The sequence below is a fragment of the Rutidosis leptorrhynchoides genome, chromosome 8, assembly GCF_046630445.1.
Source record: "Rutidosis leptorrhynchoides isolate AG116_Rl617_1_P2 chromosome 8, CSIRO_AGI_Rlap_v1, whole genome shotgun sequence".
NCBI lineage: Eukaryota > Viridiplantae > Streptophyta > Magnoliopsida > Asterales > Asteraceae > Rutidosis > Rutidosis leptorrhynchoides.
The window spans coordinates 295,275,512-295,347,600 of NC_092340.1; the positions used below are offsets into that span (position 1 = coordinate 295,275,512).

General features: G+C 33.9%; 1 protein-coding gene across 10 annotated transcripts; it reads right to left on the bottom strand.

The window, feature by feature from the left end:
* Window positions 1-37,198: 37,198 nt before the first annotated feature.
* Window positions 37,199-45,676, bottom strand: LOC139861639 (uncharacterized). 10 transcript variants are annotated; one of them, XM_071850098.1, is made up of 13 exons: window positions 45,430-45,676; window positions 44,821-44,967; window positions 43,782-44,049; window positions 43,594-43,647; window positions 43,301-43,431; window positions 41,800-41,842; window positions 41,498-41,575; window positions 40,669-40,850; window positions 39,556-39,621; window positions 38,997-39,453; window positions 38,191-38,785; window positions 37,359-37,771; window positions 37,199-37,266 (listed from the first exon to the last, which is right to left on the bottom strand). In XM_071850098.1, the coding sequence occupies exons 2-8, from the start codon at window positions 44,860-44,862 to the stop codon at window positions 40,678-40,680; spliced, it is 789 nt and encodes a 262-aa protein (XP_071706199.1). In that variant the 5' UTR covers window positions 44,863-44,967; window positions 45,430-45,676; the 3' UTR covers window positions 37,199-37,266; window positions 37,359-37,771; window positions 38,191-38,785; window positions 38,997-39,453; window positions 39,556-39,621; window positions 40,669-40,677. The 10 variants fall into 10 exon arrangements, with proteins under 10 accessions (XP_071706199.1, XP_071706197.1, XP_071706196.1 ...); XM_071850096.1 differs by lacking the exon at window positions 41,800-41,842 and having other exon boundaries at window positions 38,997-39,077; window positions 39,362-39,453; window positions 43,551-43,647; XM_071850095.1 differs by lacking the exon at window positions 41,800-41,842 and having other exon boundaries at window positions 38,191-38,403; window positions 38,552-38,785; window positions 43,551-43,647.
* Between the last annotated feature and the right edge of the window lie 26,413 nt (window positions 45,677-72,089).

The following is a 72,089-nucleotide window of genomic DNA, read 5'->3' on the forward strand; positions in this document are numbered from 1 at the left end:
AAGTTGATTAATATTACAATGTGTTAATATATATACTTGATATAGGTTCGTGAATTCGAGGTCGACCCTGCATTGTTCAGTATCGTCGTATGCATATTTTTACTACAAAATATCGTATTGTGAGTTTCATTACTCCCTTTTTTAAATGCTTTTGCAATATATATTTTTGGGACTGAGAATACATGCGCTGTTTTTATAACTGTTTTACGAAATAGATACAAGTAATTGAAACTACATTACATGGTTGAATGATCGAAATCGAATATGCCCCTTTTAGTCTGGTAATCTAAGAATTAGGGAACATACACCCTAATTGACGCGAATCCTAAAGATAGATCTATCGGGCCCAACAAGCCCCATCCATTGTTGTGGATGCTTTAGTACTTCGAAATTATCATGTCCGAAGGATGTCCCAGAATGATGGGAATATTCTATATGCATCTTGTGAATGTCGATTACCAGGTGTTCAATCCATATGAATGATTTTTATCTCTATGCAGTTTGCGAAATGCCAGATATGAGAATGATATTTATGAAAAATGAAATCTTGTGGTCTATTAAAATTATGGAAATGATTGATTATGATAAACCTATGAACTCACCAACCTTTTGGTTGACACTTTAAAGCATGTTTATTCTCAGGTATGAAAGAAATCTTCCGCTGTGCATTTGCTCATTTTAAAGATATTACTTGGAGTCATTCAGGACATATTTCAAAAGACGTTGCATTCGAGTCATTGAGTTCATCAAGATTATTATTAAGTCAATTATAGATTGATATATTATGAAATGGTATGCATGCCGTCAACTTTCGATGAAATGAAAGTTTGTCTTTTAAAAACGAATGCAATGTTTGTAAAATATATCATATAGAGGTGTAACGTCCTCCCAATAGGGTCTGGAAGGAACGTCACTAATATCAAAACATACCAACATATTATAATAAACGAGAACAATACTAAATGATGAATTTAACTTTAATGAGTACGCAGCGGAAAATGAAATGTCGTTACAATGACAGGAATAACAATATCGTAAATGTTCACATGCAGAAGTAATAAATGCGATATCTCTTGATCCTATGTCCAAGTAGCATCACATAAGCGGTAAGTATAAGAGCTTGAATCAAACAGCACCTGAGACAAAACATGCTAAAGTGTCAACCAAAAAGGTTGAGTAAAGTTCATAGGTTTAACAAAAAGTTTGTCGTTGTTTTATGAAATGTCCCGTTCTTATTGATTAAAAACGTTCCATATTAATTGATTTCGTTGCGAGGTTTTGACCTCTATATGAGACGCTTTTCAAAGACTGCATTCATTTTTAAAATAAACCATAACCTTTATTTCATAAATAAAGGTTTAAAAAGCTTTACGTAGATTATCAAATAATGATAATCTAAAATATTCTGTTTACACACGACCATTACATAATGGTTTACAATACAAATATGTTACATCGAAATCAGTTTCTTGAATGCAGTTTTTACACAATATCATACAAACATGGACTCCAAATCTTGTGCTTATTTTAGTATGCAACAGCGGAAGCTCTTAGTATTCACCTGAGAATAAACATGCTTTAAACATCAACAAAAATGTTGGTGAGTTATAGGTTTAACCTATATATATCAAATCGTAACAATAGACCACAAGATTTCATATTTCAATACACATCCCATACATAGAGATAAAAATCATTCATATGGTGAACACCTGGTAACCGACATTAACAAGATGCATATATAAGAATATCCCCATCATTCCAGCACACCCTTCGGATATGATATAAATTTCGAAGTACTAAAGCATCCGGTACTTTGGATGGGGTTTGTTAGGCCCAATAGATCTATCTTTAGGATTCGCGTCAATTAGGGTGTCTGTTCCCTAATTCTTAGATTACCAGACTTAATAAAAAGGGGCATATTCAATTTCGATAATTCAACCATAGAATGTAGTTTCAAGTACTTGTGTCTATTTTGTAAATCATTTATAAAACCTGCATGTATTCTCATCCTAAAAATATTAGATTTTAAAAGTAGAACTATAACTCACTTTCACATATTTTTACTTCGTCGGGAAGTAAGACTTGGCCACTGGTTGATTCACGAACCTATAACAATAGATACATATATATCAAAGTATGTTCAAAATATATTTACAATACTTTTAATACATTTTGATGTTTTAAGTTTATTAAGTCAGCTGTCCTCGTTAGTAACCTACAACTAGTTGTCCACAGTTAGATGTACAGAAATAAATCGATAAATATTATCTTGAATCAATCCACGACCCAGTGTATACGTATCTCAGTATTGATCACAACTTAAACTATATATATATTTTTGAATCAACCTCAACCCTGTATAGCTAACTCCAACATTCACATATAGAGTGTCTATAGTTGTTCCGCAATATATATATAGATGGGTCGACATGATAGGTCAAAATATTGTATACGTGTCTATGGTATCTCAAGATTACATAATATACAATATAAGTTGATTAGGTTATGGTTGGAATAGATTTATTACTAACTTTCACGTAGGTAAAATGAGTAGTTTTTATCAATCTTGTTTTACTCGCCATTTCTTCGTTTCTAATCCGTTTTGAGTGATTCCAGTGGCCACGGTTTTGTATTGAACTTAACTTTATGAATCTAAATAGAAAAAGTATAAGTTTGTAGTCAGAAATACAAGTTACAAGTCGTTTTTGAAAGAGGTAGTCATTTCCGTCGAAAGAACGACATCTTGATGACCATTTTGAAAAACATACTTTCACTTTGAGTTTAACCATGATTTTTGGATATAGTTTCATGTTCATAAGAAAAATCATTTTTCTAGAAGTATAGCTTTTAAATCAAAGTTCTTCTTAGCTTTTAATTATCCCAACCAAAACAGCCCCCGGTTTTACTACGACGGCGTATATCCAGTTTTATGGTGTTTATCGTGTTTCCGGGTTTTAAATCATTAAGTTAGCATATCATATAGATATAGAACATGTGTTTAGTTGTTTTTAAAAGTCTATTTAGAAGGATTAACTTTATTTGCGAACAAGTTTAGAATTAACTAAACTATGTTCTAGTGATTACAAGTTTATAATGTTGAATAAGACAACTTTTTATGTATGAATCGAATGATGTTATGAACATCATTACTACCTCAAGTTCCTTGGATAAACCTACTGGAAATGAGAAAAATGGATCTAGCTTCAAAGGATCCTTGGATGGCTTGAAAGTTCTTGAAGCAGAATCATGACACGAAAACAATTTCAAGTAAGATTTCCACTCGAAATAAGATTGTTATAGTTATAGAAATTGAATTAAAGTTTTAATATGATTATTACCTTGTATTAGAAAGATAACCTACTGTAAGTAACAAAGGTTTCTTGATCTTGGATGATTACTTGGAATGGATTTAGAAAACTTGGAAGTAAACTTGCAATCTTGGAAGTATTCTTTATTTTATGAAACTAGAAATTTTGGAATTTATGAAGAACACTTAGAACTTGAAGATAGAACTTGAGAGAGATCAATTAGATGAAGAAAATTGAAGAATGAAAGTGTTTGTAGGTGTTTTTGGTCGTTGGTGTATGGATTAGATATAAAGGATATGTAATTTTGTTTTCATGTAAATAAGTCATGAATGATTACTCATATTTTTGTAATTTTATGAGATATTTCATGCTAGTTACCAAATGATGGTTCCTACATGTGTTAGGTGACTCACATGGGCTACTAAGAGCTTATCATTGGAGTGTATATACCAATAGTACATACATCTAAAAGCTGTGTATTGTACGAGTACGAATACGGGTGCATACGAGTAGAATTGTTGATGAAACTGAACGAGGATGTAATTGTAAGCATTTTTGTTAAGTAGAAGTATTTTGATAAGTGTCTTGAAGTCTTTCAAAAGTGTATGAATACATATTAAAACACTACATGTATATACATTTTAACTGAGTCGTTAAGTCATCGTTAGTCGTTACATGTAAGTGTTGTTTTGAAACCTTTAGGTTAACGATCTTGTTAAGTGTTGTTAACCCAATGTTTATAATATCAAATGAGATTTTAAATTATTATATTATCATGATATTATGATGTATAAATATCTCTTAATATGATATATATACATTAAATGTCGTTACAACGATAATCGTTACATATATGTCTCGTTTCAAAATCATTAAGTTAGTAGTCTTGTTTTTACATATGTAGTTCATTGTTAATTTACTTAATGATATGTTTACTTATCATAATATCATGTTAACTATATATATATATATATATCCATATATATATATGTCATCATATAGTTTTTACAAGTTTTAACATTCGTGAATCACCGTTCAACTTGGGTGGTCAATTGTCTATATGAAACCTATTTCAATTAATCAAGTCTTAACAAGTTTGATTGCTTAACATGTTGGAAACACTTAATCATGTAAATAACAATTTCATTTAATATATATATAAACATGAAAAAGTTCGGGTCACTACAGTACCTACCCGTTAAATAAATTTCGTCCCGAAATTTTAAGCAGTTGGAGGTGTTGACGTATCTTCTGGAAATAAATGCGGGTATTTCTTCTTCATCTGATCTTCTCGTTCCCAGATGAACTCGGGTCCTCTACGAGCATTCCATCGAACCTTAACAATTGGTATCTTGTTTTGCTTAAGTCTTTTAACCTCACGATCCATTATTTCGACGGGTTCTTCGATGAATTGAAGTTTTTCGTTGATTTAGATTTCATCTAATGGAATAGTGAGACCTTCTTTAGCAAAACATTTCTTCAAATTCGAGACGTGGAAAGTGTTATGTACAGCCGCGAGTTGTTGAGGTAATTCAAGTCGGTAAGCTACTGGTCCGACACGATCAATAATCTTGAATGGTCCAATATACCTTGGATTTAATTTCCCTCGTTTACCAAATCGAACAACACCTTTCCAAGGTGCAACTTTAAGCATGACCATCTCTCCAATTTCAAATTCTATATCTTTTCTTTTAATGTCAGCGTAGCTCTTTTGTCGACTTTGGGCGATTTTCAACCGTTGTTGAATTTGGATGATCTTCTCGGTAGTTTCTTTTATTATCTCCGGACCCGTAATCTGTCTATCCCCCACTTCACTCCAACAAATTTGAGACCTGCACTTTCTACCATAAAGTGCTTCAAACGGCGCCATCTCAATGCTTGAATGGTAGCTGTTGTTGTAGGAAAATTCTGCTAACGGTAGATGTCGATCCCAACTATTTCCGAAATCAATAACACATGCTCGTAGCATGTCTTCAAGCATTTGTATCGTCCTTTCGCTCTGCCCATCAGTTTGTGGATGATAGGCAGTACTCCTGTCTAGACGAGTTCCTAATGCTTGCTGTAATGTCTGCCAGAATCTTGAAATAAATCTGCCATCCCTATCAGAGATAATAGAGATTGGTATTCCATGTCTGGAGACGACTTCCTTCAAATACAGTCATGCTAACTTCTCCATCTTGTCATCTTCTCTTATTGGCAGGAAGTGTGCTGATTTGGTGAGACGATCGACTATTACCCAAATAGTATCAAAACCACTTGCAGTCCTTGGCAATTTAGTGATGAAATCCATGGTAATGTTTTCCCATTTCCATTCCGGGATTTCGGGTTGTTGAAGTAGACCTGATGGTTTCTGATGATCAGCTTTGACCTTAGAACACGTCAAACATTCTCCTACGTATTTAGCAACATCGGCTTTCATACCCGGCCACCAAAAATGTTTCTTGAGATCCTTGTACATCTTCCCCGTTCCAGGATGTATTGAGTATCTGGTTTTATGAGCTTCTCTAAGTACCATTTCTCTCATATCTCCAAATTTTAGTACCCAAATCCTTTCAGCCCTATACCGGGTTCCGTCTTCCCGAATATTAAGATGCTTCTCCGATCCTTTGGGTATTTCATCCTTTAAATTTCCCTCTTTTAAAACTCCTTGTTGCGCCTCCTTTATTTGAGTAGTAAGGTTATTATGAATCATTATATTCATAGATTTTACTCGAATAGGTTCTCTGTCCTTCCTGCTCAAGGCGTCGGCCACCACATTTGCCTTCCCCGGGTGGTAACGAATCTCAAAGTCGTAATCATTCAACAATTCAATCCACCTACGCTGCCTCATATTCAGTTGTTTCTGATTAAATATGTGTTGAAGACTTTTGTGGTCGGTATATATAATACTTTTGACCCCCATATAAGTAGTGCCTCCAAGTCTTTAATGCAAAAACAACCGCGCCTAATTCCAAATCATGCGTCGTATAATTTTGTTCATGAATCTTCAATTATCTAGACGCATAAGCAATCACCTTCGTTCATTGCATTAATACACAACCGAGACCTTGCTTTGATGCGTCACAATAAATCACAAAATCATCATTCCCTTCAGGCAATGACAATATAGGTGCCGTAGTTAGCTTTTTCTTCAATAACTGAAACGCTTTCTCTTGTTCATCCTTCCATTCAAATTTCTTCCCTTTATGCATTAATGCAGTCAAGGGTTTTGCTATTCTGGAAAAGTCTTGGATGAACCTTCTGTAGTAACCAGCTAGTCCTAAAAACTGGCGTATGTGTTTCGGAGTTTTCGGGGTTTCCCACTTTTCAACAGTTTCTATCTTTGCCGGATCCACCTTAATACCTTCTTTGTTCACTATGTGACCGAGGAATTGAACTTCTTCCAACCAAAATGCACACTTTGAAAACTTAGCGTACAATTCTTCCTTCCTCAATACTTCTAACACCTTTCTCAAATGTTCACCGTGTTCTTGGTCATTCTTTGAGTAAATAAGTATGTCATCAATGAAAACAATGACAAACTTGTCAAGATATGGCCCACACACTCGGTTCATAAGGTCCATGAACACAGCTGGTGCATTAGTCAATCCAAACGGCATAACCATAAACTCGTAATGACCATAACGCGTCCTAAAAGCAGTCTTTGTAATATCATCTTCTTTCACCCTCATTTGATGATACCCGGAACGTAAGTCAATCTTTGAATAAATAGACGAACCTTGTAGTTGATCAAATAAGTCGTCGATTCTCGGTAGTGGGTAGTGGTTCTTGATGGTAAGTTTGTTCAACTCTCGGTAGTCGATACACAACCTGAATGTACCATCTTTCTTCTTGACAAACAAAATAGGAGCTCCCCACGGTGATGTGCTTGGTCTAATGAAACCACGCTCTAAAAGTTCTTGTAATTGGCTTTGCAGTTCTTTCATCTCACTGTGTGCTAGTCTGTAAGGAGCACGATCTATTGGTGCAGCTCCTGGTACAAGATCTATTTGAAATTCAACGGATCGATGTGGGGGTAATCCCGGTAATTCTTTCGGAAATACATCAGGAAATTCTTTTGCGACGGGAACATCATTGATGCTCTTTTCTTCAGTTTGTACTTTCTCGACGTGTGCTAGAATAGCATAGCAACCTTTTCTTATTAGTTTTTGTGCCTTCAAATTACTAATAAGATGTAGCTTCGTGTTGCCCTTTTCTCCGTACACCATTAAGGGCTTTCCTTTTTCTTGTATAATGCGAATTGCATTTTTGTAACAAACGATCTCTGCTTTCACTTCTTTCAACCAGTCCATACCGATTATCACATCAAAACTCCCTAACTCTACTGGTATCAAGTCAATCTTAAATATTTCGCTACCCAGTTTAATTTCTCGATTCCGGCATATATTATCTGCTGAAATTAATTTACGATTTGCTAATTCGAGTAAAAATTTACTATCCAACGGCGTCAATGGACAACTTAATTTAGCACAAAAATCTCTACTCATATAGCTTCTATCCATACCCGAATCAAATAAAACGTAAGCAGATTTATTGTCAATAAGAAACATACCCGTAATAAGCTCCGGGTCTTCCTGTGCCTCTGCCGCATTAATATTGAAAACTCTTCCGCGACCTTGTCCATTCGTGTTCTCCTGGTTCGGGCAATTTCTAATAATGTGGTCCGGTTTTCCACATTTATAACAAACTACATTGGCATAACTTACTCCGACACTACTTGCTCCGCCATTACTCGTTCCGACACCATTTGTTCCTTTCGTTCTGTTAACCCCTGGTCCGTAGACCTCACACTTCGCCGCGCTATGACCATTTCTTTTACACTTGTTGCAAAATTTGGTGCAGAACCCCGAGTGATACTTTTCACACCTTTGGAATAGCTGCTTCTGATTGTTGTTGTTATTACAGTTGTTATTGTTGTTGGGATGATTGTTGAAGTTACTGTTGTTGTTGTTGTTGTTGTTGTTGGGCCGTTTGTTGTAGTTGCGATTGATGTTGCGATTGTTGGGATAATTGTTGCGATTATTGTTGTAATTGCTGTTGTTGTTGTATTGGTGATTCTTATCACCATTTTCCTCCCACTTTCTTTTGACTTACTTCACATTGGCCTCTTCAGCAGTCTGTTCTTTAATTCTTTCTTCAATCTGGTTCACTAGTTTGTGAGCCATTCTACATGCCTGTTGTATGGAGGCGGGCTCGTGTGAACTTATATCTTCTTGGATTCTTTCCGGTAATCCTTTCACAAATGCGTCGATCTTCTCTTCCTCATCTTCGAACGCTCCCGGACACAATAGGCATAATTCTGTGAATCATCTTTCTTACGTGGTAATATCAAATCCTTGGGTTCGTAACCCTCTAAGTTCTGTCTTGAGCTTATTGACCTCGGTTCTGGGACGGTACTTCTCGTTCATCAAGTGCTTGAATGCTGACCACGGTAGTGCGTACGCATCATCTTGTCCCACTTGCTCTAGATAGGTATTCCACCATGTTAACGTAGAACCTGTGAAGGTATGCGTAGCGTACTTCACTTTATCCTCTTCAGTACATTTACTTATGGCAAACACCGATTCGACCTTCTCGGTCCACCGTTTCAATCCGATCGGTCCTTCGGTTCCATCAAATTCCAAAGGTTTGCAGGCAGTGAATTCTTTGTAGGTGCATCCTACATGATTTCCTGTACTGCTAGATCCAAGGTTATTGTTGGTATGTAGCGCAGCCTGTACTGCGGCTATGTTTGAAACTAGAAAAGTATGGAATTCCTTTTCATTCATATTCACGGTGTATCGAGTAGTCGGTGCCATTTCCTTCAAAATAGTCAAATGAAACAAGTTAATCATACAGAATATTAAGAGTAGTTAATAGTATTTCGTAGCATAATATGAACTCATTTATAAAAGCTTTTTCTTCATATTAGCGTTTTATAAGTTTAAATTCTGGTAGTACCTACCCGTTAAGTTCATACTTAGTAGCTAATATACAATTCAACTACTACAATTCTATATGAAAAACTGATTATAATAATATTTCGCGTTCAAACTTTTATACAATATTTTACAAACTTACAATACCGCTTATTTTACATAAAGCATGAAATATAGCACACAATAACTTTGATACAAGATAGTTGTGAAGATAATTCTAGCTAGTACACAAGTCGTTCAGCAAAGGCAATAAAGACACGTAATTCATACGTCCAGAAACAAGTCATGCATTCTGGTTTTACTAGGACTACTTCCCATCCTTGGTCTTGTGGAACATAACCGTTATGGCCGTTGATAAGATAGCGTGTTGTAACGTCGTCAAAGGGACGAGGGTTACGTAATGTCCAACAGTCCCGTAACAATCTAAAAACCTTGTTTCTCACCCCAACTACTGACTTTGTTACTTGTGGAAATGTTTTGTTTAATAGTTGTAGCCCGATGTTCTTGTTCTCACTTTGGTGAGAAGCGAACATTACTAACCCGTAAGCATAACATGCTTCTTTATGTTGCATGTTAGCCGCTTTTTCTAAATCATGAAGTCCTATGTTCGGATACATTGAGTCAAAATAATTTCTTAACCCGTTGCGTAAAATAGCACTTGGGTTCCCCGCAATATATGCGTTAAAGTAAACACATCGTAACTTATGGGTTTCCCAATGTGATATCCCCCATCTTTCAAATGAAAGTCTCTTATAAACCAAGGCATTCTTGGAACGTTCTTCGAATGTCTTACAAACTGATTTCGCCGTAAATAGTTGTGCCGAAGAATTCTGACCGACTCTAGACAAGATTTCATCAATCATGTCTCCGGGTAGGTCTCTTAAAATATTGGGTTGTCTACCCATTTTGTGTTTTTATACTGTAAAATAGACAAGAGTTAGATTCAAAAAAAAAATACTTATTAATACAAGCAATTTTTACATATATCATAAAGCATAAGCACACTATATTACATATATTACACCATACGAATACAACTATCTTATTCCGACTCGCTCATTTCTTCTTCTACGGTTTTGGTTCGTTTTGCCAAGTTTCTAGGGATATATGATGTTCCCCTAATACTAGCTGTCGTTTTCCACAACGGTTTAGAAAAACCTGGTGGTTTAGAGGTTCCCGGGTCATTGTTACAACTTAAGGACTTCGGGGGTTGATGATACATATAAAGTTCATCGGGGTTGGATTTAGATTTCTCTATTTTTATGCCCTTTCCCTTATTATTTTCTTTTGCCTTTTTAAATTCAGTTGGGGTAATTTCTATAACATCATCGGAATTCTCGTCGGAATCCGATTCATCGGAGAATTGGTAATCCTCCCAATATTTTGCTTCCTTGGCGGAAACACCATTGACCATAATTAACCTTGGTTGGTTGGTTGAGGATTTTCTTTTACTTAACCGTTTTATTATTTCCCCCACCGGTTCTATTTCCTCCTCTGGTTCCTCCTCTTCCGGTTCTGATTCTTCTTCCGGTTCTGATTCTTCTTCCGGTTCCTCTTCGGGAACTTGTAAATCAGTCCAATATATATTCGACTCTTTGTTATTATTAGGTGAGTCAATGGGATTTGTGCTAGAGGTAGACATCTATCACACAATATCAAACATGTTAAGAGATTAATATATCACATAATATTCACATGTTAAAAATATATAGTTTCCAACAAAATTTGTTAAGCAATCATTTTTCAAGTAAACACGGTCGAAGTCCAGAATCACTTATGCATCCTAACAAACTCGATAAGACACACTAATGCAAAATTCTGGTTCTCTAAGACCAACGCTCGGATACCAACTGAAATTTCCCGTTCTTATTGATTAAAAACGTTCCATATTAATTGATTTCGTTGCGAGGTTTTGACCTCTATATGAGACGTTTTTCAAAGACTGCATTCATTTTTAAAATAAACCATAACCTTTATTTCATAAATAAAGGTTTAAAAAGCTTTACGTAAATTATCAAATAATGATAATCTAAAATATTCTGTTTACACACGACCATTACATAATGGTTTACAATACAAATATGTTACATCGAAATCAGTTTCTTGAATGCAGTTTTTACACAATATCATACAAACATGGACTCCAAATCTTGTCCTTATTTTAGTATGCAACAGCGGAAGCTCTTAGTATTCACCTGAGAATAAACATGCTTTAAACGTCAACAAAAATGTTGGTGAGTTATAAGTTTAACCTATATATATCAAATCGTAACAATAGACCACAAGATTTCATATTTCAATACACATCCCATACATAGAGATAAAAATCATTCATATGGTGAACACCTGGTAACCGACATTAACAAGATGCATATATAAGAATATCCCCATCATTCCGGGACAACCTTCGGATATGATATAAATTTCGAAGTACTAAAGCATCCGGTACTTTGGATGAGGTTTGTTAGGCCCAATAGATCTATCTTTAGGATTCGCGTCAATTAGGATGTCTGTTCCCTAATTCTTAGATTACCAGACTTAATAAAAAGGGGCATATTTGATTTTGATAATTCAACCATAGAATGTAGTTTCAAGTACTTGTGTCTATTTTGTAAATTATTTATAAAACCTGCATGTATTCTCATCCCAAAAATATTTGATTTTAAAAGTGGGACTATAACTCACTTTCACAGATTTTTACTTCGTCGGGAAGTAAGACTTGGCCACTGGTTGATTCACGAACCTATAACAATATATACATATATATCAAAGTATGTTCAAAATATATTTACAATACTTTTAATACATTTTGATGTTTTAAGTTTATTAAGTCAGCTGTCCTCGTTAGTAACCTACAACTAGTTGTCCACAGTTAGATGTACAGAAATAAATCGATAAATATTATCTTGAATCAATCCACGACCCAGTGTATACATATCTCAGTATTGATCACAACTCAAACTATATATATATATTTTGGAATCAACCTCAACCCTGTATAACTAACTCCAACATTCACATATAGAGTGTCTATGGTTGTTCCGCAATATATATATAGATGGGTCGACATGATAGGTCAAAACATTGTATACGTGTCTATGGTATCTCAAAATTACATAATATACAATATAAGTTGATTAGGTTATGGTTGGAATAGATTTATTACTAACTTTCACGTAGGTAAAATGAGTAGTTTTTATCAATCTTGTTTTACTCGCCATTTCTTCGTTTCTAATCCGTTTTGAGTGATTCCAGTGATCACGGTTTCGTATTGAACTTAACTTTATGAATCTAAATAGAAAAAGTATAAGTTTGTAGTCGGAAATACAAGTTACAAGTCATTTTTGAAAGAGGTAGTCATTTCCGTCGAAAGAACGACATCTTGATGACCATTTTGAAAAACATACTTTCACTTTGAGTTTAACCATGATTTTTGGATATAGTTTCATGTTCATAAGAAAAATTATTTTTCCAGAAGTATAGCTTTTAAATCAAAGTTCTTCTTAGCTTTTAATTATCCCAACCAAAACAGCCCCCGGTTTTACTACGACGGCGTATATCCAGTTTTATGGTGTTTATCGTGTTTCCGGGTTTTAAATCATTAAGTTAGCATATCATATAGATATAGAACATGTGTTTAGTTGATTTTAAAAGTCTAGTTAAAAGGATTAACTTTATTTGCGAACAAGTTTAGAATTAACTAAACTATGTTCTAGTGATTACAAGTTTATAACGTTGAATAAGACAACTTTTTATGTATGAATTGAATGATGTTATGAACATCATTACTACCTCAAGTTCCTTGGATAAACCTACTGGAAATGATAAAAATGGATCTAGCTTCAAAGGATCCTTGGATGGCTTGAAAGTTCTTGAAGCAGAATCATGACACGAAAACAATTTCAAGTAAGATTTCCACTCGAAATAAGATTGTTATAGTTATAGAAATTGAATTAAAGTTTGAATATGATTATTACCTTGTATTAGAAAGATAACCTACTGTAAGTAACAAAGGTTTCTTGATCTTGGATGATTACTTGGAATGGATTTAGAAAACTTGGAAGTAAACTTGCAATGTTGGAAGTATTCTTGATTTTTTGAAACTAGAACTTTTGGAATTTATGAAGAACACTTAGAACTTGAAGATAGAACTTGAGAGAGATCAATTAGATGAAGAAAATTGAAGAATGAAAGTGTTTGTAGGTGTTTTTGATCGTTGGTGTATGGATTAGATATAAAGGATATGTAATTTTGTTTTCATGTAAATAAGTCATGAATGATTACTCATATTTTTGTAATTTTATGAGATATTTCATGCTAGTTGCCAAATGATGGTTCCTACATGCGTTAGGTGACTCACATGGGCTGCTAAGAGCTGATCATTGGAGTGTATATACCAATAGTACATACATCTAAAAGCTGTGTATTGTAAGAGTACGAATACAGGTGCATACGAGTAGAATTGTTGATGAAACTGAACGAGGATGTAATTGTAAGCATTTTTGTTAAGTAGAAGTATTTTGATAAGTGTCTTGAAGTCTTTCAAAAGTGTATGAATACATATTAAAACACTACATGTATATACATTTTAACTGAGTCGTTAAGTCATCGTTAGTCGTTACATGTAAGTGTTGTTTTGAAACCTTTAGGTTAACGATCTTGTTAAGTGTTGTTAACCCAATGTTTATAATATCAAATGAGATTTTAAATTATTATATTATCATGATATTATGATGTATAAATATCTCTTAAAATGATATATTTACATTAAATGTCGTTACAACGATAATCGTTACATATATGTCTCGTTTCAAAATCATTAAGTTAGCAGTCTTATTTTTACATATGTAGTTCATTGTTAATATACTTAATGATATGTTTACTTATCATAATATCATGTTAACTATATATATATATCCATATATATATGTCATCATATAGTTTTTACAAGTTTTAACGTTCGTGAATCACCATTCAACTTGGGTGGTCAATTGTCTATATGAAACCTATTTCAGTTAATCAAGTCTTAACAAGTTTGATTGCTTAACATGTTGGAAACACTTAATCATGTAAATAACAATTTCATTTAATATATATATAAACATGGAAAAGTTCGGGTCACTACATTTTAGACCACAAGATTTAGTTTGTAAAGTTGATCTCCCGCAGGATCAAAAAGTTATGCCAATGCGTGATATTTAGACTAAACGTTCAAGTTTTGCCCCATGACAAGTTGTGTCTGTCCTTGTCGGTTTAATTTCATTATTAAGTAATACAATGACTTGGTCAAATGTATCGGGGACGTTACTCCCGATAGGCCTACCCCCAATAATTAAGCATGCCGCAGCAATTAAAAATATCACTGTAGGGACTTAGTCGGACATAGCCGGGTATAGCATAGTTTAATAGTTTGGTACTTGTGTCTAAAGTGTAAAAAGTAAAAACAGCATGTGTCTCACCCCAAGTAAAAGTAAGTAAGTTTGCTAGCAATAAAGAGGGGCAATGAATTCACCTTAGTAAGTAGAGAGAGAGTTATTCCTCAGAATAAAGAGTTGAACGAGTGAGCAGGAAAGTCAACCTATTGACATTTAAGAGTAGTTAAGTGTTTTGCCCATGTTTAAGTTTAAGTATGTGTTTGTTTTACTAAGTTTCTATTCCTAGTAAGTTAGTATTTTTATAAAGTTTCCATTTTTAGAAAGTTTCTTATTTTACTAAGTTTCTATGACTAGAGAGTTTCTACTTTTATCAGTGTTTTCCATTTTAGGATACTTGCCGTATTAGATAAGCTTCCAATCACCCCTTTCCCTTCGAATGGCTAATTTAGATCTAGGGGCTTGAGCCATAGGACCCTTTAAATCGGAAATCCAAACCCTCTGCCTAGAATCTCATAGAAATCATTCGTCAAGAAAGTTCGAAGATCTATACATCTCTAATACATATCCCAAAATGTTTTTATGTTACAATATAAGTAGTAGGTTATAGGTGCTAGTAATAGTAATAGTGTATACATGTTATTTATTTTATTTTTAATTGCATATAATTTATAACATTATTTACATGTTTTGGTAAAAATAATAACCGAAGTAAAAAGTAAAAAGTAAAAAGTAAAAAGTAAAAAGTATAAAAAATAAAAAGTAAGAAAAGAATACTTACTAGTAGTAATTCTTCAAAGAGAGAATGAGAGAAATTTTGGTGTGAGTTTGAATGAGAAATGAGGGGTATTTATACTTGAAAAAATTAGGTAAAAAGAATAAAATAATTAAAAGAAAAAGAAATATTTTAATTCTTAATGGGATTTTAAAATTAAAAAGTATTAAATATTAGGTCATGGGATAATGCACAAAATAAAATAATAAAAGTAGTTTTTCCATTACAATTTTTAATTAAAAAGTAATTTATTTATTTATTTATTTATTTATTTTTTCATTTATTTTAAGGATTTTTTTTATATAAATAAACAAATTGATTTAATGCTTTTCCAAGAATATTTGTCAATAATATTTTATTTTATTTTATTTTTATTTTTTATTTAATTAATAAATACAAATTTTGCATAAAAATAATAAATAATTCGGTATTTTGTATTTTTAATAATAATTATGATTTTAATTATTAAACTATAGTTTTAGTAAGTTTGTAAATATTATTACATTTATATATAATTAGATTTATTATATAGTTAAATATATAATACATTAACTAAATAATAAAAGTGATACAAAGTTTATATACTTAGTTAAATTATGTCAAATTATATAAATTAATAATATATTATTTATTTAAGCGTACATTGTTGACTAAAAATTACTATTCGGTCAATATTTAATTGTATATAACAACCCTTAATACATATAGTCAGACATATAACCCTAGGGTTAATTTAGTAAATTTAGAAGTCGAAAAGTGAGGGTTGTTACAGTACCTCCCCGTTAATAAAAACTTCGTCCCGAAGTTTTAGGTAGACTTCTCGGATGCATCAGCGGTTGAGAAGAGATGGGGATATTTCTGTTTCATTTGGTCTTCACGTTCCCAGGTATACTCGGGGCCACGTCGTGAATTCCAACGGATCTTAACAATAGGTATGGTGCTTTGTTTTAAGCGTTTAGCAGATCGGTCCATGACTTCTACGGGTTCCTCTATGAAGTGCATTTTATCATCAATGCGAATGTCATCCAAAGGAATAACGAGAGTGTCATCAGCGAGACACTTTTTAAGATTCGAGACATGAAATACGTTGTGTACGCTGCTAAGTTCAGTAGGTAATTCTAATCGATAAGCCACGGGTCCGATCCTTTCAGTAATCTTGAAGGGTCCAACAAAACGCGGACAGTTTCTATTCGTTTCTTAATCTGAACTATCTTTTCGGTTGTCTCGTGTATGATTTCAGGACCAGTTAACTGTCTGTCCTCTAATTCATCCCAGCACAGTGGGGATCTACATTTTCGTCCGTATAAGGCCTCAAAAGGTGCAGCCTTAATACTTGAGTGGTAACTATTATTGTAAGAGAATTCAACCAAAGGCAAATGTCTATCCCAACCTTTGCCCAAGTCGATAACACAAGCGCGAAGCATATCTTCCAATGTTTGAATGGTTCGTTCACTTTGACCATCGGTTTGCGGATGATAAGCAGTACTCATGTCGAGTTGAGTTCCAAGAGCAGTTTGTAAGGATTTCCAGAATCTGGAAGTGAATCTACTATCGCGATCGGATATGATTGATATAGGAACACCATGACGAGAGACAATTTCTTTGATATACAGTTGTGACAATCTCTCCATCTTGTCGGTCTCCTTGATCGGTAAGAAATGAGCAGATTTAGTAAGACGATCTACTATGACCCATATAGTATCATTGCCACTAGAAGTCTTGGGCAATTTAGTAATAAAGTCCATAGCGATACATTCCCACTTCCACTGCGGAATATCGGGTTGTGTCAACAGACCAGAAGGCTTTTGATGTTCAGCCTTGACTTTCAAACAAGTGAGACACTTACTAACATAAGTAGCAATGTCGGCTTTCATATTAGGCCACCAGTAGAATTCCTTCACATCGTGGTACATCTTACTGGAACCCGAATGAATAGAATACCTAGTCTTATGCGCTTCATCCAAGACTAGTTCACGGAGATTACCGAAGCGAGGAACCCAAATTCTGTTGCCAAAGTACCGTGTACCATTAGCTTTCACTTGGAGTTGGTTCTCGAAACCGATAGGTCCTTCACCTTTGATAAGTGTTGGTTTAATAGCTTCCAGTTGAGCTTCGCAGATTGGTGATATAAGATTTGATTTGATTTTCAGGTTTAAGGCACGAACACGTTTAACATCGTCTTTTCGACTAAGGGCATCAGCAACTACATTTGCCTTGCCAGGATGATATTCCATCTTACAGTCATAATCGTTCAATAACTCGAGCCATCGGCTTTGCCTCATATTCAGCTGTTTTTGATCAAAGATGTGTCGAAGACTTTGATGGTCAGTGTACACCGTAAACTGGGTACCATATAGATAATGTCTCCATATCTTTAATACAAATACCACGGCACCTAACTCAAGGTCGTGTGTGGTATAGTTCTTCTCGTGTTTCTTCAACTGTCTAGATGCGTAGGTAATAACCTTTTCATGTTGCATTAAAACACAACCAAAGCCTTGCTTTGAGGCATCGCAGTAAACAACAAAATCGTCAGTACCTTCAGGTAAAGATAGAATCGGGGCTGTGGTCAATTTCTCTTTCAGAATCTTGAAAGCAGATTACTGTTCTTCAGACCACTCAAACTTCTTCCCTTTTTGAGTTAGCTTCGTAAGAGGTTTGGCAAGAAGGGAAAAATCCTTTATGAATCTCCGATAATAACTGGCAAGTCCCAAAAATTGATGAATATGCTTCGCAGTCTTTGGTATCTCCCAGTTCTGGATAGCGGTAATCTTAGCTGGATCGACATGTATTCCATTACTATCAACAACGTGTCCAAGGAATTGTATGGTTTTGAGCCAAAACTCACACTTAGAAAACTTAGCGTAGAGTTGTTCCTTTCGTAAGAGTTCAAGAATCACGTGCAGATGTTGCTCATGTTCCTTCTCACTCTTGGAGTAGATCAAAATGTCATCAATGAAAACAATGATGAATTTATCGAGATAAGGTTTGCAGACACGGTTCATGAGATCCATGAAAACGGCAGGAGCATTGGTCAAACCAAAAGGCATGACACAGAATTCATAGTGCCCATAACGAGTGCGAAAAGCAGTCTTAGGAATATCAGATTCCTTGACTCTAAGTTGGTGATATCCGGACCTCAAATCAATCTTTGAATAAACACTTGACCCTTGAAGTTGGTCGAATAGATCATCAATACGTGGCAACGGATAACGGTTCTTGATAGTAAGATTGTTAAGTTCGCGGTAATCAATGCACATCCTTAACGTACCATCCTTCTTTTTAACAAATAGAATAGGAGCTCCCCATGGGGACGAGCTTAGACGAATGAAACCTTTATCCAATAGTTCTTGGAGCTGGTTGGAAAGTTCCTTCATTTCGGAAGGTGCTAAACGGTATGGTGCTTTAGCAATAGGAGCAGCACCGGGAGCTAAATCAATTTGAAATTCAACTTGTCAAGGAGGTGGAAGACCAGGAAGATCTTCGGGAAACACATCGGGATAGTCTCTAACCACTGGTACATCTTCAATACGCTTCTCTTCCGATTCGATCAGCTTAACGTGGGCTAGAATGGCTGGATAACCTTTCATAAGGTATTTGCAGGTTTTGATATAGGAGATGATATTGAGATTGGAACCACTCTTTTCACCTTGGATGATGAGAGTATCTCCATTCCCTAATGGAACATTAACAGTTTTATCGTAACACATGATAGCAGCATGTAATGGACGTAACCAATCCATACCAACTACGACGTCAAAACTTCCGAGTTTGACCGGCAAAAGGTCTTTCTTAAATTCTTTATCGGCTAAGATTAGGTTGCAGTTTTTATAGATTTTATTGACTTGCATGACCTTTCCATTGGCTACTTCTACTAATCTTTTAGTTTCTAAGGGTTGAGGCTTTTCAGCAAATAGGGTACAAAAATCACTAGACACGTAACTTCTGTCGGCACCAGTATCGAATAAAATAGTTGCATAGAAATTATTCACAAGATACGTACCCGTGATAACTTCATCTTCATCTCGGGCTTCAGCAGCAGTAATAACAAATGCACGACCCTTCGCAGCAGTAGCATTAGCTCCAGTAGCGGGATTATCTTTCTTCTTAGGACAATTCGGACTAATGTGTCCCTTCTCTCCACAAGTATAGCATGTAGGAGGAGCTTTGGCCGGAACAATATCCTTATCCTTCGGAGGAGTCTTACACGTCTTAGCAACGTGTCCCACTTTCTTACACAACGCACAAACCGCAGTACACTTCCCCGGGTGATGCCTCTCACAACGAATACAGAAAGGATAAGTACGCTTATAATTCGACCTTGTACCATCCGCAGGCTTCTTATTATCATTCTGAGCCGAACCTTGAGATGGCTCAAACTTCCTCTTACCATCATTACCCTTGGTTTCAACTTGCTTATTGGTTGACGCCCTTCTTCTCTTGGCCAACATGAGATTTTGTGCCATGAGAATCACAGCATCCAAAGTAACCTTCTCAGCAGCAATAACATTCCCTTGAACATCCTCGGGAAGACCTTCAATATACCGCTCAATTCTTCTAGCTTCAGTAGGAAACATTTCAGGAGATAGAGTAGAAAGCTCCAGATAACGATTGGTATAGTTCTCAATGTCAGTACCCTTGACCTTGAGTTCCCAGAACTCAGCTTCAAGTTTCTGAACTTGACTTCGAGGACATAATTTGTTGACCATCATGCTTTTGAGTTCATTCCATGGAATTGCATTAGCATTATCAATTCCTACGGACTTGGCATGAGCAGTCCACCAAGTTAAAGCATTGCCACCCAATGAGCTAGTGGCATACTTTACTCGATCGTTATCACCACAGTTGCAAATACGGAAAATAGATCCCATCTTCTCGAACCAACGGACTAGTTCGACAGCTTCTTCAGTCCCCTTAAATGCAGGAGGATGACAGTTTGAAAAATCCTTGTAGGAACAAGGTTTCGGTTGTGGATTAGCATGGTTAGCTTGGGCGTTGCCTTGGGCGGCAGCGAGTAACTGTTGGAATTGCTCAGTAGTTAACACAACATTGTTAACGGTAGGTGCAGCTGAACGAACCATGATGTCACTACATAAAAGTGAACATAAGTCGGATAAGTTAACAAATTTGAGCAATTACAAGTAGGAATAAGATAAAGTATTAATATCACATGATATAAATAAAACACTTTATTTTATCAAGGAACTAGGCATTAAATAAGCCTTTTAATATATGATTCGGAAATAGAAATAGTTTTAAGGCATAGCCTTTACATAGATGGAAAATAGAAAGATAACTAAAGAATATTAAGATTCATATTCCTTCTTCTCGTCCTCAACCTTCTTCATAACTTCTCAACTTTCTCATTCTTCGCCTTTTGTTTCTCATGCAGGAACTCGAGATTATCATAAAGGTTAGAAACTTCATTGTTGATTACATGGTACTTGTGGTCCCTTATAGAAAGTTGATTATTCACGCGGTTTTCCTCCATCTTCAATCTAAGGTCAACATCTTCTCTTAGGTAGGAGAGAAATTGATTCCCCCATCGGGTATTTCTATCACCTTCATACTTCACCAACTTTATCTCTTTCTTTAGTTCAGTATTTTTCTCCATGAGCTTCTTGATCGCTAGGTCTTTTTCCTTCATTTGAAAATCGATCCTTGCAATATGGCGAATTAGGTCATCGGTAGTTTTTCGCAGATTCATGAGCTCGTGCTTGGCATCAACTTCATCGTAGAAAGGAGATCGGGATCTTTTCTTTGACGGCCCAGTTTCTTCAAGACATTTCCTCTTGTCTTTATTCCTCGGGGTTGGATAGTATTCAGGAGACCCATGTAACTTTAGAGTAGTATTTGGGCTATAATTTGGTGAGGGAGGACCACCAAAGCCATAAGGTGGACTTTGGACTGGTCTTTCTGTGGAAGACCTTTCAGTATCTTTTTTGGTTGGCTTGAAAAGATTCATTTTGGTCGTTTGATGATAATTAGACATCATAACATTAGGAAGGATATTTTGATTAGAATCTTTAAGTAAAGTTTATTAAAGCATAATCGTTAATATTATGGGGCAATCCTAAGTGCTTTAATTATAAGGCAGGAAAGGTTATAGTTTCCTAGATTGCTAAGGCACCCTAGCTAACAAGTAAGGCACACATAAAAATGCAATCCTGGTTCTCTATAACAGCCTGGTTATGCTCTAATACCAATCTGTAACGTCCTCCCAATAGGGTCTGGAAGGAACGTCACTAATATCAAAACATACCAACATATTATAATAAACGAGAACAATACTAAATGATGAATTTAACTTTAATGAGTAAGCAGCGGAAAATGAAATGTCATTACAATGACAGGAATAACAATATCGTAAATGTTCACATGCAGAAGTAATAAATGCGATATCTCTTGATCCTATGTCCAAGTAGCATCACATAAGCGGTAAGTATAAGAGCTTGAACCAAACAGCACCTGAGACAAAACATGCTAAACTGTCAACCAAAAAGGTTGAGTGAAGTTCATAGGTTTAACAAAAAGGTTGTCGTTATTTTAGACCACAAGATTTAGTTTGTAAAGTTGATCTCCCGCAGGATCAAAAAGTTATGCCAATGCGTGATATTTAGACTAAACGTTCAAGTTTTGCCCCATGACAAGTTGTGTCTGTCCTTGTCGGTTTAATTTCATTATTAAGTAATACAATGACTTGGTCAAATGTATCGGGGACGTTACTCCCGATAGGCCTACCCCCAATAATTAAGCATGCCGCAGTAATTAAAAATATCACTGTAGGGACTTAGTCGGACATAGCCGGGTATAGCATAGTTTAACAGTTTGGTACTTGTGTCTAAAGTGTAAAAAGTAAAAACAGCATGTGTCTTACCCCAAGTAAAAGTAAGTAAGTTTGCTAGCAATAAAGAGGGGCTATGAATTCACCTTAGTAAGTAGAGAGAGAGTTATTCCTCGGAATAAAGAGTTGAACGAGTGAGCAGGAAAGTCAACCTATTGACATTTAAGAGTAGTTAAGTGTTTTGCCTATGTTTAAGTTTAAGTATGTGTTTGTTTTACTAAGTTTCTATTCCTAGTAAGTTACTATTTTTATAAAGTTTCCATTTTTAGAAAGTTTCTTATTTTACTAAGTTTCTATGACTAGAGAGTTTCTACTTTTACCAGTGTTTTCCATTTTAGGATACTTGCCGTATTAGATAAGCTTCCAATCACCCCTTTCCCTTCGAATGGCTAATTTAGATCTAGGGGCTTGAGCCATAGGACCCTTTAAATCGGAAATTCAAACCCTCTGCCTAGAATCTCATAGAAACCATTCGTCAAGAAAGTTCGAAGATCTATACATCTCTAATACATATCTCAAAATGTTTTTATGTTACAATATAAGTAGTAGGTTATAGGTGTTAGTAATAGTAATAGTGTATACATGTTATTTATTTTATTTTTAATTGCATATAATTTATAACATTATTTACATGTTTCGGGAAAAATAATAACCGAAGTAAAAAGTAAAAAGTAAAAAGTAAAAAAAATAAAAAGTAAGAAAAGAATACTTACTAGTAGTAATTCTTCAAAGAGATAATGAGAGAAATTTTGGTGTGAGTTTGAATGGGAAATGAGGGGTATTTATACTTGAAAAAATTAGGTAAAAAGAATAAAATAATTAAAAGAAAAAGAAATATTTTAATTCTTAATGGGATTTTAAAATTAAAAAGTATTAAATATTAGGTCGTGGGATAATGCACAAAATAAAATAATAAAAGTAGTTTTTTCATTACAATTTTTAATTAAAAAGTAATTTATTTATTTATTTATTTATTTTCATTTATTTTAAGGTTTTTTTTTATATAAATAAATAAATTGATTTAACGCTTTTCCAAGAATATTTGTCAATAATATTTTATTTTATTTTATTTTTATTTTTTTATTTAATTAATAAATACAAATTTTGCATAAAAATAATAAATAATTCGGTATTTTGTATTTTTAATAATAATTATGATTTTAATTATTAAACTATAGTTTAGTAAGTTTGTAAATATTATTACATTTATATATAATTAGATTTATTATATAGTTAAATATATAATACATTAACTAAATAATAAAAGTGATACAAAGTTTATATACTTAGTTAAATTATGTCAAATTATATAAATTAATAATATATTATTTATTTAAGCGTACATTGTTGACTAAAAATTACTATTCGGTCAATATTTAATTGTATATAACAACCCTTAATACATATAGTCAGACATATAACCCTGGGGTTAATTCAGTAAATTTAGAAGTCGAAAAGTGAGGGTTGTTACAAGTGGTCAAGTACCTCGCGATGTAACCAAATGTAATGTATTCGTCCAGATGGATTAGGACGGGTCGTTAAATTATGTATCGGAGAATACCAAACTTAATCCTATAATCTATCTCATATCAAAAATCAATTTCCTGATTATACTAGATGGATCACGTATCTAGTTCAAATTCTTTAGATTCCGATAACTATTCCGATATGGATTTCCACTCGAGCTCCAAAAGAAGTGTGACCAGAATGGATCAACCAATTAGCCATTATCTATTCTGGATGAATTGGGAATGGGTTCGTAGTCTACTTAATCATTGGAGACAAGAAGAAGGTGATCCCTTCCATCCACCACATTGCCCTCTTGGCGAAGAACCTGAAGCACTTACCGGCGAACCTGTTTGTAATACCATTTTCTCTCTCATTTCCAGAGTATCTCGTCATGATTATATACTATCTCAGATTCTAGATCTTATTCATCCACTCGTCCGAACCAACAACCACCCAGGTGTAATAGAAGAAGTCAACGAGCTTCGCGCTCAGGTAGTGGCTTTAGAGAATATGGTGCAAAGGTTACAAGCACCAGCAGCATCACCGGCATCAACAGTACCATCAACACCAACAGTACCATTACCACCACCAACCACAACCGCGTCGTAAACCTCAACTTTACAATCCGTCCCACGAACACCAGTGTCATACGCCCTGTAGATACCAAGGAATACCAACAACAACAAACGATGAAGTATTGATTCATAACCTCATCGAAGAAATATTCTGCAGAGAATATGTAGTTTCTAAAAGTTTTAGAGATTATATATTCTAGTTCTAGTCGAAAACCAGATGAGATTAATATTATGATTAACTCATTAAATCCATGATTACATCTAAAGAAAATATATATGTAGGTATATTTTCATAAAGATTGTAATTAAGAAAATTCTTTTGTACAAACTGTTAATGGTGAGAATATTTTAACGGGTAGGTAATACCCAAGAGATATATAAATTCACAGTTAATATGTTACATTCTTCGATTCTGATTCAACAAATCATCAACTATACTCACTACTTTCATAACGGGATATATTCTTTCATAGAAATCAAAACAACCATACTCATTCAAATTCAATTACATATTCTGATTTTAACATATCAGAATCCAAGTCGAGATATAACCGATATCATCACTCTTAGATCCCTACATCTTTCAAATATGTACTTTGATTTCAAAACTATTCTAGAACATCACTCCTATTCATAAAACCCCGAAAAATAATGACGATTACAATCTGCGTTCAAACCCTTCATAATTCTTGAAAACATCTCAATTAAGAAACAATCGAGATGATGATCCAACCACATGTTATCCACAGCTATGCACCTGGAAAACTCCCGGGACCTAAGTAGAAGTTTAAAACGCATCTATAATCTCTTGGCTTTGTTATTACCGAAAATAACTTTACAATCCCTCTCCAAAGTAGTCAATTTTGTCATATCTCCAGTAAATCAACATCGACCTTTCATAGGCCTTATTATAACTTTGATATATAAGTTTGCCCTTCGTCATCGTTACCGGAGAACCTTTTATATCTCGCCACATTAAAAGTAAACTTACCAAGAACTTCATTGATCTTTAAGCCTCTATGAAAAATCAATATACTTATTCATTGAAACCCTATCATGTACTTATCTGCATCTTGTAATGGTAGTTGCCATACCAAAAAGCTTGAATCATTATTCTCGAATTTCGCAGCAATTCTACGCCAACAGTTATATATATATATATATACATACATATAACGTCTATTTCCAAGACTTAAATACTTCGAATGTGAAGTTTCTGAAAAACACCCTAAACTGCGAACTAGTTCTTGGAACTTTGAAAAAAGCTGAATGAAGCAGCAGAAACTGTAGACAACCGTAACAGTCAAAAGTTTGATGATAAAGAATAGTGTGTTGGCAAAGCTCAGAAAAAGAGAAGGTTTGGTACTGGAAAACAGATTGCGCAAACTATGAAGGAGGCTGTGGACAAATCACAAAGACTAAACCTACCTTCAAAGAATCTAAATGATTCAGTGTCTACTGAAGTCATTAACAAATACCTTGCTCCTGACTCTAAACCTTTACGGATAAATCTTCTTTATCATCTTTCGATATTAGAAATTCTAAGATATCATCGTATCTTTCATTATAAATATCCTCAATATTTCTGAAGATATTTTCATGACTATTCTTATCTGAAATCATTTATCTTTTCGCGATATCACTATTACATCAGAAAGGAAACTGTTTTAGGTTCTAAATTCTGAAAAGTTTGAACCCAAATTATGAATGTTATTGAAGTAGTGTTGGGAACTGAAGCATGAGTTAGTATAATATAATGACACTTGATCAACGTGATTATATTACAGTAAGTCATGCTGAGTTTTTTTTTTAAAATGGAACGTAATGATTCACAGATCATAACGTCATCATGTGCCATGTTACACGACTCTTGTATTCTACTTAAACTCTAAACATATCAAGAAAATATTTTCTTGATGATTCGGCCTTTTTCGAGGTATTCTAGTAATTTGACAAATGAAGATCGTGCCATTACAATTTCCTTCTTAGAACATTAACTATGTTCATTCCGAAATTCATATCTGCGAATTCTGGACCATTACTTGATGTGCTTAATGGATAGAAGAGAAAACAGAGCATGAAGCTCCGAAATAGAAAAGGGGGTATAAATCGCAACAAAAAGGATAGAGCATTAACTGTAGATGTCAATGATTATAGAAAGACAAAAGCAGGGACTCTGAAAAATAAGGAAAGATGTAAAGCCCGATGACAACACATAAATTACAAACCGTGTATATCAATAAGTATTGCAACATAAAGACACGGGAGAACTAAAAACACTATAAAGCCAAGAGTATAGTAAAAGTGAATAGATTCCTCCGGCGGCAGATGAAAAAGAAGAATGATAGATATGAAAGTTAGGAGTATATCAAGAATCAGAACTGGATAAAGCATATTGACGAATACTTTAAAGTATGAGTTGAGGGAGGAAGAATAGAATGTGAGCTGTGGAAATAAAGAAACGAAGGGAGTGGATTTATAGCGAAAAATCTGACAGAGCAATCGTGACAGGTTATTGCATTTAATCAAAGAAGATCCTAATTTTCTTAATTACCGAAGAATCAAATCTTATTACGAAGATTTTCTCTAAATCCCTTGAACTCCGGAAATCAATCCTATCTACGTCAAAAGATATGACGAATCTACATTTATTCATTTCACTCTCTTGTGATAACTTCACTAGTACTCTTCACAAAATTGAATTGTTTTATCTATATTACTCAATGATGATAAAACTCTAATTTTAAGCTTGTATGCGTCATGAAAACATACTTATTGTCAGCCATGACCATTCCAATCAAATTTCAGGACGAAATTTCTTTAACGGGTAGGTACTGTAATGACCCGAAAATTTCCGACCAAATTTAAACTTAATCCTTAAATGATTTAATGTTTCTGACACGACAAGCAAAGTCTGATAAGTTAAATCTCAAACATTTTGAACTGTGTTCATGTATTCATTTAACCCCGACCAAATTTCGACAAGTCACGAACGATTATAAACATAAGATATGTATATATATATATATATATATATATATATATATATATATATATATATATATATATATATATATATATATATATATATATATATATTATAACTTGAAAACATTAACAAAGTATTAAGTGTATAATACTTTACATTAAACGTATTTGTCTCAATATATGTTTTATATGTTTATCGACGGAATTAAAGGATATTATCAAACGATCGAAGTAGAAGATATTTTGATAGCATCTAACAATCACATAGCTATTACGATTGTTATGGGTCTCTGTTGTGAGGTCCACTTCGATTTAGAAAATCATTCCCTTTTGATTGTATTTGGAATTAGATATATAATATAACTTGCAACGTGTTTATATTGTATATATATAGATATATCTGGGTTTGAAATATTTTTTTTTTTTTTAAAAAGGTTTATAGCACTCGTTTATTGTTTCATAATTAAGTAACATAATTTGAATATATATTTTACAAAGTGATAAAATATAATATTAACTTGGTCATAAAATTTTTAGATTTTAACAATGTTATTAAATATACTTTGATAAATAACGAGAAAATGATTTAAAGAAGCAAATGACCAAAACACTCAAATGAATAAATTACACTTTGAGTGAGATTGTTTTTCATTAATTTAAGTCTAATTATTAATAATGGTACACGTCACGTAATGTAAAATGCTAGTTTTCTAAGCATACGAAACGTCGTTCGAAAAATCAGAACCGGGACATAAGTCGAACGTAAACGTACAAGACATCGGAATCAAAATTAAAAGTAAACTAGGCACGAGAATATAATACAATATATAATTAATTAATATAAATTATATATATTATATAATAATATGTCGACAAACAAGAAAACAAAATGTTAGAGTGCTGGACAGCTAGGCCATGCGATTGCATGGCCATTGCCCTCTAGACCCATGCGATCGCATGGCAAGAGGGAGAAGGTCAGATGCTATAAAGCTCGAGAAATTCGGTTCATCTTAATTCATTTTCAATTCACTCATCTTCTCTAATCTCTCTCTCTATATATATTATTATTATTTATTATTATTATTATTATTATTATTATTATTATTATTATTATTATTATTATTAAGATTAATATTATTATTAATCTTATTATTATTAGTAGTATTTGTATTATTATTAGTATTATACATAAAATACTACGACGAGGTTATGTCCAAACGATTTCAAAAATGGTTTTGTGTGAGTCAAAGCTAAGGAAGTTATGGGTTATTGCTATGGAGGTTATGGGTATTGCTTGGGGGTTATGAGCATGAGTCAAAGGTCAACCTAGCGTTTATCATCTCCGTTACGTCTACGTACTTTCCTACAATATTAAATCTCAATATTGATACGTGAGCACTCATATTTTATCTTTTATATATTAATAGTGTATCCCTGTCTAGTGCTCGAGTAAATATGTTTATACATGCTAGTATGCTTTAATTTTGTCGATAGATAGTTTATGATGAATCCTGAATTTAATACATATGCTGCTAGGATAAGGTATATGATATGCATGTCGTTGAAAAGCTGACGAAAAATCAATAACTTTTCATTTAGATATCGAATGGTTTCGATGAACAGATTAGAAGTTATAATCAACTGAATTATGATTAATAATTGAAATTGCTTTTGAATCTGCAATTGATATTTAAATAACTTGTTTATAAGATTGATAAATTAGATTTTCAAATATTACTAATCGAGTAAAGGAATTTCTATATAAGGCACGTCTCGTCTTGTTGAACAATTGTCAAAGTTGACTGTCTTATCATATTTTAAAGCTTTATAAAACACTATAATCTGATTTTACAAGTATTGAAAAACTATGTGAAATAATAAAATACTTTCGATTGCCATGATAATTCAAATATAATATAGCTCCTGAAATAAATAATATTTTGAGTTTGATAAACTATAAATTCGTTCAATTACCAAGACTTATACTATATTAATATACGTATATATTTAAAGATCATATTGGGTCAGGTTGACTTATGAGATGACTTTTGTTAACTTTTGTATGACGGTCTCGAGCATTAGGATTGTGATACACTATGACCTGGCCTAGCTTGTTAAACATCTATTGACCAACATATATTCTCTAGGTTGAGATCTATGGTTACTTTGCATTTCGAGTTTCTGTCACATTTTGATGAATGAATTTATGTGCTGCTAAGGTGAGTTTCATTTGCTCCCTTTTTAATTTCTTTTGCAATCTATATTTTTGGGCTGAGAATACATGCACTTTATTTTAAACGCAATGGATACAAGTACATACTTAATTCTACACTGAGTTTGAACCGAAAATCCCTTAGCTTTGGTAACTAGTAGCTGCCAGTTATAAGAACCGGTGGGCGCGAATAGTTGTATATGGATCCATAGGGCTTGACATCCCTATCTGTTCCAGGTATAGAAACCCTAGCCTGAACTATAAAATAGACGTATGCTATTTGAGTTTAGTACACGTTGGATTGCGTGTATTATACATGTTGGTTGCATGTATGTTAAAACATGGGTACTTATTATAACATTAAAGTTTAGTTACCAGGGTGCTCAATTTCGTAGAATATTTTGATAAACGTTTCTGGATGAAACAACTGAAATCTTGTGATCCACCTTTATATACAGATTATGCGAACCGAACTCACCAACCTTTGTGTTGACACTTTCAAGCATGTTTATTCTCAGGTTCCTAGAAGTCTTCCGCTGTTTGCTTATATGTTATACAAGCTATGTGCATGGAGTCATACATGCTTTATTCGAGAAAACGTTGCATTCACAAAATCATCACCATGTATCTTATTTTGACTGCATTGTCAACGGACGTAGTATTGTAAAGTATTATTTATGGTGATTGTCTATATGTAGAAATTATCAAACGTCAAAAACCTTGGATTTAAATATTCATTTATGGTGTGCCTTTTCAAAAGAATGCAATGTTTACAAAACGTATCATGTAGAGGTCAGTACCTCACTGTGAAATCGATGGATGATTTATTCGTCCAAAAGGGATTTGGACGGATCATCACATTTTGCCAACTTGTGTGCGTAGTACTTATGGCAGCTTCATTCAAATTTTAACGTGTTTAGGGTTAATGGGGGCTCTTCTAATAGGAATCCCTAATAATTGGTGCTACCGTTATTAGATGTCTCTCCTTAGAAACTTCATTTGAATATATGTGTTTAGGTGACGTATATGCTTTTGGCTATTTACTATTCCAAGAACTATACTCACGGTTGCTATCATAGTAGCCCTATTGTTAATTTGATGCTAATTTTTTTTTAAAGAAACCCGCGAAAACGTGGAAAAGTTTATTTACATGAAGGTAATTCGTGGGAAAAATTATCTATAGTTGTAAACTTAGAGGAACTTTTAAAAGCTAATATTTTTTTTCGTTTTTATCATAACCAGTTTTTCATTTCGGGCCTTTCAGATGATATGGTGAAGAGGTTAGTATCATTTTACCAACTTATAAAGAACAATAAATCTCCGTTTTGTTTTTTTACCCTCGACTTTGTTTCAGATGAATCAAATCACTGATCCCATAAGACGTACAATGATTTGTGGTTAGCAGCTGCGCCAGTAAGTTAATATGGCACCATCAAAGCTACATGTGCTAAAATGGGTTGTATGGTTAACCTGTCACAATGGGTAGATGTATTACAGTAGGTTGAACTGAGTTGGGCAAACCCACAATAAAGTATTCAAATTAGTGCAATTATAAAGTTTAAAAATATTTTAACACTAAAATTTAGCAGGTTTTATGCACTTTTGAGACATTTTGGGCAACTTTATACACTAGAATATATCAACCCATAATTCATTCACCACTCACCATATTTTTCCTCTTCTCTTATCAATCGAACTCAATATGTTGTAATCAAGATTCAAACAATCGGAAGTCGATTCCAAGCCCTAATCGATTGATAGAAGCAAAGAATCGGAAATTGATTTCAAGAAGCAAACAATCAGAAATCGCCGTCACGAATTTAATGTCTTGATATAGTTATTACACTCAATTAAACAGTTGACTTTGCATTATCTTAATCATCGACATTTCGAATTAAATCGTATAATTATGTTATGTTAACAACTGTTTGATATATATTGGGTTTTGATGATGATGATGATGATAATAATAATGATGAGCAGGGGGATTTGAAAAATGGTAACGGAGTAGGTGTTTGTCATCAAGTGTTGAACATCCGGTTTGATAACTTGATTTACGGGTGTTGTACTTATTGATGGAGGAGACTGAAACATGATTACCAACAATAAAGGTAAGGTTTTCCATGAATATTAATACAAAATTTTATATGATTTAAAATTGACAAAAATGGATGTATGTATGATATCTATTTATAATTTACATTTAATACTGAGATTGGAATTCAGACTTAAAACTGAGTTTATTTTATTTGGATTGAATTTGAATCAGGTTTGCTAAAATGGGTAATTTATATTTATAAGGTTTATTCTATTGAAATCTTTTAGCTTCTAGGTTTTCAGGTCAATATGATTCAGATTCACAATCTCAACTATTTGTATCATTTTATTTGGGTTATATATCAAGTTTCAGATGCGCCTCTTTGTTGATTTTGAATATTTAAAAGCGTTATAATTTAATTATTATCAGGTAAGTTGTGTAATTAAGGTTTCTACCCTGTTCTATTTATGTTGATTATCCAATTTACGTTTAAGGTTTGATTAATATTTTTCACAATAGTTGGAATCTGTTTCTACAGTCCGAGTAAACTTGATCATGCAGGTAATTTTAATTAGGGTAATCTCTATACTGGATCAATTGCCATTTCTTTCCATGTTTCGTAGCCTACCTAAAAAGCATTGATGACAAGGTACTCTTTTCAGAGTCTATCAGTCCACCTACAATCACCCTACGACCCTGAATAAATTGATTTCATTATGGCCATATAAATGAAATTTAGTATAAAATCTAAGAACTTGGAATCTGGTGAATTTGAGAGGAAAAGATCTCAGGGCTACCCTTAGTTCGATTCACGTTTTAGTGTAATCTAGGAAATTGATGTTTACTTTGTGACTTTGTCATAATTCATAACTTCTCGAAATCCATATCAATGCATTTGATAATTTTGACAAGAGATTCAAAGGAATAAAGCAAAAAAACCAACAGAGAAGACTTTAGTGCAGCTGCAAAATATGTGAGTTTAAATGTAAAACTTCTGTCAAAATTTCAATTTACTTGGCTTATATATTGTACTTTTTTGGTTTGTATATATGTTTTTGAAAATTAATTTGTTTATGTGATTTATCTACAAAGGTGCGGGCTATTCTTTAGAGATTATGCACAACGTTAATAAGGCTTTATCACCATGTCAAGAGATGTACCCGCTCATAAATGGTTTATACCTGATTTTTTGTTTAACTACATTTATTGCCTTTGTTTGTTCATATACATGTCAAATAGGTTGGTCAAAATGGATTGGGTCAAATGGGTTGTTCAAGATATGGAGTGCAAATGGGTTGTCCCAAGTGTATATTAAAGTCCAAATCTTTATACACAGGTCAAATGGGTTAATAAAAGGTAGTTTCGGTCAAATGGGTTGGTCAAGATATGGAGTGCAAATGGGTTGTCCCAAGTGTATTTTCAAGCACAAGTTTTCACAAACAGGTCAATTGGGTAAGTAAACAGTGAATTGGGTCAAATGGGTTACAGCCGATTTACCATTTTATTATTTGTTAATTTGCGTTTTGATTTTGCGTAACTGAGATTATTGTTTTGTGTTGTTTTTTTAGAAACTTTATTGCACAAGTCACCAGCAAACCACAACTGCCATTACCAAAGGTATACACCATTTGTATACTATATTTCTTATAATTATAATTTCTAAAACAGTATATAAATAAAATAATCAAATTATGTGAATAAACAATCTGGAAGGGTTTTATTGTACATAAATTGAGCTTTTTTCGAACTATGTGTCATGTTTGACTTTAAAAACCTGCATTTGTTTTTAAAAGATTTTATGAATCTGAACAGTATGAGATAAGTAGACATAGGTGGAGATGTAAGCTGACAAGTTGAAAGACAAGTTGAAAATCCGGTTCACAATGATGGGCATATGAAGGCTTCTAAAGCCATAGGTGGAGATGTAAGCTGGCATATCTATGATAAAGGTGTATGTTTTGACTCTCCGGGTTAGTATTATAACTCGAACTTTGATTTTGTTTATGTAATGAAAAGGGCCTTCAGTGAAGGTACATAAAGGTTTAAATATTGTATATGTTTATGCTTCATATTAAGTGTGTGATAAGATTTATTATGTAGCCTTTAAATCTTGATTGAATTTTATTTGTGGAGGTGGCAACGTGGGCACACCAAGGTTGATTACGGGTCAGATGTAGAAGCGTCATTTTTAGAATCGATTTTCTATGGAAAAAGATCCTAGCTTAATGTCCGCGAATTCGCGGGGCTTTTTATACTATCCGATCCTTCCATCCTTCCTTCGGTATTTCTGTATAACAACGGGTTGGGGATGCTGTAATTCGTGTTGTAAAATTTTTTTCTACAATCTCATGATCACTTATAACAGAAAAATTTGCAGTTTAGGCTTTATAAAGCACAATCTGTTCATCGACTAAAAAGAACTGGTCGTAAATGAAAGGAAGGGCAAGGAACTTTTGTTGCTTTCACCTTGGGAGGAAATATTCATGTCTACCAAAAGGGATTTACCAATTTCAAAACTTACCCACATCTTATCATTCAGGATACAAATAAAAAGGTATGTTTTTATTTAGTACTTTGACATATAAGTATAGTTGTCAACTGCAAGGTACCTATAGTTAAAAAAAATTATAAAAAAATAAATATAAATATATTAAATAACATGCTGAGAAGAAATAAGGAAACGATATCTCAGTTTATTCGTCCGCTAACTTATAGAAATTTATTTCCAATGAGATGAATTAACCATAGCTTGGCAATTATTTATTTATCGTGTTTATTACAAGTTAGCCAATCCAAGTCAAAAGGTTCGAGTGGCTGGAAACAGGTCAAAGAAGTTTCCATTGAGTTGTCGCCAGTGGTACTCAAATCCAACATCTGTTGAATTTTCAAGCAACATTCGTACGGTTGTTGATAAATAGCAGCTATATCAGTCCATTTCGTTTTTATGTTTGGGTCTAAATGACCACTTTATTATAACTGTAGTTTCCTTCAGTTCCTGTTTGACGTGTTTTTAATACATTGCTATATAGTATTGTTCTATTTGATGATGCATGTGGTTAAAATAACAAGGTCTTGTGGACTAAATATGACAGGTTGCATTAGATTTTTTATAACTTTTAATCTTTTTAGATGCAAAAGAAGTAAAATACTAATGTATATTCTTCAAATGTATTTAATTTGTCTTGCTGGTCAATTACAATGACTTGAAAATGTGAAGGTAACTAACAACCCACCCATTATGACAGGTGTTAATGCAGGCATATCATGTGTCATCAAAAGCTTTGTGGGCAAGGAAGTTGTCTAAACAAGGTAAATGTATTTTATCATGTATCCTCTAGATATTTACATTTTTGTGTTGTATTTTTTTTAAATGGCAGTGATGGCTACTTTCTAATTGATTATAGTTCATCTGAGGATCGTAATGCAACTGCTACTGATGGTAATACAGAGTATATGTCATTTTTGGTACCGTTTTGCTGCTTTTGTTTTTTATACATCTTGCAGATGTTGAACTCTGTATATGTTATGTTTTATTGAACAACAATGTTAGGTTCTGGCTCTTTAATGCAATTATCTGTTAGCAATGATTAAATATGTTGGTCTTTTCTCGATGATGATGTTGAGGTATTCAATTCTGAAGGTATTTAAAGTATATTATTGTATGTATTTTTGGACAATCTGAAGCAAATTATTGTTGTATTTTTCAGCAATTAATAAGTTTCAATTATTGTTGTATATCATATATCATGTACACGTTTTTAATACTTGTTTTTATCAACTACTAATGTTGGCAATGAAATGCTCTCTTGAGATTGTATTTACTGCATCATTATTCGGAGTTTGATTATATCAGGGTTCGGTGCCGACAAGATATACAATGTTAGAGGTATATTATAGTTCAATGAACATTAAAAGCCATATTCAAAGGAGTTACAAACATCACTACCCATTTAACCAATTTTGTATACCCATTTAACCAACTCTTGAATGATAGTTCTTTTACCTCCAGATTTTTTATATAATAAATATATTTTTGGTTTTCATTATCAATGCTTTTTATATGTATAAAAAGATTGTTTAAGTATTTTATACTATGTTCAATTTTTAAAGTTTTTTACAAACATATATGGTTGGTTTTAAATTTTAAGTACATACATTAGATACAGAACAACTAACATAACTTTTTTACATTAAATACAATAATCATAAACATTATTTCTTTACAAACACTCACATAGCCCCGCGAATTCGCGGGTCCTCCACTAGTATGTAAATAAAATAAAAATAAAAATAAACTTATATAGTACTGAGTAATTTATTAAAGAATATTATTATTATTATCTATCTATCTATCTATCCATAGTTAATATTAAAAATCCTATAATGATGATGTCATTATTAGGCTAATTTCTTTGTTAAGAAAAAATCAAAAAAAAAAAAAAATCTAAACATGGTGAGTGATGTCATTAATCTAAATAATTTTAAATTAAAATTAAATCTTATTAATTAATTATCATTATTAAATATTATTAATAATTATTTTAATTATTAAAATTAAATAATTTTGAATTATTTTAATTAATTATTTTGAATTGAGTACGAGAAGATATACAAGCTAGGCATAAGGAAACTAATTCTAAATTTATATTTTAATTTACACTTTTAAAAATAAAATGACAACCAATATTATCTCTTATGATTCGATGTAGATTATTTAATATGCATTTTAGGTGTTTGATGAAATGTTCAGCTGACGAGTTTCTTAGTCGGACTCTGTAGTTCCACGGGTCATTAAACTAAATAACTTTAGCATTTACGTTCACTTAATACCTAAAACATATTATTAAAATGTTTCGTTTAAACAAACCCGGAGTTTTACGGGTCATTTCACTAGTTTTTTTTATTATATTTCTTTTGATAAATATTTTGTATACATTTGTTTCTAGATTTTTTTTTTAACTAGAGTCATAAGCTATTGTTAACACACATTAGATCATTGTACATAGCTTAGCTATCGTAAATTACTAGTTTAATACCCGCAACCTTGCGGGTTTTGATAAGAATTTTTCGTTTTTGAATCATTATTATGATAATATAGGTTAATATCCGCAACCTTGCGGGTTTGAACCAGTAAATACTATTTAGAAGTAATGATCCCTTGAGCGTTTCATTTTCCATTAAGTTAAAAGTTACTCATTATTTCAATTATAATAATAAATACATAAATAGTTATCAAACGAAGGGTTGTTCGTTTGTCATTATTGTACATAGAGAAAATGGGTGAAACTTGGAAACTTCTAGTACTGCTTGAGAAATCTTTATAAATTCATACATCATGAACGCGTACGGATGCAGAGATCATATCATCGATATGGCCAATGCATTTAACGCTCCCATCAACACCTCCCATAAATTCTTTTATGCCCATTTGTCTATGTTTTAATGTTTAGCTACAAAATCATCTAAAGGTATATTTTTATCCTCTTGAAAAACAGCCAAATCCAAAAAACAATCTCGAACCTTTTGATAAGAAAGGCAATCGACACTTAGTTTCATCCGATTAAGCAACTCATTTTTCTGTGAGTCACATATCGGTTGAGCTTTTGACAACCGATTTTTAGCTGCTTCCCAATACTATTCAGATTGGTCTCTTAATGATTGGTCTCTTAATGAAGCTCCAATCACTTATAGCGCTAAAGGCTGCCCTTAACATTTCTCCACAATCTGTCAAACCAAATTATCAATTTATAAATTTAAACACAAAAATCTTTACATCAAACTTCATATTAGCATTAAATATTAAATATATATTATACCTGTTTGATCAAATTCTCGTCTGAACCAGTAGGAGTTGAAGTGGTACCAAAAGCAATATGGCAAAAAAGTGAAAATGCATCTTCTTCCCATAACAACTCCAACTTGTACGTTGAGTTTAGCAACAAAGATTGAAATTTAATACGCAAAACCACAACAGTCTTACAACCAGGAACTTTATAAATAAGTTGTTGAAGAACTTCAAGAGACCAAACATCATCCAAAACTATTAAAATAGGAACCACCATGTTCCAATTATTATTATTAAACCTGAAGTGTCCATTGAGGTGCAATATTCATATTAGAATAAGCATTAGACCTGCTTTTAGAAACAAATCTTAAATCTTTTATCTTAATTCTTTCACATTTAGAGACTGTGACACTGTCAGCACCAGAATCTTGTTATTGTAATAACCTGAAACAAGACAAACATAATCCATTTCACACAAAAAAAAAAAAAAAAAAAAATATATATATATATATATATATATATATATATATATATATATATATATATATATATATATATATATATATAAAATTATTAAAGTTGAACACAAATATCGAAATTCTTTCATGAAATTATTATCACATACGGTTAGTTACAGTACAAAGAGAAAATGGTTCAACATAAACGGTTTAGCCAACACGATCACCTCCTACAACTAATTAAAATGGTTCACAATTGATAAAATATTAGCCATGGCAACCTCTAAAATGATCATGGATTGATTCCAAGTTTAAACATCAAGACCTATCTCGATACTTCGGGTCATTTAACTGAGAAATTTAAGCACATAAACAGCATAAACTTAAAGCTTCAAAATGGTTAACCTCCTCGCATATGAGCACCCAATTCACCAAACTGGTCATCAGCTTCCACAGATTCCTCCAACGGACGAACATCATCCAGCTTCTTCTGTTTAAGAACATCGATTGCATTAATTACCAACTGAGACGCTTTGACTGCACCAGTGGATTCAACACTTCCACTTTCTTCAACACTTTATCATCATACGTGTACGCCTCAGGATCCACCACTTCCACCTAATTACAAGAAGATTAAATGAAACATCCAAAAGGTACAATCAGAGTTAGGTAAAATTTTTTTAAAAAAAAGAAAAAAGAAAAAGAAGAGTGCTTATCTATGACATTATTAATGTATACAGATGTTAAAAAGTTAAAATGAATCAACATGTTGGGTGTGTGGATTTATGCCAAAGACTTTGGTAGGGCTGCTATCCACAACACAAGTCTTCTCCTCAAGTGATAAAGTCTCCATCATTCGTTAATGTGAATCTCGGGCTCATACATGAAAGTGACAGTTGCAGCAGGTAACCATTTGGCATGATCTTTTCCAATCCCCTTTCGAGCTATTGCTCTTAGCCTCAATTCTTTCCCTTTGTGCAACTTTACAATTGTGATGCCCCTTTGGGTAATGGGTTTTTGCACAAAGAATATTCTTTCCCTTTGGGCAACTTCACAACTTTACAATTGCTCTTAGCCTTAATGCACAACAAACCATCATCAAGTATTGATCTCTTATTTCATCACAAGTAATGGGTTTATGTACATTAAGGCAAAGAATATTTCTATTTGAACACATATTAAATAGTTATTTAATTGAAATATCAACTAACTCATTTTCGGGTAAAAGCAAATCTTTAGATCGAGCCATATACAACACCTCTGATATTCGATTCTGCAAGCTTAATCTTTATCTTTATATAAATTAAATATCAGTGATCACGATAGTAAACTCTTCCATTTGAAATAAATTTATAACATGTTAATTTGTACCTATAGAAACCATTCTTTTAGCGAATTTTTGATTTTAACTATGAGATAAATCGAACTTGAATCAAACAAATTTGTAAAGGGTCAGAGCTTGACCCGACCCGACCCACCCATTTTTAATCCCTCAAAATAATCTACTTTATTATGCTGCATACCCTTGACCCGACCCGCCCATTTTACCACCCCTGGAAAAAGGTCAGAGCTTTACCTTTCAAGGCCTAATTTGACACCTTCAGAAGTAACCTCGGTGTAAAAAGCATCCCATGTACGCCATCCAAACCAATTCAACATATCTAGCATCTGAATCAATAATAATGTGTAACAACATCATTTTATCATCAAAATTCGATCAATTATTTACATACCTGCAAAATAAGTATTATAGAGAATTAATCAAATTACCTCCTTTCAAATTACCTCCTTTCTCTTGCGATGAGAAAATGTCTGTAAATATCTCTCCACACTCTGCTGCAAAGTTAAGTACTTCAGCAATTAAGCAAGAAACTTAGATGCATATCACATAAAAGAACAAAATTTTTTTATGATAATTGTGTTAATAATTTTTAATGTGCATATTTGACTGCGTTAGTAATGACGTTAAACAGGTCAGGTCCAGCAGCCACAAATACAAGATGACTCCCTTCGAATAACAACCCCCAAATGAAAACATGTTATACCACTTTCCAAGACAATCTCTAATTCGTTGTCAACGTTTCCTTGTATAAGAGCTCTAAAATCACCCTCAAGAATGGGAAAAAAGACGGTGTATAGAGCAGATTGATGACACCCGTCGTCAACTTCATTAATTTCACCAAAATGTGAACCATCGCGCGTTTTGACTATTAAAATCTGTTTCTCAGTAGGTATATCATGACCACGTCCCCAATCTCTGGGTCATCCACCATAATTTGAACCGGAACACACACATAATAATAATGTACAAAAAATAATGAAACTAAAGCACACATATTAAATATCAATGAGAACAATCAAAATCTGAAATAAAAGATTCAAGAACAAATAATCTCGGAAAAAATAAAAACTCAAATTAAGAAACCTAAATGAAAATAAAGACATAAATAATATGAAATAAAAGATTCAATAACAAATATTCTCAAAAGAAAATGGGTTAAAGTTGTCACCCCTTGAACAAACACAAAAACCTTCAAAATTTAGATAAACAAAAAACCTAGAGACATTTTTCACAAACTGATTATTTCTCAATTTAGCACATTTATCATTCCATCGGTATCAAATGGGTCAATTTACGTAACTCTAATCTTTTAACGGGTCAAATGGGTTGGACTAAAACTTGTAATTTATCAAAGAATTCATCCGTAAATGTTTTCAAATACATATATTTACTATCGGTATAATCACAGTTAACACGTTAAAGGAATAATAAGTTATCCAGATATGTTTTGACTCACACTAAAAAAATACTTGTTTTGACCCGTTACCCAACCCACCCATTTTGCCACTGTAACATAACATGACCGAATATAAGTCGTTTACCAGGGAAAATCAAGCAAAACCACCAGCCTCCTCGATTAGTTCTTCAATTGGGATATCTAAGATAGCCGAATCTTTGTTTTGACCAAGAAGTGAAGAAGATGGATACATGTTCTTTTCCATTCCAAGTCTGCGACCCGTTTCCTTTCTGATAGCTAACTGATCACCAGTGATCATTTTTGACTCTATATGACATTAGTATTGAAATTCAAAACTTTAGTCATACCTTGATAAGCCTTTCAATTTATCATCATAAACAACAAACCCTATACTAATGATGAAATATAATACTCTGTAGTTTTAAAAATACTGATTAAAAATAACTGATAGGCCTTTAATTGTTAAAAGTAATGGAGAACTACCAGATCTTAATGGATGATTAGGACTTTCAAATTCTCATTAATTTTAAAAATCTATTGACACAACCAGAAAACTGCGTTATGACACTAACATAGTGGAAAAAAATAGCTTTTAGTTCAATAAAAAAATCAAAAACTTACTTCGTTCTTTGAAGGTTGGATGCAGACCAAATTAAAGAGAAACCTAATATGATATGCGATGATCTAAAAGATAAATGATACATACTGCAACACCTTTTTGTATACTCAGTATACTTATAGTAGTTCAATTGTGACTAATCAAACATACAAAAACAGTAAAACAATGAAACAAATTTAGACCAAGTAAATACATTAATCAATAAATACGCAACCTAACCCGGCATGATAAGCAAGAGCGTAAGTTATTACTAAAATATGCAAATAAATGTGAAGTAAACATACTATTTTGCAATTTCCAGTGCCGATAAAAAATAAGAACTCAAAAGACATACCTCCAATATTGACAGTCTTCATTATCGCAATTATTGAGGTGCCAACATCTGTTGTGTTAGTAGATATGAACTGACTACCTGACACATAATACAATATTTACCAAGGGATGTCAATAACAACAACATATAAGTATATCATTTGAACACAACTATCTATACATGTAGACACCTCGGATGAACCATTAAATGATCCATGAGAACTCCAGTACAAAATAAGATATAATAAGTAAGTTACCTTCAACAATAAACAATAGAGGAAAAAATAGCAAACAATATAAAAGCAGATGGAAAACGATAATTACCTTCATACTCCAATCTAACAATCCTAAGCAAAATACCTTCAGGCTTCATCAACGAAAATGTGCACACCTGAATGAGAAACGCAATTCCAAAAAGGAACAAATACAGATGTAAACAAAAGTTGTAATGCTATTCAATATGAATTAGGATTATATTTTGCACAATTTACCTAATAACTTAGCAACTATTTCAATTTCCCTCTAAGCAAGAGTTTTCATATTACTCTGCAATGGTCAGTGACTGCACAATCAAAGAATCAACAAAGGCTCATCTCGTGAGCCTTGACATTGTTAGCAAACGCAATTCCAAAAAGGCTCACCTCATGAGCCTTGACAATTGTATGTTTCCGGAACACTTACGAATTAACTTCATACAATAATGTAATTTTTCTTTTGTAATCATTGTTGTGTTTGTGATCCATTTAAATCTGAATCAGTGATCCAACCCGCCTAACCAGAGGCGGATCCAGTGTAGAAGAGGGGGGGCGCCCGCCCCCGGTGGATTTCGAAATTTTAGTGCAAATTTTTTCGGTTTTTCGATTTTGACCCCGGTGGAAAAAAAATTTTGCCCCAAACTCTCCATATTTTGCTCCAAAACCTTCATATTTTGCCCCAAAACTTTCGTATTTTGCTCAAAAACCTCTAAATTTTGCTCAAAAAACTCTATATTTTGCCCCAAAACTTCTATATTTTGTAAAAAAAAAAAATTTCACGTTTTAAAAAAAATTTCGCCCCCGTGAAATTTTTTCCTGGATCCGCCACTGCGCCTAACATGCCATTTTTGATTTAATCATAAAAAACGGATTATCCCAAAAATATAAAGAAAAGATAGTTTTTCCAAAAACTTACACAAGGATGGTGCAGTTTGAACAACTTTATGATAATCAGTTATAGAATTTTAAAAGAATCATACACAAACAAACTATTCAAAAATATTAAGATGAGATTTGGTGAAATGACGATCGGAAATTAAAGAACGCCATAATTTGCAGACAGACTTACATCGTAACAGCGATTCAACGAGAAGTCTCGTGAGAATTTCGATAATGATTTCCGACAGTAGTGTAGGAACATATTGAGTTTCTTCAGATGTTTCCGATGATTACGATGTTATGATTCTTTTTGGTTGACGATGTTCGTCTTCCAGTTTCATTTTAGGGTTTATTTTTTGGTGATTGATTTGGGGGAAAATATGATCCGTGTTTTGTGAATGAGAAGTTTTGATATGAACTTGACCGTTTTGATCAGATAAAATAACTTCTTAGTTTTAGATGGGTATATTTGGAAAGACACATAAATCTAACATCAGAGAGATAATTCTAACATAAGATAAATGTGACCCTTTTGATCAATCAAGAATATTCTATTTTAAATGTGGGGATCTGTTTTTATAATGGATAATTTTAAAAGCTGACTCAAATACAACTTTACTTTAATATATAGAGTAGAAGTAGATAGATTTATTGCAAACCAATATATAAGGCTGATATAATTAGAAGTATACCTTGCCAGTCACGAACTTTGCAGTTGTGAATAAGGACATTAATTGGGACATCGCTATTTCTGTGTTGGGACACAAAATCAAAAAGCTTGGTCGCATGATCAGACCACAGTGTACACTTGATACGATGTCCGCTGAAATTCAATTAACAACATAATATATTATATCGAAGAAAACAAGATCATTGGTCGGAATATAGACAATGCTATCACATTGAACCAACTTTGATACAATCACATTAATTTAGCAATACCTGTTATCAGACATAACAAATTTAATTGATTTGGTATCGACACCTTTTTCGCGCTTAACACGAAGGGGGTTCATTTCAACCAGTCGACCAACAACATCTGCAGGGATTAACAACACTCAGCATGTTAATAAAATATTTTATAACTGTTGTATACCAACAAATGTTTATTAAGTGTTTATTAAGTAACTTAGCGGAATTCATTGCATTAAAAAACATTAAAGACGAATATACCGAAGACTTGCGAGGTGTTGATCCTCCACTCATTGAGATCAACAAAGGGTACAGTGTTGAAACCATCAGCTTGTAGTTCGAAAGGTTCACAACGAACCACGTTAGTGGTTCGATACATCATTATCTTCCATGGGTGATTAACAATCATCACCTTATCATCACATGGCACAACTCCAAAATTGAATAAATCAAAAAAAGATCCTTCTTTGAATGTGTTGATAAAAAAAGGAATCAAATTCTTAGTGACGGTAGCACGAACTTTGTTTCCCTGAAAATAAACATAAGTATTACGATGTATGCGTTAAAGATAGAAAGTAAGAAACATCTGTACTAAATTCATACATAATGATTTTGGCATTTTAAGGAAATAGAAATTAGTAATAGCAATATTGAATGCAAACAAAAATATACTTTTTTAAACATATGAAAAAACTAACTGATAGTGATATAAATGTAAGTTATATCCAAAGATTGATGAAAGAAACGAATATATATATATATATATATATATATATATATATATATATATATATATATATAAATTAAATAACCCTGCTATTATTGGTGTAATCATAAGGGTTACCCTGTAACTCAACAGGCAAGCACGTATACTACAAGTTGAAATAAAATTACGAATTTGGAAGTAAATAAAAATCATATTAGGCCACACATCAGTTATAAGAACATTTACGGATCAATAACTTACAGCATATAAATCTACAACCAAAGTACTTGATATTAGATAATCAGAATGAATAATTTGATTTATACATTCAGTAACTAATATCATATTCTGTGATAACATAGCCTAGTAGTTGTAATATGTAATACACTCTTAAGTTAACATAAATAAATCATTAAAATAGGTGTATGCAACCTAATTATTGGTAATACATACATATACATATACATATACATATACATATACATATTTATATAAAGACGAAGTAAACATTAACATGTGATCACGTTTGAAATTTCAAAAGATAAAAATAACAATTTCATGGATATTTAATTAAAATTATAAAAAAAATCTGACCTCATAGTCGATAAAGATAATCTCATAGGCCAAAGCAGACATTGGATTGCTGAAGTATGTCTTTTTCCAAGTCAGAAACACCTTAACACGAACTCGAGTTTCATTTGTAGCTTGATTTGTTGAGCAGATTTAGAGGTAGCGGTTGTCCTGCATCACCCATTATCGAAGTGAATTATGTGTGTGTAAGTAGTTATCTGAATAAGAACCGCTGGTGAATACTTATAGACAGTCCAAAAAAATTCAAAATTATCGGAAATTAGGGAAAAACAGTAGTTACTATAATACAGTTATTCTAAATACAATCGACTCAGCTTAATCCGTCAGTTATATAAATTAAAAATATATATATATATATATATATATATAAACCATATAAATATTAAATATATAAATATGAATATAAATATATATCTTTTACAATTAGCTAATTACATGACAAATAACTAATTAAGTATTCTACATAATTTATATATAATAAATATAAATATCTAAATATAAATATAAATATGAATAATATTTACAATTTACAATTAACTAATTAAGTGACAACTAATTTAAAAAATTAAATTTAAATATATTGTATCTTTTACAAAGAAATATGAACAATACCTGATTTGAATGGAGTTACGTAGTGAAACTCGATGACTATAAAATTACTGTCAATACGATTGAATATTGAATACACGAATAATTAGCAAGAATATTGATAAACGAAGCTCATATACAGATTTTTGGACAAACCCGATTTCACGCGAGTGAAAAAAGGAATTAGGGTTTTAGGGATACGATCAAAAAAGGAATTAAGGTTTTAGGGTTACGATTTATATCGATAAGTTTGTGGTAACGGATGTAAAGATTTACATGTAGTGACCCGAACTTTTCCATGTTTATATATATTAATTGAGATTGATATTTATATGATTAAATGTTTCCAACATGTTAAGCAATCAAACTTGTTAAGACTTGATTAATTGAAATATGTTTCATATAGACAATTGACCACCCAAGTTGACCGGCGATTCACGAACGTTAAAACTTGTAAAAACGACATGACGATATATATATATGGATATACATATGGTTAACATGAGATTATGATAAGTAAGTATCTCCATAAGTATATTAACAATGAGTTATATACATATAAACAAGACTACTAACTTAAGGATTTCGAAACGAGACATATATGTAACGATTATCGTTGTAACGACATTTAAATGTATATATATCATATTAAGATATATTAATATATCATAATATCATGATAATATAATAATTTAACATCTCATTAGATATAATAAACAATGGGTTAACAACATTAATTGAGATCGTTAACTTAAAGGTTTCAAAACAACACTTACATGTAACGACTAACGATGACTTAACGACTCAGTTAAAATGTATATACATGTAGTGTATTTAGATGTATTAAAATACTTTTGGAAGACTTCAAGACATATATCAAAACACTCATACTTAATGAAAATGGTTACAGTTACTTTTCCATTCTTTTCTTTCATCAAGAATTCTAGTCGTATTCTTACCCGTATTATATACAGCTTCAAAACGTACTTACTATGAGTATATACCAATAGGAACTAGCATGGGATTCCACTCTTGATTATGTCATGTATGACTAATCAATTTTAACTTCTACCATGAGCTATTCAACTAACTAGAACTCCTTTTAACCCCACTCACCACTCACCAATTACCACTCATCATTCACTCCATTTCACTTCCAATTCTCTTTCTAATTCTCTCTCAACACACACACACTATTATGAACGTATTTTTCTAGTAGTTAATCATCATCTTCATCAAAAATCACTTCAAGAATCAAGCTATAATCATCATAGGAAGAACACTTCAAGAACACTTCAAAAATCCCTTCAAGTTTACTAATTTACTTCCAAGCTTTCTAATCCATTCCAAGTAATCATCTAAGATCAAGAAACCTTTGTTATATACAGTAGGTTATCTTTCTTATTCAAGGTAATATTCATATTCAAACTTTGATTCAATTTCTATAACTATAAACTATCTTAATTCGAGTAAAAATCTTACTTGAACTTGTTTTTGTGTCATGATCCTACTTCAAGAACTTTCAAGCCATCCAAGATTCTTTGAAGCTAGATCATTTCTTGTCACTTCCAGTAGGTTTACCTACTAAACTTGAGGTAGTAATGATGTTCATAACATCATTCGATTCATATATATAAAACTATCTTATTCGAAGGTTTAAACTCGTAATCACTAGAACATAGTTTAGTTAATTCTTAATTGTTCGCAAAAAAAAGTTAATCCTTCTAACTTGACTTTTAAAATTAACTACACACATGTTCTATATCTATATGATATGCTAACTTAATGATTTAAAACCTGGAAACACGAAAAAACACCGTAAAACCAGATTTACGCCGTCGTAGTAACACCGCGGGCTGTTTTGGGTTAGTTAATTAAAAACTATGATAAACTTTGATTTAAAAGTTGTTATTCTGAAAAAATGATTTTTATTATGAACATGAAACTATATCCAAAAATTATGGTTAAACTCAAAGTGGAAGTATGTTTTCTAAAATGGTCATCTAGACGTCGTTCTTTCGACTGAAATGACTACCTTTACAAAAACGACTTGTAACTTATTTTTCCGACTATAAACATATACTTTTCTGTTTATATTCATAAAATAGAGTTCAATATGAAACCATAGCAATTTGATTCACTCAAAACGGATTTAAAATGAAGAAGTTATGGGTAAAACAAGATTGGATAATTTTTCTCATTTTAGCTACGTGAAAATTGGTAACAAATCTATTCCAACCATAACTTAATCAACTTGTATTGTATATTATGTAATCTTGAGATACCATAGACACGTATACAATGTTTCGACCTATCATGTCGACACATCTATATATATTTCGGAACAACCATAGACACTCTATATGTGAATGTTGGAGTTAGCTATACAGGGTTGAGGTTGATTCCAAAATATATATAGTTTGAGTTGTGATCAATACTGAGATACGTATACACTGGGTCGTGGATTGATTCAAGATAATATTTATCGATTTATTTCTGTACATCTAACTGTGGACAACTAGTTGTAGGTTACTAACGAGGACAGCTGACTTAATAAACTTAAAACATCAAAATATATTAAAAGTGTTGTAAATATATTTTGAACATACTTTGATATATATGTATATATTGTTATAGGTTCGTGAATCAACCAGTGGCCAAGTCTTACTTCCCGACGAAGTAAAAATCTGTGAAAGTGAGTTATAGTCCCACTTTTAAAATCTAATATTTTTGGGATGAGAATACATGCAGGTTTTATAAATGATTTACAAAATAGACACAAGTACGTGAAACTACATTCTATGGTTGAATTATCGAAATCGAATATGCCCCTTTTTATTAAGTCTGGTAATCTAAGAATTAGGGAACAGACACCCTAATTGACGCGAATCCTAAAGATAGATCTATTGGGCCTAACAAACCCCATCCAAAGTACCGGATGCTTTAGTACTTCGAAATTTATATCATATCCGAAGGGTGTCCCGGAATGATGGGGATATTCTTATATATGCATCTTGTTAATGTCGATTACCAGGTGTTCACCATATGAATGATTTTTATCTCTATGTATGGGATGTGTATTGAAATATGAAATCTTGTGGTCTATTGTTACGATTTGATACATATAGGTTAAACCTATAACTCACCAACATTTTTGTTGACGTTTAAAGCATGTTTATTCTCAGGTGAATACTAAGAGCTTCCGCTGTTGCATACTAAAATAAGGACAAGATTTGGAGTCCATGTTTGTATGATATTGTGTAAAAACTGCATTCAAGAAACTGATTTCGATGTAACATATTTGTATTATAAACCATTATGTAATGGTCGTGTGTAAACAGGATATTTTAGATTATCATTATTTGATAATCTACGTAAAGCTTTTTAAACCTTTATTTATGAAATAAAGGTTATGGTTTGTTTTAAAAATGAATGCAGTCTTTGAAAAACGTCTCATATAGAGGTCAAAACCTCGCAACGAAATCAATTAATATGGAACGTTTTTAATCAATAAGAACGGGACATTTCAGTTGGTATCAGAGCGTTAATCTTAGAGAACCAGGAAATTTGCATTAGTGTGTCTTATCGAGTTTGTTAGGATGCATTAGTGAGTCTGGACTTCGACCGTGTTTTCTTTAAAAATGATTGCTTAACATTTTTGTTGGAAACTATATATTTTTAACATATGAATATTATGTGATATATTAATCTCTTAACGTGTTTGATATTATGTGATAGATGTCTACCTCTAGAACAAGTCCCATTAACTCACCTAATAATAATGAAGAGTCAAATATAAATTGGAATGATTCGTGGACTGATTCACAAGTTCCCGAAGAGGAACCGGAAGAAGAGTCGGAACCGGAAGAAGAATCGGAAGAAGAAATAGAACCGGTGGGGGAAATAATAAAACGGTTAAGTAAAAGAGAATCCTCAACCAACCGACCAAGGTTAATTATGGTCAATGGTGTTTCCGCCAAGGAAGCAAAATATTGGGAGGATTACCAATTCTCCGATGAATCGGATTCCGACGAGAATTCCGATGATGTTATAGAAATTACCCCAACTGAATTTAAAAAGGCAAAAGAAAATAATAAGGGAAAAGGCATAAAAATAGAGAAATCTAATTCCAACCCCGATGAACTTTATATGTATCGTCAACCCCCGAAGTCCTTAAGTTGTAACAATGACCCGGGAACCTCTAAACCACCAGGTTTTTCTAAACCAATGTAGAAAACGACGGCTCGTATTAGGGGAACATCATATATCCCTAGAAACTTGGCAAAACGAACCAAAACCGAAGAAGAAGAAACGAGCGAGTCGGAATAAGATAGTTGTATTCGTGTGGTGTAATATATGTAATATAGTGTGCTTATGCTTTATGATATATGTAAAAATTGCTTGTATTAATAAGTATTTTTTTTATGAATCTAACTCTTGTCTATTTTACAGTATAAAAACACAAAATGGATAGACAACCCAATATTTTAAGAGACCTACCCGGAGACATGATTGATGAAATCTTGTCTAGAGTCGGTCAGAATTCTTCGGCACAACTATTTAAGGCGAGATCAGTTTGTAAGACATTCGAAGAACGTTCCAAGAATGCCTTGGTTTATAAAAGGCTTTCGTTCGAAAGATGGGGGATATCACATTGGGAAATCCATAAGTTACGATGTGTTTACTTTGACGCATATATTGCGGGGAACCCAAATGCTATTTTACGCAACGCGTTAAGAAATTATTTTGACTCAGTATATCCGAATATACGACTTCGTGATTTAGAAAAAGCGGCTAACATGCAACATAAAGAAGCATGTTATGCTTACGGGTTAGTAATGTTCGCTTCTCACCAAAGTGAGAACAAGAACATCGGGCTACAACTATTAAACAAAACGTTCCCATAAGTGACGGAGTCGGTAATTGGGGTAAGAAATGAGGTTTTTAGATTGTTACGGGACTGTTGGACATTACGTAACCCTCGTCCCTTTGACGACGTTAAAACACGCTGTCTTATCAACGGCCATAACGGTTATGTTCCACAAGACCAAGGATGGGAAGTAATCCTAGTAAAACCAGAATGCATGACTTGTTTCTGGACGTATGAATTACGTGTCTTTATTGCCTTTGCTGAACGACTTGTGTACTAGCTAGAATTATCTTCACAACCATCTTGTATCAAATTTATTGTGTGCTATATTTCATGCTATATGTAAAATAAGCGGTATTGTAAGTTTGTAAAATATTGTGTAAAAGTTTGAACGCGAAATATTATTATAATCAGTTTTTCATATAGAATTGTAGTAGTTGAATTGTATATTAGCTACTAAGTATGAACTTAACGGGTAGGTACTACCCGAATTTAAACTTATAAAACGCTAATATGAAGAAAAAGCTTTTATAAATGAGTTCATATTATGCTACGAAATACTATTAACTACTCTTAATATTCTGTATGATTAACTTGTTCCATTTGACTATTTTGAAGGAAATGGCACCGACTACTCGACACACCGTGAATATGAATGAAGAAGAATTCCGTACTTTTCTAGCTTCAAACATAGCCGCAGTACAGGCTGCGCTACATACCAACAATAACCTTGGATCTGGCAGTACAGGAAATCGTGTAGGATGCACCTACAAAGAATTCACTGCCTGCAAACCTTTAGAATTTGATGGAACCGAAGGACCGATCGGATTGAAACGGTGGACCGAGAAGGTCGAATCGGTGTTTGCCATAAGTAAGTGTACTGAAGAGGACAAAGTGAAGTATGCTACGCATACCTTCACAGGTTCTGCGTTAACATGGTGGAATACCTATCTAGAGCAAGTGGGACAAGATGATGCGTACGCACTACCGTGGTCAGCATTCAAGCACTTGATGAACGAGAAGTACCGTCCCAGAACCGAGGTCAATAAGCTCAAGACAGAACTTAGAGGGTTACGAACCCAAGGATTTGATATTACCATGTACGAAAGACGATTCACAGAATTGTGCCTATTGTGTCCGGGAGCATTCGAAGATGAGGAAGAGAAGATCGACGCGTTTGTGAAAGGATTACCGGAAAGAATCCAAGAAGATATAAGTTCACATGAGCCCACTTTAATGTCCCGTTCTTATTGATTAAAAACGTTCCATATTAATTGATTTCGTTGCGAGGTTTTGACCTCTATATGAGACGTTTTTCAAAGACTGCATTCATTTTAAAACAAACCATAACCTTTATTTCATCAATAAAGGTTTAAAAAGCTTTTACGTAGATTATCAAATAATGATAATCTAAAATATCCTGTTTACACACGACCATTACATAATGGTTTACAATACAAATATTTTACAACAAAATAAGTTTCTTGAATGCAGTTTTTACACAATATCATACAAGCATGGACTCCAAATCTCGTCCTTATTTAAGTATGCGACAGCGGAAGCTCTTAATAATCACCTGAGAATAAACATGCTTAAAACGTCAACAAAAATGTTGGTGAGTTATAGGTTTAACCTATATATATCAAATCGTAACAATAGACCACAAGATTTCATATTTCAATACACATCCCATACATAGAGATAAAAATCATTCATATGGTGAACACCTGGTAACCGACATTAACAAGATGCATATATAAGAATATCCCCATCATTCCGGGACACCTTTCGGATATGATATAAATTTCGAAGTACTAAAGCATCCGGTACTTTGGATGGGGTTTGTTAAGCCCAATAGATCTATCTTTAGGATTCGCGTCAATTAGGGTGTCTGTTCCCTAATTCTTAGATTACCAGACTTAATAAAAAGGAGCATATTCGATTTCGATAATTCAACCATAGAATGTAGTTTCACGTACTTGTGTCTATTTTGTAAATCATTTATAAAACCTGCATGTATTCTCATCCCAAAAATATTAGATTTTAAAAGTGGGACTATAACTCACTTTCACAGATTTTTACTTCGTCGGGAAGTAAGACTTGGCCACTGGTTGATTCACGAACCTATAACAATATATACATATATATCAAAGTATGTTCAAAATATATTTACAACACTTTTAATATATTTTGATGTTTTAAGTTTATTAAGTCAGCTGTCCTCGTTAGTAACCTACAACTAGTTGTCCACAGTTAGATGTACAGAAATAAATCGATAAATATTATCTTGAATCAATCCACGACCCAGTGTATACGTATCTCAGTATTGATCACAACTCAAACTATACATATTTTGGAATCAACCTCAACCCTGTATAGCTAACTCCAACATTCACATATAGAGTGTCTATGGTTGTTCCGAAATATATATAGATGTGTCGACATGATAGGTCGAAACATTGTATACGTGTCTATGGTATCTCAAGATTACATAATATACAATACAAGTTGATTAGGTTATGGTTGGAATAGATTTGTTACCAATTTTCACGTAGCTAAAATGAGAAAAATTATCCAATCTTGTTTTACCCATAACTTCTTCATTTTAAATCCGTTTTGAGTGAATCAAATTGCTATGGTTTCATATTGCACTATATTTTATGAATCTAAACAGAAAAAGTATAGGTTTATAGTCGGAAAAATAAGTTACAAGTCATTTTTGTAAAGGTAGTCATTTCAGTCGAAAGAACGACGTCTAGATGACCATTTTAGAAAACATACTTCCACTTTGAGTTTAACCATAATTTTTGGATATAGTTTCATGTTCATAGTAAAAATTACTTTCTCAGAATAACAACTTTTAAATCAAAGTTTATCATAGTTTTTAATTAACTAACCCAAAACAGCCCGCGGTGTTACTACGACGGCGTAAATCCGGTTTTACGGTGTTTTTCGTGTTTCCAGGTTTTAAATCATTAAGTTAGCATATCATATAGATATAGAACATGTGTTTAGTTGATTTTAAAAGTCAAGTTAGAAGGATTAACTTTTGTTTGCGAACAAGTTTAGAATTAACTAAACTATGTTCTAGTGATTACAAGTTTAAACCTTCGAATAAGATAGCTTTATATGTATGAATCGAATGATGTTATGAACATCATTACTACCTTAAGTTCCTTGGATAAACCTACTGGAAAAGAGAAAAATAGATCTAGCTTTAACGGATCCTTGGATGGCTCGAAGTTCTTGAAGCAGAATCATGACACGAAAACAAGTTCAAGTAAGATCATCACTTGAAATAAGATTGTTATAGTTATAGAAATTGAACCAAAGTTTGAATATGATTATTACCTTGTATAAGAATGATAACCTACTGTAAGAAACAAAGATTTCTTGAGGTTGGATGATCACCTTACAAGATTGGAAGTGAGCTAGCAAACTTGAAAGTATTCTTGATTTTATGTAACTAGAACTTGTAAAATATATGAAGAACACTTAGAACTTGAAGATAGAACTTGAGAGAGATCAATTAGATGAAGAAAATTGAAGAATGAAAGTGTTTGTAGGTGTTTTTGGTCGTTGGTGTATGGATTAGATATAAAGGATATGTAATTTTGTTTTCATGTAAATAAGTCATGAATGATTACTCATATTTTTGTAATTTTATGAGATATTTCATGCTAGTTGCCAAATGATGGTTCCCACATGTGTTAGGTGACTCACATGGGCTGCTAAGAGCTGATCATTGGAGTGTATATACCAATAGTACATACATCTAAAAGCTGTGTATTGTACGAGTACGAATACGGGTGCATACGAGTAGAATTGTTGATGAAACTGAACGAGGATGTAATTGTAAGCATTTTTGTTAAGTAGAAGTATTTTGATAAGTGTCTTGAAGTCTTTCAAAAGTGTATGAATACATATTAAAACACTACATGTATATACATTTTAACTGAGTCGTTAAGTCATCGTTAGTCGTTACATGTAAATGTTGTTTTGAAACCTTTAGGTTAATGATCTTGTTGAATATTGTTAACCCATTGTTTATTATAACAAATGAGATGTTAAATTATTATATTATCATGATATTATGATATATAATATATCTTAGTATGATGTATATACAGTTAAATGTCGTTACAACGATAATCGTTACATATATGTCTCGTTTCGAAATCATTAAGTTAGTAGTCTTATTTTTACATATGTATTTCATTGTTAATACACTTAATAATATATTTACTTATCATTTAACATAATTAACCAAGTGTATCAATATCTTAATATGATTCATATGTACCTAGTAAGACGTTGTTATAACGATAATCGTTATATATATCGTTTTCGAGTTTCTTAAATTAATAGTCTCATTTTTATGTATATAACTCATTGTTAAAATGAAACACCCTGCTTTTTTTTTTTTTTTTTAAATCACAGCGGAAGTCTTAATTCACATAAATACCCTTAGTTAATTACGAACATGATTATCACAAATCATTAGCTAGTTACTTATTACAAACAACCGGTGTTACGTTAAACAACTAGTTACATATTTATAAAAGTTAAGACATCAGAGTTCGTCTTGTCAAACATATCGTCAACCCAACTCCCGTCCCTACCAGCACTAAGATCGAAAACCTGCAAGGGAGGAGGTGAGGGGGGTTAGCACGAGGCTAAGTGAATGGAATCATCTAACAGATCTAGCATACAGTACCAACTTGTACAACTACAGCAACTACAACAATCCATAACAGGCAACTGACAACTAATAACTAGCAACTATCAACTGGCAACAATCAACTAGCAACTATGCTCCAACTAGAGACTCGGCGGCTTGTACGAGCACACGACCACTAGCTGATCAGTCTAGCGTCTACCGAAAGTCCTTACTACTGAATCCCCAGTATAGTAAATCCACACGCAGGTGATGCGTCATTCAGCACTATACTCAACAAACAGTAGCCAACTGGACCCAACCACAACAAGGTTGACCTCTCTGAGCTGAACCTAACAACAATAGGTTCCAACAGGCAACTACAACTTGTGCACACAACTGTTAAGCAACTACCACTACGAACAACTGTTCCTACGACTAGCATGGCAACTCTACGATGATCATTATTACAACATATCTACTAAGCATAGCAACTATAACAGTATAACATAGTAGCACAACTTGCTACTGTATACTACACCCGGAGATAATCCCACTCACCGATTACCAGCTACAGCTCAGTTATCTTACTTCTGAGCTTCTTCCTTGTTCTTATCACCTGAGAACAACACAACGAAGTCAATATACATATCTCAATCAATAGTATAATCAAATTATACTATAAACTAGGTCATAACACCATATATTCATAATTTTATGAGTCTACATCATGACTCCATTCAATAATGGCATACAGGTGCGTGCAAAACACGACATACACACTAAAACTCCTTTTCCGACCCAAAAACAGTTTGATCTAGTTTCTTAAAAGTTCACCATTGAAAAGTATTCTTTATTACGATTCTAACGATAGTTTATTCATCAAAAACGGAGTTACGTTTTGAAAGTTACGCCCGTTTCAATTTCATAAAAGGTACTGTAGCAAATAGTGACACTGTAGCAACCCGGTACTGTAGCAACTCGGTACTGTAGCAACTCGACACTGTAGCAAATAGTGATACTGTAGCAAATAGTGATACTGTAGCAAATAGTGACACTGTAGCAAATAGTTACACTGTAGCAACTCGGCACTGTAGCAACCCGGCACTGTAGCAACTCGGGTACTGTAGCAAAATACTGTAGCAACTGGTTCGAACACATTCGCTGATTTCGTTATTTTTTCCCCAAAAACTCGATTTCTAAGTGTTTTTGACCAAATTTTAAGCACAAGAAAGTTACTAAACATATATACAACCTATTTCTAACATCAATTGAGCATCACAAACACATATAATCAAGAATCAAGCATCAAAATGCATAAAACCCATATGAACCCAAAACCCATTTTGAGCAAGAATTAATACATGAATCTATGATATGCATACCTTATATTGATCACAAAATCACAAGGAATATGTCTCTAGCTTCAATTAATCCAAAGACTCACAAAATCAAATTAGGGTTTATGTGTGTGTTTGTGTATACGTTCGTGTGTGGGTTTGATGAAATGAGAAATGGATAGAACTATCCAGATACATACACTTAAATGAGTTACAAACTCATACCCTATATCACACAGGTATTTACCAGTTATCTTATCTGATAACCTTTCGTATCTCCTTAGGCGGTCCTAACGGAGTCCAAATTAAATAAACCAACCTGTTCTGTGACCCTTGTCACAAACTGGTCTCAACTAAACAACCAAATAATTATAAACATATAATTATAAAAATCACTAATTACGCCCTACCCCGGGGTACAATGGTCATTTCATCTAGGCCCAAAATGCGGGTGTTACAAATCTACCCTCCTTAAAAGAGATTCCGTCCTCGGAATCGGGTCAACTATGGTCAACAAACCCAAAAATTGTTACTCGCACCGCCAAAACACACGGTTAACTTTATCGATCTTATCTCCGATACCGACAATATCCACCACAATTGCATAGGGAAATGAGATTCCTGACGTCAATACACTCCCGATACCAAATAACTTCTCACAATCTCCGTCGATCAACGTCCATTAATCCACTTAAGCCCACCAATTACACGATCAAGTCAAATAATCAGAGTCAAATTCATGTTTCTTCGCCATTCCGTATCATAAATTTCACGATCTGTCATCCAATTCAACTCTTTATACAGTCCACTTTTCCCAATTATCCAAAGCTTAGGCAATAGAATTAGTCATCATGCTAAAATCTATACCTAGGTCCACGAAATTGTCTCGTAAGTCATCAGAACTTCACAGGTTATTCGTCTCATATCCAGTCACTTCACAATCCAATATAGCACAGGCCGCCTAATTTTCCTTCAGCTTCCCAGAAATTCCGTATGATTTATCACAATATACTTCTGTTGGCCAGACACAAGCATATTATCCTAAATCATACCTTCATTCTGAGTTGCTCGTAACGGAAAAATTCTACTTGTTTCATTCACTACTTATGTCCAATCAATTTCCTCAATAAGCATCGGTAATTAATTTAACTACTTTATGACTAATTAATCATAACATCTGTCCAATCATAGTTACTCAAACCTTGTCTATCAATCATCCAAATATAATCTATCAACTAGATCATACATCCAACAAGCTTAGGAAATACTGTCATAACAATCATACTCATGCCACTATCCAACAACTTCATGTCGTCCAAAAGTCCACTACACAAACATACTCAATGCATCTCTATCCAAGTCACGGTTCTCAATCCCAAAAAATCAACCTAAGGGTCACCTTTACCCCACATGGCACAGAAGGGTCGCAACCAAAACATAAACAACATAATGCAACAAAATAAATCTTACACTACTATCAAGATCTACTAATCTACCACACATATATATACACCCAATCATATACATGTATATAACTAAATAATACGAGGATTTTAAAGCATACCTGTATTCACATCATATTCAACATCTGCATCTGCAACCATCTGATAAGCTCTTGCTGTTTCCGTAGGTGGATTCTTTCTTTTCTGCCCAACTGGAGAACCAGAAGATCCACCTACTGATCCCGACTGCGCTCCTGGCCCCGCCCCAGAACCAGATCCTCTTACATATGGACACTGAGCTGACCTATGCCCCACTTGATGACATTTCCAACATACATCCTCTTGGAACGAACACATCCGAATCTCGTGTCCCACAATACCACATCTCAAACATCTTTTGGTTGAATCTGAACAAAGACCACTGTGAGATGATCTACAACTATAACACCAAGAATATTGACTTGATGTTGACCCACTCTGTTCTGACCCGCTAGTCCGTTTCAACTTAACAGACTTCTTTGATCTAGAGTCCGAATGACTCATCACCTGATCTTGTTGTGGCATAACATAACCTTCCATTCTGTTTCTTGCTGCTCTGACATCATCTTCCACCATCTTGGCCATAACAAACGCTTGCGATAACGTCGTCGCCATCCTAACCATTGTTCTATACTCTGGTAAAATTATATTAACAAAATGCTGAATTCTGGACTGTTCATCTGGAACCCACTGATGAACGAACCTTAATTTATCCATATACTGCTCAATCACCTCATCTATCGTCATTCGAGGCGTCATTTTCATTTCCAAAAATTCTGTCTTAATTCGATTGAGATCATAGGCTGAGCAATACTGTTCGCAAACTTTACTATAAAATTGTTCCCAAGTAATCATGCTCACTTGCTCTTTTGGGATACTAGAAGTAACCGTATCCCACCAAACCATAGCCCTATTTTTTAACATACGACTAGCATAAATAACCTTTAATTCTGGTTCGCACTGACAGGCCTCAAAAACCTTTTCTATCTCTCTTAACCAGTTAAGGGTTACCGTTGGGTTAGAACTTCCTGAGTACTCTGGTGGATTACAATTCAGAAACTGTTTAAACGTACATTTCTTCTGTTGTTGAAACGTCGGCATCTGATAAGGACCCCACATCTGATTTAGGAACTGTTGATTAAACTGAGGTGGCATCTGAAACTGTTGAGGAAACTGATACTGAGATGGTAACCATTGCTGTTGTTGGAAAGCACTTCCAGTTTGCTGATACATATTTGGCTGCACCGGATGCCCACTAAACATCTGATTCGGTATACTACCACTTGGATTCACGGTTACCTGACGTTTTTCTAATTCCCTTATTCGGTCATGTGCTTCCTTTAACTTACTTTGCAAATCTATTATTTGTTCCTGTGGATCCTCTTCTGACACGTACTCGTCTTCATCTGGGGCTCTGAATGTTCCGGGGGCTGACGGACCAGTTGCGTTTCCTGCATTATCTGCCATATCTACACTACCACAACAACTCACACAAACTCTTAGTGGAAAACAGGTTAGTACCTATCAACTAACACATATAATCCCTACATTCACTTAACCCGTTCCCTCATATATGTTTGACACAACACAAGGTTTGGGAACATGACATTCAACACAATGTACATGCGGCCAAACCTATGCTCTGATACCAAGTTGAAACACCCTGCTTTTTTTTTTTTTTTAAATCACAGCGGAAGTCTTAATTCACATAAATACCCTTAGTTAATTACGAACATGATTATCACAAATCATTAGCTAGTTACTTATTACAAACAACCGGTGTTACGTTAAACAACTAGTTACATATTTATAAAAGTTAAGACATCAGAGTTCGTCTTGTCAAACATATCGTCAACCCAACTCCCGTCCCTACCAGCACTAAGATCGAAAACCTGCAAGGGAGGAGGTGAGGGGGGTTAGCACGAGGCTAAGTGAATGGAATCATCTAACAGATCTAGCATACAGTACCAACTTGTACAACTACAGCAACTACAACAATCCATAACAGGCAACTGACAACTAATAACTAGCAACTATCAACTGGCAACAATCAACTAGCAACTATGCTCCAACTAGAGACTCGGCGGCTTGTACGAGCACACGACCACTAGCTGATCAGTCTAGCGTCTACCGAAAGTCCTTACTACTGAATCCCCAGTATAGTAAATCCACACGCAGGTGATGCGTCATTCAGCACTATACTCAACAAACAGTAGCCAACTGGACCCAACCACAACAAGGTTGACCTCTCTGAGCTGAACCTAACAACAATAGGTTCCAACAGGCAACTACAACTTGTGCACACAACTGTTAAGCAACTACCACTACGAACAACTGTTCCTACGACTAGCATGGCAACTCTACGATGATCATTATTACAACATATCTACTAAGCATAGCAACTATAACAGTATAACATAGTAGCACAACTTGCTACTGTATACTACACCCGGAGATAATCCCACTCACCGATTACCAGCTACAGCTCAGTTATCTTACTTCTGAGCTTCTTCCTTGTTCTTATCACCTGAGAACAACACAACGAAGTCAATATACATATCTCAATCAATAGTATAATCAAATTATACTATAAACTAGGTCATAACACCATATATTCATAATTTTATGAGTCTACATCATGACTCCATTCAATAATGGCATACAGGTGCGTGCAAAACACGACATACACACTAAAACTCCTTTTCCGACCCAAAAACAGTTTGATCTAGTTTCTTAAAAGTTCATCATTGAAAAGTATTCTTTATTACGATTCTAACGATAGTTTATTCATCAAAAACGGAGTTACGTTTTGAAAGTTACGCCCGTTTCAATTTCATAAAAGGTACTGTAGCAAATAGTGACACTGTAGCAACCCGGGTACTGTAGCAACTCGGTACTGTAGCAACTCGACACTGTAGCAAATAGTGATACTGTAGCAAATAGTGATACTGTAGCAAATAGTGACACTGTAGCAAATAGTTACACTGTAGCAACTCGGCACTGTAGCAACCCGGCACTGTAGCAACTCGGGTACTGTAGCAAAATACTGTAGCAACTGGTTCGAACACATTCGCTGATTTCGTTATTTTTTCCCCAAAAACTCGATTTCTAAGTGTTTTTGACCAAATTTTAAGCACAAGAAAGTTACTAAACATATATACAACCTATTTCTAACATCAATTGAGCATCACAAACACATATAATCAAGAATCAAGCATCAAAATGCATAAAACCCATATGAACCCAAAACCCATTTTGAGCAAGAATTAATACATGAATCTATGATATGCATACCTTATATTGATCACAAAATCACAAGGAATATGTCTCTAGCTTCAATTAATCCAAAGACTCACAAAATCAAATTAGGGTTTATGTGTGTGTTTGTGTATACGTTCGTGTGTGGGTTTGATGAAATGAGAAATGGATAGAACTATCCAGATACATACACTTAAATGAGTTACAAACTCATACCCTATATCACACAGGTATTTACCAGTTATCTTATCTGATAACCTTTCGTATCTCCTTAGGCGGTCCTAACGGAGTCCAAATTAAATAAACCAACCTGTTCTGTGACCCTTGTCACAAACTGGTCTCAACTAAACAACCAAATAATTATAAACATATAATTATAAAAATCACTAATTACGCCCTACCCCGGGGTACAATGGTCATTTCATCTAGGCCCAAAATGCGGGTGTTACATAAAATACCTAATGAGATACATACTTATAATAAAAACATGTTAACTATATATATAACCATATATATGTCATCGTATAGTTTTTACAAGTTTTAACGTTCGTGAATCACCGGTCAACTTGGGTGGTCAATTGTCTATATGAAACATATTTCAATTAATCAAGTCTTAACAAGTTTGATTGCTTAACATGTTGGAAACATTTAATCATGTAAATATCAATCTCAATTAATATATATAAACATGGAAAAGTTCGGGTCACTACACCAGCCTCTATACAACAGACATGTAGAATGGCTCACAAACTAGTGAACCAGATTAAAGAAAGAATTAAAGAACAGACTGCTGAAGAGGCCAATGTGAAGCAAGTCAAAATAAAGTGGGAGGAAAACGGTGATAAGAATCACCAATACAACAACAACAGCAATTACAACAATAATCGCAACAATTATCCCAACAATCGCAACATCAATCGCAACTACAACAAACGGCCCAACAACAACAACAACAACAACAACTACAACAATCATCCCAACAACAATAATAACCGCAACAACAACAACAATCAGAAGCAGCTATGCCAAAGGTGTGAAAAGTATCACTCGGGGTTCTGCACCAAATTTTGCAACAAGTGTAAAAGAAATGGTCATAGCGTGGCGAAGTGTGAGGTCTACGGACCAGGGGTTAATAGAACAAAAGGAACAAATGATGTCGGAACGAGTAATGGCGGAGCAAGTAGTGTCGGAGCAAGTTATGCCAATGTAGTTTGTTATAAATGTGGAAAACCGGGCCACATTATTAGAAATTGCCCGAACCAGGAGAACACGAATGGACAAGGCCGCGGAAGAGTTTTCAATATTAATGCGGCAGAGGCACAGGAAGACCCGGAGCTTGTTACGGGTATGTTTCTTATTGTCAATAAATCTGCTTACGTTTTATTTGATTCGGGTGCGGATAGAAGCTATATGAGTAGAGATTTTTGTGCTAAATTAAGTTGTCCATTGACGCCTTTGGATAGTAAATTTTTACTCGAATTAGCAAATGGTAAATTAATTTCAGCAGATAATATATGTCGGAATCGAGAAATTAAACTGGTTAGCGAAACATTTAAGATTGATTTGATACCAGTAGAGTTAGGGAGTTTTGATGTGATAATCGGTATGGACTGGTTGAAAGAAGTGAAAGCAGAGATCGTTTGTTACAAAAATGCAATTCGCATTATACGAGAAAAAGGAAAACCCTTAATGGTGTACGGAGAAAAGGGCAACACGAAGCTACATATTATTAGTAATTTGAAGGCACAAAAACTAATAAGAAAAGGTTGCTATGCTGTTCTAGCACACGTCGAGAAAGTACAAACTGAAGAAAAGAGCATCAATGATGTTCCCATTGCAAAAGAATTTCCCGATGTATTTCCGAAAGAATTACCGGGATTACCCCCACAGCGATCCGTTGAATTTCAAATAGATCTTGTACCAGGAGCTGCACCAATAGCTCGTGCTCCTTACAGACTCGCACCCAGCGAGATGAAAGAACTGCAAAGCCAATTACAAGAACTTTTAGAGCGTGGTTTCATTCGACCAAGCACATTACCGTGGGGAGCTCCTGTTTTGTTTGTCAAGAAGAAAGATGGTACATTCAGGTTGTGTATCGACTACCGAGAGTTGAACAAACTTACCATCAAGAACCGCTACCCACTACCGAGAATCGACGACTTATTTGATCAACTACAAGGCTCGTCTGTTTATTCAAAGATTGACTTACGTTCCGGGTATCATCAAATGCGGGTGAAAGAAGATGATATTCCAAAGACTGCTTTCAGAACACGTTACGGTCATTACGAGTTTATGGTCATGCCGTTTGGTTTAACTAATGCACTAGCTGTGTTCATGGACCTTATGAACCGAGTGTGTGGACCATACCTTGACAAGTTTGTCATTGTTTTCATTGATGACATACTTATTTACTCAAAGAATGACCAAGAACACGGTGAACATTTGAGAAAGGTGTTAGAAGTATTGAGGAAGGAAGAATTGTACGCTAAGTTTTCAAAGTGTGCATTTTGGTTGGAAGAAGTTCAATTCCTCGGTCACATAGTGAACAAAGAAGGTATTAAGGTGGATCCGGCAAAGATAGAAACTGTTGAAAAGTGGGAAACCCCGAAAACTCCGAAACACATACGCCAGTTTTTAGGACTAGCTGGTTACTACAGAAGGTTCATCCAAGACTTTTCCAGAATAGCAAAACCCTTGACTGCATTAACGCATAAAGGGAAGAAATTTGAATGGAATGATGAACAAGAGAAAGTGTTTCAGTTATTGAAGAAAAAGCTAACTACGGCACCTATATTGTCATTGCCTGAAGGGAATGATGATTTTGTGATTTATTGTGATGCATCAAAGCAAGGTCTCGGTTGTGTATTAATGCAATGAACGAAGGTGATTGCTTATGCGTCTAGACAATTGAAGATTCACGAACAAAATTATACGACACATGATTTGGAATTAGGCGCGGTTGTTTTTGCATTAAAGACTTGGAGGCACTACTTATATGGGGTCAAAAGTATTATATATACCGACCACAAAAGTCTTCAACACATATTTAATCAGAAACAACTGAATATGAGGCAGCGTAGGTGGATTGAATTATTGAATGATTACGACTTTGAGATTCGTTACCACCCGGGGAAGGCAAATGTGGTAGCCGATGCCTTGAGCAGGAAGGACATAGAACCCATTCGAGTAAAATCTATGAATATAATGATTCATAATAACATTACTACTCAAATAAAGGAGGCGCAACAAGGAGTTTTAAAAGAGGGAAATTTAAAGGATGAAATACCCAAAGGATCGGAGAAGCATCTTAATATTCGGGAAGACGGAACCCGGTATAGGGCTGAAAGGATTTGGGTACCAAAATTTGGAGATATGAGAGAAATGGTACTTAGAGAAGCTCATAAAACCAGATACTCAATACATCCTGGAACGGGGAAGATGTACAAGGATCTCAAGAAACATTTTTGGTGGCCGGGTATGAAAGCCGATGTTGCTAAATACGTAGGAGAATGTTTGACGTGTTCAAAGGTCAAAGCTGAGCATCAGAAACCATCAGGTCTACTTCAACAACCCGAAATCCCGGAATGGAAATGGGAAAACATTACCATGGATTTCATCACTAAATTGCCAAGGACTGCAAGTGGTTTTGATACTATTTGGGTAATAGTTGATCGTCTCACCAAATCAGCACACTTCCTGCCAATAAGAGAAGATGACAAGATGGAGAAGTTAGCACGACTGTATTTGAAGGAAGTCGTCTCCAGACATGGAATACCAATCTCTATTATCTCTGATAGGGATGGCAGATTTATTTCAAGATTCTGGCAGACATTACAGCAAGCATTAGGAACTCGTCTAGACATGAGTACTGCCTATCATCCACAAACTGATGGGCAGAGCGAAAGGACGATACAAACGCTTGAAGACATGCTACGAGCATGTGTTATTGATTTCGGAAACAGTTGGGATCGACATCTACCGTTAGCAGAATTTTCCTACAACAACAGCTACCATTCAAGCATTGAGATGGCGCCGTTTGAAGCACTTTATGGTAGAAAGTGCAGGTCTCCGATTTGTTGGAGTGAAGTGGGGGATAGACAGATTACGGGTCCGGAGATTATACAAGAAACTACCGAGAAGATCATCCAAATTCAACAACGGTTGAAAACCGCCCAAAGTCGACAAAAGAGCTACGCTGACATTAAAAGAAAAGATATAGAATTTGAAATTGGAGAGATGGTCATGCTTAAAGTTGCACCTTGGAAAGGTGTTGTTCGATTTGGTAAACGAGGGAAATTAAATCCAAGGTATATTGGACCATTCAAGATTATTGATCGTGTCGGACCAGTAGCTTACCGACTTGAGTTACCTCAACAACTCGTGGCTGTACATAACACTTTCCACGTCTCGAATTTGAAGAAATGTTTTGCTAAAGAAGATCTCACTATTCCGTTAGATGAAATCCAAATCAACGAAAAACTTCAATTCATCGAAGAACCCGTCGAAATAATGGATCGCGAGGTTAAAAGACTTAAGCAAAACAAGATACCAATTGTTAAGGTTCGATGGAATGCTCGTAGAGGACCCGAGTTCACCTGGGAGCGTGAAGATCAGATGAAGAAGAAATACCCGCATCTATTTCCAGAAGATTCGTCAACACCTTCAACAGCTTAAAATTTCGGGAAGAAATTTATTTAACGGGTAGGTACTGTAGTGACCCGAACTTTTCCATGTTTATATATATTAATTGAGATTGATATTTACATGATTAAATGTTTCCAACATGTTAAACAATCAAACTTGTTAAGACTTGATTAATTGAAATATGTTTCATATAGACAATTGACCACCCAAGTTGATCGGTGATTCACGAACGTTAAAACTTGTAAAAACTATATGATGACATATATATGGATATATATATATAGTTAACATGATACTATGATAAGAAAACATATCATAAAGTATATTAACAATGAACTACATATGTAAAAACAAGACTACTAACTTAATGATTTTTAAACGAGACATATATGTAACGATTATCGTTGTAAAGACATTTAATGTATATATATCATATTAAGAGATGTTCATACATGATAATATCATGATAATATAATAATTTAAAATCTCATTTGATATTATAAACATTGGGTTAACAACATTTAACAAGATCGTTAACCTAAAGGTTTCAAAACAACACTTACATGTAACGACTAACGATGACTTAACGACTCAGTTAAAATGTATATACATGTAGTGTTTTAATATGTATTTATACACTTTTGAAAGACTTCAATACACTTATCAAAATACTTCTACTTAACAAAAATGCTTACAATTACATCCTCGTTCAGTTTCATCAACAATTCTACTCGTATGCACCCGAATTCGTACTCGTGCAATACAAAGCTTTTAGATGTATGTACTATTGGTATATACACTCCAATGATCAGCTCTTAGCAGCCCATGTGAGTCACCTAACACATGTGGGAACCATCATTTGGCAACTAGCATGAAATATCTCATAAAATTACAAAAATATGAGTAATCATTCATGACTTATTTACATGAAAATAAAATTACATATCCTTTATATCTAATCCATACACCAACGACCAAAAACACCTAAAAACACTTTAATTCTTCAATTTTCTTCATCTAATTGATCTCTCTCAAGTTCTATCTTCAAGTTCTAAGTGTTCTTCATATATTCTACAAGTTCTAGTTACATAAAATCAAGAATACTTTCAAGTTTGCTAGCTCACTTCCAATCTTGTAAGGTGATCATCCAACCTCAAGAAATCTTTGTTTCTTACAGTAGGTTATCATTCTAATACAAGGTAATAATTATATTCAAACTTTGGTTCAATTTCTATAACTATAACAATCTTATTTCAAGTGATGATCTTACTTGAACTTGTTTTCGTGTCATGATTCTGCTTCAAGAACTTCGAGCCATCCAAGGATCCATTGAAGCTAGATCCATTTTTCTCTTTTCAAGTAGGTTTATCCAAGGAACTTAAGGTAGTAATGATGTTCATAACATCATTCGATTCATACATATAAAGCTATCTTATTCAAAGGTTTAAACTTGTAATCACTAGAACATAGTTTAGTTAATTCTAAACTTGTTCGCAAACAAAAGTTAATCCTTCTAACTTGACTTTTAAAATCAACTAAACACATGTTCTATATCTATATGATATGCTAACTTAATGATTTAAAACCTGGAAACACGAAAAACACCGTAAAACCGGATTTACGCCGTCGTAGTAACACCTTCGGGCTGTTTTGGGTTAGTTAATTAAAAACTATGATAACCTTTGATTTAAAAGTTGTTATTCTGAGAAAATGATTGTTATTATGAACATGAAACTATATCCAAAAATTATGGTTAAACTCAAAGTGGAAGTATGTTTTCTAAAATGGTCATCTAGACGTCGTTCTTTCGACTGAAATGACTACCTTTACAAAAACGACTTGTAACTTATTTTTCCGACTATAAACCTATACTTTTTCTGTTTAGATTCATAAAATAGAGTTCAATATGAAACCATAGCAATTTGATTCACTCAAAACGGATTTAAAATGAAGAAGTTATGGGTAAAACAAGATTGGATAATTTTTCTCATTTTAGCTACGTGAAAATTGGTAACAAATCTATTCCAACCATAACTTAATCAACTTGTATTGTATATTATGTAATCTTGAGATACCATAGACACGTATACAATGTTTCGACCTATCATGTCGACACATCTATATATGTTTCGGAACAACCATAGACACTCTATATGTGAATGTTGGAGTTAGCTATACAGAGTTGAGGTTGATTCCAAAATATATATAGTTTGAGTTGTGATCAATACTGAGATACGTATACACTGGGTCGTGGATTGATTCAAGATAATATTTATCGATTTATTTCTGTACATCTAACTGTGGACAACTAGTTGTAGGTTACTAACGAGGACAGCTGACTTAATAAACTTAAAACATCAAAATATATTAAAAGTGTTGTAAATATATTTTGAACATACTTTGATATATATGTATATATTGTTATAGGTTCGTGAATCAACCAGTGGCCAAGTCTTACTTCCCGACGAAGTAAAAATCTGTGAAAGTGAGTTATAGTCCCACTTTTAAAATCTAATATTTTCGGGATGAGAATACATGCAGGTTTTATAAATGATTTACAAAATAGACACAAGTACGTGAAACTACATTCTATGGTTGAATTATCGAAATCGAATATGCCCCTTTTTATTAAGTCTGGTAATCTAAGAATTAGGGAACAGACACCCTAATTGACGCGAATCCTAAAGATAGATCTATTGGGCCTAACAAACCCCATCCAAAGTACCGGATGCTTTAGTACTTCGAAATTTATATCATATCCGAAGGGTGTCCCGGAATGATGGGGATATTCTTATATATGCATCTTGTTATTGTCGGTTACCAGGTGTTCACCATATGAATGATTTTTATCTCTATGTATGGGATGTGTATTGAAATATGAAATCTTGTGGTCTATTGTTACGATTTGATATATATAGGTTAAACCTATAACTCACCAACATTTTTGTTGACGTTTAAAGCATGTTTATTCTCAGGTGAATATTAAGAGCTTCCGCTGTTGCATACTAAAATAAGGACAAGATTTGGAGTCCATGTTTGTATGATATTGTGTAAAAACTGCATTCAAGAAACTGATTTCGATGTAACATATTTGTATTGTAAACCATTATGTAATGGTCGTGTGTAAACAGGATATTTTAGATTATCATTATTTGATAATCTACGTAAAGCTTTTTAAACCTTTATTTATGAAATAAAGGTTATGGTTTGTTTTAAAAATGAATGCAGTCTTTGAAAAACGTCTCATATAGAGGTCAAAACCTCGCAACGAAATCAATTAATATGGAACGTTTTTAATCAATAAGAACGGGACATTTCATCGGCTACCACATTTGCCTTCCCCGGGTGGTAACGAATCTCAAAGTCGTAATCATTCAATAATTCAATCCACCTACGCTGCCTCATATTCAGTTGTTTCTGATTAAATATGTGTTGAAGACTTTTGTGGTCGGTATATATAATACTTTTGACCCCATATAAGTCGTGCCTCCAAGTCTTTAATGCAAAAACAACCGCGCCTAATTCCAAATCATGCGTCGTATAATTTTGCTCGTGAATCTTCAATTGTCTAGAGGCATAAGCAATCACCTTCGTTCGTTGCATTAATACACAACCGAGACCTTGCTTTGATGCGTCACAATAAATCACAAAATCATCATTCCCTTCAGGCAATGACAATATAGGTGCCGTAGTTAGCTTTTTCTTCAATAACTGAAACTCTTTCTCTTGTTCATCCTTCCATTCAAATTTCTTCCCTTTATGCGTTAATGCAGTCAAGGGTTTTGCTATTCTGGAAAAGTCTTGGATGAACCTTCTGTAGTAACCAGCTAGTCCTAAAAACTGGCGTATGTGTTTCGGAGTTTTCGGGGTTTCCCACTTTTCAACAGTTTCTATCTTTGCCGGATCCACCTTAATACCTTCTTTGTTCACTATGTGACCGAGGAATTGAACTTCTTCCAACCAAAATGCACACTTTGAAAACTTAGCGTACAATTATTCCTTCCTCAATACTTCTAACACCTTTCTCAAATGTTCACCGTGTTCTTGGTCATTCTTTGAGTAAATAAGTATGTCATCAATGAAAACAATGACAAACTTGTCAAGGTATGGTCCACACACTCGGTTCATAAGGTCCATGAAAATAGCTGGTGCATTAGTTAAACCAAACGGCATGACCATAAACTCGTAATGACCTTAACGTGTTCTGAAAGCAGTCTTTGGAATATCATCTTCTTTCACCCGCATTTGATGATACCCGGAACGTAAGTCAATCTTTGAATAAACAGACGAGCCTTGTAGTTGATCAAATAAGTCGTCGATTCTCGGTAGTGGGTAGCGGTTCTTGATGGTAAGTTTGTTCAACTCTCGGTAGTCGATACACAACCTGAATGTACCATCTTTCTTCTTGACAAACAAAACAGGAGCTCCCCACGGTGATGTACTTGGTCGAATGAAACCATGCTCTAAAAGTTCTTGTAATTGGCTTTGCAGTTCTTTCATCTCGCTGGGTGCGAGTCTGTAAGGAGCACGAGCTATTGGTGCAGCTCCTGGTACAAGATCTATTTGAAATTCAACAGATCGATGTGGGGGTAATCCCGGTAATTCTTTCGGAAATACATCGGGAAATTCTTTTGCAATGGGAACATCATTGATGCTCTTTTCTTCAGTTTGTACTTTCTCGACGTGTGCTAGAACAGCATAGCAACCTTTTCTTATTAGTTTTTGTGCCTTCAAATTACTAATAAGATGTAGCTTCGTGTTGCCCTTTTCTCCGTACACCATTAAGGGTTTTCCTTTTTCTCGTATAATGCGAATTGCATTTTTGTAACAAACGATCTCTGCTTTCACTTCTTTCAACCAGTCCATACCGATTATCACATCAAAACTCCCTAACTCTACTGGTATCAAGTTAATCTTAAATGTTTCGCTAACCAGTTTAATTTCTCGATTCCGACATATATTATCTGCTGAAATTAATTTACCATTTGCTAATTCGAGTAAAAATTTACTATCCAAAGGCGTCAATGGACAACTTAATTTAGCACAAAAATCTCTACTCATATAGCTTCTATCCGCACCCGAATCAAATAAAACGTAAGCAGATTTATTGTCAATAAGAAACGTACCCGTAACAAGCTCCGGGTCTTCCTGTGCCTCTGCCGCATTAATATTGAAAACTCTTCCGCGGCCTTGTCCATTCGTGTTCTCCTGGTTCGGGCAATTTCTAATAATGTGGCCTGGTTTTCCACATTTATAACAAACTACATTGGCATAACTTGCTCCGACACTACTTGCTCCGCCATTACTCGTTTCGACACCATTTGTTCCTTTCGTTCTATTAACCCCTGGTCCGTAGACCTCACACTTCGCCGCGCTATGACCGTTTCTTTTACACTTGTTGCAAAATTTGGTGCAGAACCCCGAGTGATACTTTTCACACCTTTGGCATAGCTGCTTCTGATTGTTGTTGTTGTTGTGGTTATTATTGTTGTTGGGATGATTGTTGTAGTTGTTGTTGTTGTTGTTGTTGTTGTTGTTGTTGTTGTTGTTGTTGTTGTTGGGCCGTTTGTTGTAGTTGCGATTGATGTTGCGATTGTTGGGATAATTGTTGCGATTATTGTTGTAATTGCTGTTGTTGTTGTATTGGTGATTCTTATCACCGTTTTCCTCCCACTTTCTTTTGACCTGCTTCACATTGGCCTCTTCAGCAGTCTGTTCTTTAATTCTTTCTTCAATCTGGTTCACTAGTTTGTGAGCCATTCTACATGCCTGTTGTATGGAGGCGGGCTCGTGTGAACTTATATCTTCTTGGATTCTTTCCGGTAATCCTTTTATAAACGCATCGATCTTCTCTTCCTCATCTTCGAATGCTCCCGGACACAATAGGCACAATTCTATGAATCGTCTTTCGTACGTGGTAATATCAAATCCTTGGGTTCGTAACCCTCTAAGTTCTGTCTTGAGCTTATTGACCTCGGTTCTGGGACGGTACTTCTCGTTCATCAAGCTCTTGAATGCTGACCACGGTAGTGCGTACGCATCGTCTTGTCCCACTTGCTCTAGATAGGTATTCCACCATGTTAACGCAGAACCTGTGAAGGTATGCGTAGCGTACTTCACTTTGTCCTCTTCAGTACACTTACTTATGGCAAACACCGATTCGACCTTCTCGGTCCACCGTTTCAATCCGATCGGTCCTTCGGTTCCATCAAATTCCAAAGGTTTGCAGGCAGTGAATTCTTTGTAGGTGCATCCTACACGATTTCCTGTACTGCTAGATCCAAGGTTATTGTTGGTATGTAGCGCAGCCTGTACTGCGGCTATGTTTGAAGCTAGAAAAGTACGAAATTCCTCTTCATTCATATTCACGGTGTGTCGAGTAGTCGGTGCCATTTCCTTCAAAATAGTCAAATGGAACAAGTTAATCATACAGA

Bases quoted from the DNA above. Each gene is read 5' to 3' on its own strand.
- LOC139861639 (XM_071850098.1), bottom strand. From the start codon at position 44,862: ATGTCTGCTTTGGCCTATGAGATTATCTTTATCGACTATGAG. The intron at 44,050-44,820 runs GTCAGATTTTTT...GTTTATTTTCAG, and splicing joins TTATCTTTATCGACTATGAG to GGAAACAAAGTTCGTGCTAC. The intron at 41,576-41,799 runs GTAATTATCGTT...ATTATGTGTCAG, and splicing joins TGTTAGATTGGAGTATGAAG to GTAGTCAGTTCATATCTACT.